The 72,089-nt window shown below is 43.8% G+C and overlaps 3 protein-coding genes across 5 annotated transcripts in view; all 3 read left to right on the forward strand.

The window, feature by feature from the left end:
* tuba5 (tubulin alpha 5) overlaps nucleotides 1-2,457 on the forward strand; it is a 13,408-nt gene extending 10,951 nt beyond the window's left edge. The window contains exons 6-7 of the mRNA XM_080764231.1: nucleotides 186-364; nucleotides 1,943-2,457. Coding sequence (XP_080620357.1) covers nucleotides 186-364; nucleotides 1,943-2,248 — 485 coding nt within the window. The 3' untranslated portion in view covers nucleotides 2,249-2,457. The remainder of the gene's footprint in view (nucleotides 1-185; nucleotides 365-1,942) is intronic.
* Nucleotides 2,458-4,886: 2,429 nt separating this feature from the next.
* kdm5bb (lysine demethylase 5Bb) lies at nucleotides 4,887-49,022 on the forward strand. Of its 3 annotated transcripts, XM_080764271.1 has the most exons (30): nucleotides 4,887-5,615; nucleotides 8,910-8,987; nucleotides 10,247-10,369; nucleotides 11,930-12,100; nucleotides 13,975-14,031; nucleotides 14,898-15,080; nucleotides 15,408-15,501; nucleotides 17,296-17,420; nucleotides 17,670-17,828; nucleotides 20,214-20,333; nucleotides 20,936-21,094; nucleotides 21,850-22,031; nucleotides 23,072-23,234; nucleotides 24,077-24,196; nucleotides 24,689-24,883; nucleotides 25,918-26,099; nucleotides 27,670-27,794; nucleotides 28,715-28,865; nucleotides 29,982-30,102; nucleotides 32,607-32,971; nucleotides 33,960-34,098; nucleotides 35,526-35,705; nucleotides 36,422-36,586; nucleotides 36,713-36,876; nucleotides 38,486-38,647; nucleotides 38,681-38,903; nucleotides 40,887-40,965; nucleotides 44,847-45,040; nucleotides 45,509-45,862; nucleotides 46,787-49,022. In XM_080764271.1, exons 1-30 carry the CDS (start codon nucleotides 5,454-5,456, stop codon nucleotides 46,928-46,930), a joined length of 4,839 nt encoding a protein of 1,612 aa, XP_080620397.1. In that variant the 5' UTR covers nucleotides 4,887-5,453; the 3' UTR covers nucleotides 46,931-49,022. The 3 variants fall into 3 exon arrangements, with proteins under 3 accessions (XP_080620397.1, XP_080620395.1, XP_080620396.1); XM_080764269.1 differs by having other exon boundaries at nucleotides 38,486-38,903; XM_080764270.1 differs by having other exon boundaries at nucleotides 14,901-15,080; nucleotides 38,486-38,903.
* A 15,271-nt stretch (nucleotides 49,023-64,293) lies between these two features.
* Nucleotides 64,294-72,089, forward strand: part of rap1aa (RAP1A, member of RAS oncogene family a) — a 14,368-nt gene continuing 6,572 nt past the window's right edge. The window contains exons 1-3 of the mRNA XM_080764766.1: nucleotides 64,294-64,429; nucleotides 68,443-68,559; nucleotides 70,886-70,975. Of these exons, the coding sequence (XP_080620892.1) occupies nucleotides 70,919-70,975 (57 nt within the window). The 5' untranslated portion in view covers nucleotides 64,294-64,429; nucleotides 68,443-68,559; nucleotides 70,886-70,918. The remainder of the gene's footprint in view (nucleotides 64,430-68,442; nucleotides 68,560-70,885; nucleotides 70,976-72,089) is intronic.

The following is a 72,089-nucleotide window of genomic DNA, read 5'->3' on the forward strand; positions in this document are numbered from 1 at the left end:
AGCCAGAGAGGCCTGCTGCAGACCTAATTGTGCAGGTCGGTGCCTTGCATGGTTTCCTCCCACCATCATCGTGTGAATGGGTGAATGTAATGCACAATCTTATGTGAAGCACTTTGGATAAAAAAGCGCTGTATAAATGCACCATTTACCATTTATTTAGACCTTTTGTTTTGCACCTCTTGCAGGCGACTGCTTCGAGCCGATGAACCAGATGGTGAAGTGTGACCCGCGGCGGGGTAAATACATGGCGTGCTGCATGCTCTACCGCGGCGACGTCGTCCCCAAGGACGTCACCTCGGCCATCGCTAGCATCAAGACCCGGCGCTCCGTCCAGTTCGTGGACTGGTGCCCCACGGGATTCAAGGTGGGAGGAGGATGTGTGATGCTGTTTGCAGTGGTGGTTAACCCATTCTGACCTGAGATCAGATTCATACGAGGTTTCCACTGGACACACGCTGGTCTGATTAACCCATTCTGACCTGAGATCAGATTCTAAAAATGTCAGTCGTTCTTCGATTTTTCAAAAATAGAAGACCTACAAGCTCGTAGCGCGCCACTCGGTGGCGCGCTATGAGCTTGTAGATCTGCTATTTTTCAATAGCTAAAGCATAACATGATGCTAACACCAGAATGGGTTCCTGTTCAGAATGGGTTAAATGTATACTTGTAACTGCCATTTTTCCAGTTTCCAGTCTCCTTTGCAGTTGCTTCACAGGTATGGGAGTGATCCTACGCAGTACACACACACACACACACACACACACACAGAAAATTGCAACAGGTGGATGTCCAGTCTTTGATCCAGTTTGAGTGTTATTTATTTATCAGAAGTTAAAGTGAGCAGGTGAAATCATGGACATGAACACACCAGTGATGTTATTAGTATAGATGTTACAACAAGTTTGTCTCTGTTCTGCTGCTGCTACTGGTAAGAACGGTTTGCTCCCTGGTTCCCTGTGTCTATAGTGATCTGATTAGTGCGCCTGAGTGACCCTCTAAATACACACCCAGTGCTGTCAAATCTAAAGCCCGCCACCAAGTGTTCAAAAATAATATGCCAACCTAACCAATAATATATAGCACCATCCTAATGGCTCCTACAGTACTCACCTGTTTTGTTTTACTTTAAGTAAAAGCATCAACACTGCATTATAGAAATACTCTTTTATAAGTAAAAATCCGGAATAAAGAAATGACGTGAGTAAAAGTAAAGCATTGGCATCAAAATCTATACTTAAGCCGCAATAAAGTACTCCTTATGCAGAATGTCCCTCATATACGATACGTACGTACTATAACTTTACACGAGTCAATTTAGCATGAACATAGCCGATCAAATAGCCGCTCTCAACACGGTGCGTTGCGTCGCGCCGCGAGCTTGTCGATCGGGCTATCTTCAGCGATGCCATTCCGCACAATAACCGAAAACCGAAAAGGCACTATAGAGCGCCCAGTCCCCGCCCCCTTTCAGAAAAGCGAGTGGCCCAGGAAGTGGAAGCCCCATATGCATTCTCCCATCGGCACTTTTAATATAATTTATTTAAAGACGGTTACGCCGCGGACAAAGCCAATTCGGATCGTGACGAATCATGACAATGAACACAATATTTTGGGCCGATCAAATAATTTATAAGACGAAAAATAAAACAAATAGTGTTGTCTCCTGACTTTCTTTTCTTCTTTCTAATGATTTGATCGTCCCAAAATATTGTGTTCATTGTCATGATTCGTCACGATACGAATTGGCTTTGTCCGCGGCGTAACCGTCTTTAAATAAATTATATTAAAAGTGCCGATGGGAGAATGCATGGGGCTTCCACTTCCTGGGCCACTCGCTTTTCTGAAAGGGGGCGGGACTGCGGCGCTCTATAGCCCTGAGGGACTCTGTGTATAGTACCCACATGGGGTTCAAGTTCACACCGCTGTCGTTCACCACCACCAGGTGGGCATCAACCAGCAGCCGCCCACGTCGGTCCCCGGAGGCGACCTGGCCAAGACGCTGCGCGCCGTGTGCATGCTGAGCAACACCACGGCCATCGGCGAGGCCTGGGCGCGCCTGGACCACAAGTTTGACCTGATGTACGCCAAGCGGGCCTTCGTCCACTGGTACGTGGGCGAGGGCATGGAGGAGGGCGAGTTCGCCGAGGCCCGGGAGGACTTGGCCGGCCTGGAGAAGGACTACGAGGAGTGTGGCCTGGCGTGCGACGACGACTGCGACGAAGACGACGACGAAGGCGGGGAGTTCTAAAAAAAAAAATGCTCTGAAAATGATGCACGTCTTTTGTATGCCGTATATAAACAATTCCCGGGCTTTCATTTAAAGTGGCAATGTGTAATTATCTTAACGAATGGAATATAATCGTGTCTGATGTGTGTATGTTAAAGGGATTGTGACATTAAAAAAAAGGTTTTGGAATTGTTCTTATTTTTTTTTTAGGTTTTCTAATCTCAATTGCACCCAAAAAAAACATGAACTTTTAACATTCAGTAGATTTTCTGTGATCTGGGGTTTTCTGGCTCAAACAGGTGCTCTGATTTGCTGGCAGTTTGTGATGTAAGAGCCTGCAAATCCCATATTTGTCAATGGGATTTGCCAGAACCAGCTTCATTGTAGCTCAAAAGGCTTCCAAACCCCAAAGAAAACTTCAGACCACAGAACATTCACTGAATGTTCAAAGTTCAGGTTTTTTGGGTGTAATTGAGGTCATAAAACCTAAAACAAAAAACAAAAATAAATGAAAATGAATGTCATAAAACCTTTAATGCAATTAACTTACACAACCTGTATGGTAGTGGGCTATGTTAATGTTGATATACAATATCACTTCTATTTCTTCTATTGAGACATTAAGGTTGTGTCAAAGGTCATGACTCTCACCTAGACACAGGATCTGACATACATTTTTACCTGATGGTCGAGATTCAATTCATCCCCTGAGCAAGCAGGCAGGCTCTATTAGCTCAATGGTAAACATGTTAGCACTTTAGCGCAGAAAACCGGGTTCAAGTCCAGGGTATAGAAGAGGAAAGTCACTGTACATAGTGCAGCTTTAAGTCAGTGTACATATAGTGTACATATGGACCCTTTCGGGTCTCACTTCATTGTGTATTAATAAAATAATCATGCACTCCATCTTTATTAAAACATGTTTCATGTTTCAATAAAACATTATAGAAAATCTTTCTCATTGCTTCATAGCTTCTTGTGTTGTATGATCATTATTATGTAATAGAATATGATTATAAACTGTATACTGTAGGGTATAGGCCTACATATATATCGTCTCTGTCGGTTGGAAAAGACGGTTGCTTTTCAGGATTCAAAATTCTAAAGCAGCAAAAGTAGCAGATCTACAAGCTCAAACTTCACGGGACTGCGTTGGGACTTGCCACGTTTCGGTCTTGTGGATCTGTTACTTTTGAATGTGATGCTTTAAAAAAATCAATAAAATTAAAATATGGAGATAAGAGGTTATACTGCATGCCCGACAGCGACGGTGTATAATTATATAACATAATAATAATAATAGTAATACATAAAGTGTACATACTGTAGCACTTATAATTCCCATGACGTCTGGAGATGTCTTGGGCACAAATTGGGTTAAGTACCCTTCTCAAAGTCGCTTTACAAAACCGAGAACTATAGAAGTAAATTATATATATATATATATATATATATATAGCTACTACAGTACGCCTATATAAACTATATAATATAGGCCTGCTATAAGAGCCTGCCCTATATAATACAATCAAACGGTCCATATACACAGTATACAATCCTAGTTGAATTTAATTGGTAACATATGTACCCTGTTGGGGTTAAAGGAATGCTTTAGTTTTTTTTCAGTGTAGGACATTTAAAGAAGAAGTCCCGGTGGCCGTGAAGGTGTCACCTGAAAGTATCCCTCCGCCAAGTGTAAACACACACACACACACACACACACACACACACACACACACACGCTACAATGGAGACTTGTAACAATGATAACGCTCCTCCACTGTTACAACAACACATTAAAAACTAGACCTACTTATTTACCTTTCAGGCTACATTTGTTTTTAATTGTGCTGCTTAAATAACCCATCATGTAATGGATGCTTGTTAAATATTTACAAGTGGGGGATTTCAATTTGAATCATTGACTTTGAGAACACATAAAGTTGATGGTATTAAAAATATTAAAATCTTCAGTTTATGGAAACCTACAATAGACTTGATATATATAGGCAAATGTATAATATAATAGACTACTATAATAATACTAATACTAATACTGCTACTACTACTACTACTAATAATAATAATAATATGTTTTTCAGAGCATTGATTAGGTTACTTTGATTCATATTATAGTTTATTGGATATTTCCATTTTTATATAGCCTACTACTAGGACAATATTATTTGTAGGTTACTCCACTATACTTTTTGACAGCTTAAGCTGTCCAAATGTAGTTAGGCTACTGCTATAGTTACTTACAGATTTGGATTATTAATACAAAACATAGGCTACCAGTATATCAAGTGATTGTATCAAGTATTGTGTATGCTATATAGGTTAATAGTAATACACAGTAGAAAGTCATTCAAATCAACGGCAGCTTTACCAGCTGCAATAAATTAAGTGATTAGTAATGCCTTCATTTGTAACTAACGCATTAATAATCACTTAATTGCATCAAGCCTTATCCAATAATGGGGTTGGGGAAGGAACATTCGGCATAATGAGTATTTTGTTTAACCAAACTTAGACTGTAGGCTATTCATAAAGTGGGCTATATATGTCAATACTTTTATAGCCAATACTCACAGGGACATTGGGAATAGCTATTTATTTTAAACTAGATATCTGAGTATCTGTGCATTGTGTACTACTATAGCAATTAAAGAATGCATCACAAACTGTCCTTATTTGAAGGTGCATAATTATGCACTGTTAATTTATTTCAGGCTACTATGGTTTATATAATACTGTGGTTTAAACGTGTTTATTATTGTTCACTTTTAAAAGAAAAAGAAAAACAAACAAACAATAAAAAACCACGAGTGAGCGTACTGGGCTACTTTGTTCCATCACTATGGTGGCGATAATAAACAAACTATGGGCTCTAGGTCTAGTTTGTGGAGCGGACGTGCTCGCTGCCGTGGAACAGTCTCTCCACTCTGCGTGGATGCGTGTGTGTGTGTGCGTGTGTACGTCGTGTGTGCGGTGTGTGTGTGTGTGTGAGTGAGAGGAACACATCGAGCCACACACCGTAGAAAAGAAACCCAGGATTTCACACCCCCCACCACACACACACAGTCCCACATTTAAAACCCCCCACACCAGCATCCATCCGATCTGACCCCCAGATCCAGAACCCCCTGACCCGGTTACGGTAGGTCCCAGAGACCCGGACCCGGAGCGGATCGGACCAGCCAAGCGGCCCCTCTCAGCCACCATCATGCCCCAGCAGCCTCAGCCTCGCCGGGATGAGTTCTGTCCTCCTCCGGAGTGCCCGGTGTTCGAGCCCAGCTGGGAGGAATTCTCTGACCCCTTCGCGTTCATCAACAAGATCCGACCCATCGCCGAGAAGACCGGCATCTGCAAAGTCCGACCTCCTCCGGTTAGTTGGGTTTTTGTTTATTTTTTATTTATTTAAATGAAACCGGTTTTAAAATCGGAACCGGTTCGGGTTCTTCTCGTCCGATCCGGATCCATCGATCGTTCGGAATCCACGTTGAAAGAGATGAGCTGCTGAGCTCGAGCCGCGAGCGAGGGGGGATTTAAAGGGACTAGTCAACATGGCGGATGGATGGTTTCATTCTTTGTGCCACTATATGCTGCTACCTGCCCCTCTTTCTTTCATAACGACTTATTTGTTATCATTTTTTTACACGTTTATTGGTTTTGTTTTGGCACGTTGGGGGCTGCCAACGCGTTGTTTTTGTTTGTTGTTGTTTTTGTTCGTCAACAGACGTAAACAAACCAAACGAGCCCCGTCCTGTCCTGCTCAATGAAGGCTGGACGAGCTAGCATGCTAGCGTTAGCTTAGCAGCAAAGCTCGAGCTATTCAACTGTCACTTTGTACTCCTGGGCGCGAGGTGTCGCTGTTGCTCGCTCTAAAAAGAACAGATCTACAAGCTATCAAGGCGTAGCTTCGCGCCGCGTTGATAGCTTGTAGATCCGTTCTTTTTTTATATAGCATGGCAAGCTGCGACACCGTCGTACTGTGGAGTAAATTATGTCTATTATGAGGCTTGTTTAGCTTAGAGTCGGTTTGGTTTCTATGCGGAAGGACGTCGAATAAATAATACAATATGATTGTAGTTTGATTGCTGGATATTGTAATTGTTGGTATCTTTGACATAAGTTTTGCTGTTGTTCACACATAAAACAAACAATGCAATTATTGTGCTTTATTTATCATGTGGTTGGTGATGATCAGTCAAACTGTGTGTGTGTGCCGTGTGCAAGCCATCATTTCATCCCAAGTGTTAATATATTTCTGTATTGTTTTTATCACCTTTAATATAAGCAATTATTGGTATTTTTTTCGTTTAAAAGAGTTATACAATGTCCTACTTTTCAATTCACAACCCCTATTATTGTGTAATAACAGTTTTATTTTGTAGTCTATAGTAGCCCTATACCATAGTCCATTAGTTACAATATCTTGCAGTTATAATACTAGGCATGATTGTATATTGTATGTATTGAGACTTCTTCATGTGTGAGAGCCAGTATGTTATGGGTGTTGTCCTCCATATTGTCTTTGTGGTTTTAGCAGGCCTGTTGACTGAGACTCCATCTGGCCATTTTGTGTGTCAGGCAGTGGGGGATGTTGGCTAGTAGAGCACTTGTTCTCAAGTCCAGTTGCTTCATGGACCCCCACGACATATAATCTTTTATAATCCCATGGGACCCTAAACCACCCGTACAATTCTCAATATTTATTTACCAAATGGACCCCCCTAAGGGTTGACAGCCTCCAGTTACAGACTTTAATATAATAATTTGGTCGTTTGGACCTTTGACCAGGAAAGCCTATACGTTATAGGCCTACCCTTTAAAAACCAGGAAGCATCCATGTCATTTAAGATGTTGACAACAGGAATTATTTTATTTTGTTTGGAATAAAAATGCAATTTTTTTTTTTCAGAAAACTTTTTTTTAAAAATGGGCCTCAGTTCTAAATGGGTTAATATGCGACGGTGTGTCGTTTGCCATCATTATCTGCCTCGGAAGTATGGCTGGAACTATACAATATTGATTAGCGTATACTGTTGTGAATTTCCGCTGACAAGAAGGAAGGATATCTAATTGCTTTTTAATATCATTACACGTCCCATTTTTTTTTAATCCAATACATTTTAAATTATAATAAAATAAAATAAACATGCATCCTTGCACTCACACACTGCTCATCGACCCAATTTCGGTTTTCTTCCACTTCTTGTGTTGTTGTCATTGTTGTCCAGGTTGTACATGAACAGTTATATCATATATGCCTTATAGAAACTGTACTAAACAACAACATTATTCTCAAAGAAAAAAGACATATAGTCCGACCCACTGTTTCCCAAACAGTGGGTCGGGACCCATTTCTGGGTCGCAGACACATTGTTTATGGGTCCCTTTTTATTTTTTGCTTCCTACATACTTTTTTTTATCATTATTTTCAAAAGGTTTTCAGAAAACATTCCCCCCAAAAAAGCAACATTTATCGTGAATTAAAAACAAATTCAATGATCTTTCTCAGTAATTTCATGATGAAATAAAATAAAAATTATATAAATTATGAAACAAATGTTTAAGTAGTAGTGAAAATAGCAAAGCGACGCACTGTGTGAGCTTGTAGATCTCGATGTCCCCCGGGGAGACATCAAATTTCTATTTTGGTTCACGGGCTAAACAGTTTGGGAACCACTGTTATACTTGTGTAATATTGGTTGCATAATAATTCAGAATAATGATAACATTGGATTTAAGGGCAGGAGCGCTTCCTCTGGTTGGCTCCGGAGCTGTGGACGCTTGCTTGGCTGCACGCACACAAAAGTAGCCTATTAAAAAGAGTGGAAATGTCGGCACTCGAAAAAATGAAAATGCATTGGCTTGACTCGGATGCAGTATCTTTTCTATTATGCTGTAATATCGGGCCGACGCAATGTCATCAAAGTCTGTGTGTGACGATACGATACCGCAGTGAAATTTGTTCTCTGCATTCGACCCGTCTCTTGGAGCGCTGAGTAGCGGCAGTGTGCGCCGCGCTCAGGGGAATCATTAGTTGATTTGACCCCCAATTCAACCCATTGATGCTGAGTGTCAAGCAGGGAGGCATTTTTACAGTCTTTGGTATAATGACCCGGCCGGGGATCGAACCCCCAACCTCCCAGTTTCAGGGCGGACACTCTAACCACAGGGCCACCTCTTTACTCCTCAGCCTGGGGGCCCATGACCCACCCCTTTCCATCCCATTTTGCTAGTCTATAACCCATTCAGGCCTGACGTCGAAATAAATAAAAAGTCTTCTGAAAGAATATATATTCAAATATTTGTGCCATATTTTCACGATAAAAAAAAAAATAGCAGACATACAAGCTCGTAGCGCACCACTCGGTGGCGCGCTATGAGCTTCATCTATTAAAACAGGCCTGAAAATCCACCTGTCAAGCAGGCCCAAAGGGAGATTAAATTAATCTAGTTTTTCCTGAAATTATTTAGATTTTGTTGTTGTTATTGATCTTCTTATGTCTATGAATTGATTGCATGATAGGACCTAACTTGAAACAAACAATACTTTTTCTTTTGTGCTATCCCTTTTGAACTGAGTGTTTGACTGTACTCTGTTGCTGTTTTTACATTTTTATTCAATAATGTATGTATGTGTGTCACTTTGTGTGTGTGTGTGTGTGTGTAGGGTTGGCAGCCTCCATTTGCTTGTGACGTTGATAAACTTCACTTCGTTCCACGTATCCAGAGGCTCAATGAGTTGGAGGTGAGTTAACGTATTCCTTACCCTGAAGAAGGCAGTTGTATGATCTGCCAAAACGTTGGTTCCTATATACTCTGCATCCTAATAATTAATCGGCACTTTGGCTATCAGTGTGTGCGGCCACTCTGGCCCATTCTGGGCCACTCGGTGGCGCGCTACGAGCTTGTAGGTCTGCTATTTTTGAAAAACTGTCAGGATGTAGAAGACATTTTTAGAATCTGATCTCAGGTCAGAATGGGTTAAGACTTAACTCTTTCGATGTTTCTGCCGTGAGCTGGCACCACTACTAAGACTGGTGTGCGTTCAGCATCCTCCTACACAAAAAATGCCTTTTGTGTTGATGTAAAACATTATTGCAGTAGCACTCTAGAGTTATAGAAAAACAATGTAATTCTTATCTTTTTCAGTTGTTATGGGGCTTGAATCATTTATATAAATGTCTTTCGGAAATCTTTATGGGAAAAAAACAATGGGTTTCGTATCTGTTGTGGCCAGGGAGAAACGAGAAAGTCGTCTTGGACATGATATTTTAAGGGTATACTAGACCGCTATAATACAAAAAAAACTAAAGAAAAACTGTCTCTTATCAGGGACTACCAGCACTTTTTGCTGCCATGGAGGGCACGTGCAAATGGTCTCCCATATCAATGATTACGTTACGCAGTATAAACAAGACATTTGCCTATATGCACTTGTTGTAATGCTGACTCGTGTCAATCGGTGCTCGGGGGTGAGTGACACTTCTGGTTGTGGCCTGTAGCACCTATGAGGCACTATAGTGTAATGTGGACTAGTTATTATGTACAGTAGGTTGGACTGCTGGTGGAGCTATGGGGAATGCTTAACCCATTCTGACTTGAGATCAGATTCATACGAGGTTTCCACTGGACACACACTGGTCTGATCAACCCATTCTGACCTGAGATCAGATTCTAAAAATGTCAGTCGACTCTTCGATTTTTCAAAAATAGCAGACCTACAAGCTCGTAGCGCGCCACTCGGTGGCGCGCTATGAGCTTGTAGATCTGCTGTTTTTCAATAGCTAAAGCGTAACATGATGCTAACACCAAAATGGGTTCCCGTTCAGAATGGGTTAAATGAGACTCTTGACACAAATGGGGTTAAATGCAGCCGTGTAAAGTAACTAAGTACTACATTGACTTAAAAAGTACCATTTTGATTACTTGAGTATTTCCAATACCCAATACTCTTTCGTCTACTCTTTCTTCTAAATGCAACTTGTGTGGCTGTCATTTCTCCAGGCACAGACCAGAGTCAAACTCAACTTCTTGGACCAGATCGCCAAGTTCTGGGATCTGCAGGGTTGTGTGCTGAAGATCCCCTTTGTGGAGAGGAAGATCTTGGATCTGTATAAGCTACATAAGGTCAGTATTTGGATCTGTATATATTAAGCTACATAAGGTCAGTATTTGGATCTGTATAAGCTACATAAGGTCAGTATTTGGATCTGTATAAGCTACATACGGTCAGTATTTGGATCTGTATAAGCTACATACGGTCAGTATTTGGATCTGTATAAGCTACATACGGTCAGTATTTGGATCTGTATAAGCTACATAAGGTCAGTATTTGGATCTGTATAAGCTACATAAGGTCAGTATTTGGATCTGTATAAGCTACATACGGTCAGTATTTGGATCTGTATAAGCTACATAAGGTCAGTATTTGGATCTGTATAAGCTACATAAGGTCAGTATTTGGATCTGTATAAGCTACATAAGGTCAGTATTTGGATCTGTATAAGCTACATAAGGTCAGTATTTGGATCTGTATAAGCTACATAAGGTCAGTATTTGGATCTGTATAAGCTACATAAGGTCAGTATTTGGATCTGTATAAGCTACATAAGGTCAGTATTTGGATCTGTATAAGCGACATAAGGTCAGTATTTGGATCTGTATAAGCTACATAAGGTCAGTATTTGGATCTGTATAAGCTACATAAGGTCAGTATTTTGATCTGTATAAGCTACATAAGGTCAGTATTTGGATCTGTATAAGCTACATAAGGTCAGTATTTGGATCTGTATAAGCTACATACGGTCAGTATTTGGATCTGTATAAGCTACATACGGTCAGTATTTGGATCTGTATAAGCTACATACGTAAGGTCAGTATTTGATGCTCAAGTCAATGCTCTACGTCTGTGTTTCCAAAACGTTTCAGCTCTTGTCTCACCAGAGACCCTAACTACTCTACAAGCTCGGTAGCTCACAACAACGCTTGTAGATGACCTATTCTTCACTACTTAAAAAATATTTTATGACATTTTTATGCATGAAATCTTTTGAAAATTGTTCTTTAAGAATAACTGTTAGTAGTTGTAGGTAAAATGCATCAGCATTAACTTTGAGCTCTAACGTTTATAGTGTCACTGTGTAGCCTATATCTATGAAAACCATTGCTGATGCGCAACCTCTTTTTCCCCCATCTAGAATTAGATCCTAGATTACTATTCCTGTGTTTACCTTACTGTAAATCGCTCTGGGTGCAAAAGGCCTTCGACGTTTTTCAGGTCCCCCTATCTGAGAGAGAGATGACGTGACCCCCCCCCCACCACCACATATTGTATAGAATGAATTAGAATTAAGTTGCAGATTGAACCTTTTCATATATTTCACAGATAATAGCCGATGTACGATGGGGGGGGGGCAAAAGTTCTCCTTAGAATAGGGTTGCTAGAACCCCCTGTTGAAGATCCCTGCCCCATTTTGGGCGGGAACCCCTTTTGGTGTTAGCATTACGTTATGCTTTAGCTATTGAAAAATAGATCTACAAGCTCAATAGCGAGCTACAAGCTTGTAGGTCTGCTATTTTCGAAAAAATCGAAGAACGACTGACACGGAAACATAGCTTTTTCAGAAAACTGTCAGGATGTATATAGAAGACATTTTTTAGTTGAACATTGTTGTTGTTGTGTGGCAGCTGGTGGCGGAGGAGGGCGGGTTCGAGCTGGTGTGCCACGAGAGGCGATGGACCAGAATCGCGATCCAGATGGGCTTCGCTCCGGGCAAGGCCATTGGCTCGCACCTGCGTGCCCATTACCAGAAGGTCCTGTACCCCTACAGCCTGTTCCAGAGTGGAACCACACTCCTGGTGAGTTATAAATATGTTATGGTAAATGGTGCATTTATATATAGCGCCTTTTATCCAAGGCGCTTTACATAGACTGTGCATTACATTCACCTGTTCACACACACACATTCATAACACCGATGGCGGCGGAAACCATGCAAGGCACCGACCAGCACATCGGGAGCAATTAGGGTTTCAGTGTCTTGCTCAAGGTCCAAAAATACCATATTCTACATCTACATAGTATGTGACATTGGCTATTTTTGGCGAAGATCCTATCAATGTTAGTTGTCAATAAAAAATAACATCTCGACATACGGTACAATTAAAGATTAAGTCAAATCAGTGTAATGAAAATGCCATGGAAACTGGACTGCTTGTGTTCATCTTCAGAGCTCATTTCAATATCCGTTTCAATATGTAGTTCATAGACATTCATTAAAGGAATTATCCACTCGCACAATGTCAATTCCCCGTCCCACGATGGGCAGCTGATCACAGTTGACAGTGATTTTGTGTTATTTAAAAAGAAATAAAAAAATACGGACGGAGATTATTTTATGATCACGATGATTGTGTAAACAGACAAAGGAGGAGTAAAACGGTGCCTTTTTAAAAAAATACCCCAGGCCTCAGTAAGCATGTTTCCATTAAGCCGTGTTTTTGCGCATTTCAGGGCTTTTGCGCAAAAACTCCTTGTTGCAGGGGGTGGAGTTTTGGGTTATATCGAAAAAGTGAAATGCGCAAATGTGGTATGGAAATACTCGCGGAAAAGATTTCTAATTAGGAAGCATCGAACTCTCATTATATCGCTTTTAATAAAGTTATTATTTTGAACAGTTGGGAAAAAAAAAAAAAAAACTTGACCGGGAGGATGGGTGGCCAGGGTGGGTGGGATGTGGATACATTTAGTGGACTTGAAGGGGAGGATGGGTGGCCAGGGTGGGTGGGATGTGGATACATTTAGTGGACTTGAAGGGGAGGATGGGTGGCCAGGGTGGGTGGGATGTGGATACATTTACGCACTCGAAGCCTCTGCTGTCTGCAGGCTCTTGCACCCGGTGAGCAGTGTTGTTTTCGTCGACTAAAACTAAGACAAAAAAATGTTCGTCGACTACCTTTTTCCACTGACGAAAACTAAATTAAAACTGAGCTACGACGACTAAAACTAAGACTAAATATATTGACAAATAAAAACTAGACGAAAATGTTAGATAGGGACTAGTGGACAGTATAAGTAATTTTGCAGATCTACAAGCTCACGCGTTGTGAGCTTGTGGATCAGCTATTTTCAGCAAGTGAAAAAAATAAACTGTCATTACGACGGCCTCAAGGCCCGCCAAAAAAATACATTTTGTTCGACTAAATCAACTGTAGATTTAGTCTACCAAAATCATATGACGTTTAGTCGACTAAAACTAGACTAGCCAAGACATTTCAGGTGACTAAAATGTGACTAAAACTAAATTAATACTATTCAAGAGGCCAAAAGTTAAATCTAAATTTGCTGCCAAAAGGAACAAAGTTGGTTGAATATAATTCTCCAAAACACCTTGGAATGGACGAGGGGAGACTGGTTGGCTAGCTGTCGGAAAAAAAACAAAAATTAAAAACAAAATAGACACCCCCCCTCCCCACACACACACACACACACACACACACACACACACACACACACACACGCTCATGAGCTACATGAGCCCCGAATATCTATTATACAAGTTCAACTCAAGCCTGGATTGACTTTTGTCGCACGTTGGTGTCGGGGGAGATAACATTATACGATGTACAATATCATCTATGTGTGTGTTGATTACAAAGTGTGTGTGTGAGCCCATAACAGAAGGTCAAAAAGTGGTTTTGTGCCAACCCAAAGTTCTCTCCTTATGCCTCAGGCACCAGACACAGCTTCCAAACTGATGGGTTTGGAGGCTGATCTTGAGCATGAAGAGGTATGTTGGTGTCACTGCTATAAGGAGACCAATGAAGGTCTGTTTATTAACACAATGCATGTGTAATATTAACCACGTCTTACTCCCCCCTTACGGCACATCTGTGTGCTGTATTAACCCATTCTGAACGGGAACCCATTTAGGTGTTAGCATCATGTCATGCTTTAGCTATTGAAAAATAGCAGATCTACAAGCTCATAGCGCGCCACCGAGTGGCGCGCTACGAGCTTGTAGGTCTGCTATTTTTGAAAAATCGAAGAACGACTGACATTTCTAGAATCTGATCTCAGGTCAGAATGGGTTAATCAGACCAGTGTGTGTCCAGTGGAAACCTCGTATGAATCTGATCTCAGGTCAGAATGGGTTAAATGGTTTGTGTTTCCTCATGGCGGCTGAAATAACCATAACTAACCACTTGGCTATACTTCTGCACTTCTTTACGTAGATCAGAGGCTTAAGTTACATCTTGAATTCTTGACCTATTTTTACTTGTAACAGATCAGTTCTATATTGCAGTATTGCTAAAGGTTGAAGGAAAGGAACTGATTGGTGATTGGAATAATGTGTTCCTTCCACACGCTACATCCAAACGGGGAAACCCCCCCCTTGTGATAAGAAGTGGCTTGGACTCCTCATGCATCGAAGGAAGCATGAGGTCAGTCCGTTGCTCTCCCCAGGTTGGCAGGGGGGAGTGTATATAGCGCCCAGGATTTCATCAGAACAATTAACATTAAACGGCACACAAAAAACTGTGGAATTAATTAAAAATAAATAGCGGGTGTTGATACTTTATAACTTCAGTACAAAATGTTGAGTATATACCACTGGTGAAAACGCTGGTTGTCGCGTGTTCCGTTTCCGACCAGCAGGGCGGCGGCGTGCAGAAATCGGAGCGTACTCGGCCAGAGGAAGTGACGACGAACAGTCCCGACATGAAGGAGTCTAAACCTCACGTGGACCGTCCTCCTCCTCCGGTGCAGCAGAGATACCCTGTCCCCCCTCCGCCAATGTCTCCCAGCGCTCGCCGCGGCAAGCGCATCAAATCTGAGGTGATTAATATATAATAATATAATCTAATATAATAGGCTATTGTATAATATAATAGGCTATTATATTATATTATATATTGGCATCCAAACGTACTTAATTTTTATATGTATATATATATATATATATATATATAATATATATATGTACATTAATATATATAATATTATAATAATATAATAATAATACTTTCGTACTTTTAAGTAAATTCTGAATTCCGGACTTTTACTTGTATTTCTACATTGCAGTATTGATACTTTTACATTGCAGTATCGATACTTTTACTTTAAGTATACCGATGGCATCATGGTTGTGTTTTCCCCTTGCAGTCCGTCTGTGTGAAGACGGAAGGAGGCGAGTCTGGAGAGAGCAGACCCAACCTGAGGAGGAGGATGGGCTCGCTGGTTGCCAAGACAGAACCAGGTCAGAACCTCTTATCTCTATTTTTCAAAAAATAGCAGACCTACAAGCTCGTAGCGCGCCACTCGGTGGCGCGCTACGAGCTTGTAGATCTGCTATTTTTCAATAGCTAAAGCATAACGTAATGCTAACACCAAAAGGGGGTTCCTGCCCAGAATGGGTTAACACCCTACGTGATCATGCTACTGCGTCACACAAAAGCATCAAAAGTAGCAGATCTACAAGCTCGATCTACAGCTTGTAGATCTACTTTTGCCATTGAGTCTTGAAACGTATAACCGAGACGGACACGTATACTTCCCGTTCATTGAAATGTTCATGAGAAGTGTTCGTAGAAATGTTAATTAAAGTTATGTAAAATCTTCTGTTTTGTTTCAACGGAATGAAAAATATTGACGCCTCAAATGTGATGCGCCAAGCATTAAAGTAAAAACTAACCTTTAAGTGAAAAGGGGGCAGGTATTTATAAGAATGTATTCTTCTTCCTGCTCCTTCTCGTCACGGGTGTATCAGATAAGTATGAAAGACAAATGAATTATGAAAGACAAAATAATTGTCATCTATTATGATTTGTACTGTATTGTGATACACGAAATGTGTGAAATAAAATGAAAAATCAAGTTTAGACAAGTGGTTCTCAAACAGCAACAGACCACCATCTGAAAAGGTTTTGTACCAAAAGAAAACCCCAAACAAATAAAATGTGGATGTTTTGGAAAATGTTGAATAATTTAGATTCTAAATTATTCAACATTTTCCAATTCTTTAGCACTCTAATTTGATGTCGTTAACAAGGTTTTAATGCCGTGATTAAACAATCGACGTGTTCCAGATCTCCCTGCCTATCCACACTTTTCCTGGGCTGTGTGTGCTCCAGTTCCTGTCGATTTGATCCAATGAAAGCCAATGAAACTGGTCAGATGACCAATGATATCCAATGAAATCAACAGGAACTGGAGCACACACACAGCCCAGGTCAAAGTGTGGATATTCTTCAGTTCACTAACCTCTGAAGAGCCACTGCGCCGACTTGATCGTTGCTTGTCATGAAAAGCCACTTTAATCCATCCTTTTAGTGTTTTAAGCGTTACATTATAGTTTAGCTATTGAAAAATAGCAGATCTACAAGCTCATAGCGCAGCTTGTAGGTCTGCTATTTTTGAAAAGCCGTTGAAAATGTGGTGTAAATCTTTGAATATATATTTCAGAGCGAACATTTTGAACTCAAATATTTTCCTTCCGGGGGGGGTCCCTGGAACTACATATTTTGAGATGGGGGTCCGTGGCCCAATAGAGATAATTCTGGGGGTCCTTGACATGAAAAAGGTTGAGCACCGCTGTAATTGCTTGTCGTATAGTGTCGAAAGATATTGTGGCGATCACAACAACAGGGCGGAGGAGGAATGCGCGCGTGCTGCGCGGCACCGCCGGCCATTGTAATGCATCGGGGACTCAATTTCCCAGAAGCCTTTGCACGCCAGTGCGATTGATGTGTTTAGCGATGACGTCATCAAAACATCAACGTCAATGAAAACATAACGTAACCGTCAATGAACACGTGTGCGTCGCGTCGTGTTCAGGAGTCAAAGTGTCAAAACATGAATTGCGACCACATTTTGCTGGGGACCCCCTGCTGGAACCCATCCGAGGACCCCTGGGGGTCCCCGGACCCCACTTTGAGAACCACTGCGTTATTAGACGATAGTTTTTCTGCATGTCGGATTTTTATTCTGAAAAGTTTTGTCCTTTTTTTAATAAGCCAATTTCTCCTCCTGCTGTTTTTTGTTTTTTTTGCAGAGAAAGAGATCCCTGTCACAGTGAAACAGGAGCCGGTGGAGAGTCAAATAATTGAGCCTGTGATTGAAGCAGACAAAAACAAGTCCCGCTACAAGAAGAACATCCCTCCAATTCCTCTGAGCCCTGTAAGTACCAATCTACAAGTAATCTCGCCCCCCCCTCTACACCAAATCTCTTGCCCCCCCCCCCCCCGAAAACAGCCCGCTCTAGAAGATCTCACAGCTGTAAATAGGATCGGCTATTTTCAGCCATTTCATCTGCTATTTATTTTTGGGGAATGACCTCCCAAAAGGAGAAACAGCCAGAGCCTTGTGTTGAAGCGGCAGGTTTCAGAGCCCTTTATGATGATGTGTTCCTCTCTCTCTCTCTCCCAGGTGGACCTGGTGGTGTGTCTGGCGTGCGCCAGCGGAGCAGACGAGGACCGCCTGTTGCTGTGCGACGGCTGCGACGACAGCTACCACACCTTCTGCCTCCTGCCCCCGCTCCACGACGTCCCCAAAGGGGACTGGCGGTGTCCCAAATGTCTGACTCAGGTAAACAACCCTCCCTGCTCCACGACGTCCCCAAAGGGGACTGGCGGTGTCCCAAATGTCTGACTCAGGTAAACAACCCTCCCTGCTCCACGACGTCCCCAAAGGGGACTGGCGGTGTCCCAAATGTCTGACTCAGGTAAACAACCCCCCCGCTCCACGACGTCCCCAAAGGGGACTGGCGGTGTCCCAAATGTCTGACTCAGGTAAACAACCCTCCCTGCTCCACGACGTCCCCAAAGGGGACTGGCGGTGTCCCAAATGTCTGACTCAGGTAAACAACCCTCCCCGCTCCACGACGTCCCCAAAGGGGACTGGCGGTGTCCCAAATGTCTGACTCAGGTAAACAACCTCTGAACCACTGGAGGTGTGTGTGTCCCCCCCCCCCCCCCCCCAAGTGTCTGGCTGCTGGTGATAAATATTGTTTTGGGTGAAACTCGCAGATGGCTCTCCTGACAAAAAATAATTGGTTAACCCATTTTGAACGGAGAAAATATTATATAAAAATGTCTTCTAAAATCATGACCGTTTTCTGAAAAACCCATGTTTCTATGTCAGTCGTTCTTCAAGAATAGCAGACGTACAAGCTCGTAGCGCGGGAACCGAGTGCCGAGCTATGAGCTTGTAGATCTGCTATTTTTCAATAGCTAAAGCATAGCATGATGCCAAACACCAAAAGGGGTTAAGTAATTAATACCAACTATAATTACAACAAATAGGCTTTCTCATTACATCAAGTGTTCAATGTTGTGCAAGCGAGGTAGTGTTCTCTGACTTGAATGAGTTCGGATGAATTGAAAATGGAGGACCCTGATGCAAAACAAGTCTGGAGGACGAGAGTATAGGCCAAAGTATAGAATTCCGAGTTCCGAGCCCCGCACGCGGGTCCCCTTTGATATAAAGCCTATTTAATTTATGCCACTGACGGTGCAGCTATAGAAGGCTGCAACATTTCCACTGAAAACATCACCAAACAGAATGAGAGAGTGAGCGGGCGTGCGTGCGAGCGAGCGAGAGAGGGAACTGTTTATTTGTGTGGAGTCGCTCGCAGAGAGACAAGAGAGAGTTTGTGTTTTGTGAGCACTGAGCCAACACACAAGGCAGGATCAGAGTGGGCCACCACGGCCGTTTTATTATCATAAGTGTGCTTCAGGCGCGCGGCATTAAATGCAAACTCAGAGTCTTTAAACGATAGAACTCCGTCTCTTCTCTGTCGTCGGTCACACGGGCAGGGTTGGGCGGTCAGTTATGGTCCTTTTCCCTAACGGGGCTCCGTGCGCTCTAATATAAATCACACTCTGAATGCCCCCCGGGTTTGACAGGTACCCGTTTGTCAATATTCCCCCGGGGGAAGTGGAACTCTCTCTCTCTCGTCACTATAGAGAGAGATATGCTATACTATAGATATGCCTGGTGTGAGAGGATGGGTGAGGTATCGCTCAGCGCCGAACTGTCCCTCTCTGTAGTAGTCAGTGGGGGAATGAGCGCAGAAGCAGTCAGTCCTTCCCTTTGAACCTTCCCTGGAAGGTGGCGTAGGCGCGTATACACTTGGCCTTGAGCCAATATGTAGGCGGGGTAGTACGTCTGTTGAATGACGAGGCCGAGTAGGCGTGTTCTCCTCGGCTGCGTTCTGCCTCCTCCCCACTGGCTGTCTGGGCTACTACTATGCTCACCCTGGCGGCTGGTTGCCTAGCGACACCCCACAGTTTATATTGTGACGGGACATTATATAGGCATATTATATTGTGACACCGTGATGAGCTGATCAGCGATATATATGTACATACCAGGTTTCCACCTTGTATGTCCAAAACCACTATATAACCGCTATATAAATTCAAGCTATTAAAACCATCTATTTAAAAAGAAGGGAAAAAAATGGGGAAAAAAATACCTGTGTTCAAATGTAATTATTATTCAATACAATAATTGATTAACCCATTTTGACCTGAGATCAGGTTCTAAAAATGTCTGTTTGAAAATGACAGTTTTCAGATTTTTCAAAAATAGCAGACCTACAAAATAGCAGATCTATAAGCTCGTAGCGTGGCACCGAGTGCCGCGCTACGAGCTTATGGATCTGCTATTTTTCAATAGCAAAAGCATAACATAATGCTAACACCAAAAGGGGTTCCCGCCCAAATTAGATTAATAGTTGAATATTCATATAAAGTCCATAGACTAATTTTGCTTTGAAAGCGACTCAATTTGTTTGTCTACAAGGCAGCTCACAGTTGTCGGGCTATTGTCACAATTTTGCACGAAACGACCACGTATGGCATATATTCATCAGAAAATATTAAAAGTTGCATTTTGTTTTGGCCCCATGCCACTGCAACCATAATGCAACATTGTGTTTTCTTTTGTCTTTCATCTTTTGTCGAGCAGGAATGCTGCAAACCTCAGGAGGCGTTTGGCTTCGAGCAGGCTTACAGGGACTATTCTCTGCGTGCGTTCGGGCAAATGGCCGACGCGTTCAAGTCGGACTACTTCAACATGCCCGTCCACGTAAGTGTCCCAAGTATAAGGGTTCTTCTTCACAAAGACAACGTTGTGTTCCCCTTGTCTTCTCTCTGGACGACACGTGTGTGTGTGTGTGTGTGTGTGTGTGTGTGTGTGTGTGTGTGTGTGTGTGTGTGTGTGTGTGTGTGTGTGTGTGTGTGTGTGTGTGTGTGTGTGTGTGTGTGTGTGTGTCTGTGTGTCCGTCTTCTCTCTGGAGGGCAGATGGTATAGTCTAAAAATCTAAACCACTGGTCTTGTGGAACAACATTTTATGTGTCCCTTTATTTTTTTTTGTTTCCTACATTTAGTTTTTAATTCATATTATAAAAGAATAGGAGGAATCCAAAACCATAAAAAAAAAGAACAAATTCAAAGATTTCTTTTTTTCAAAGTAATTTCATGAATAAATAAAGGAGAAATCTTAAGAAATTCCATGAAAAACAAATGTTTAAGAAGTAGTGACCGATGCGGCCCGAATCGGTGCATTGGGAACTTGTAGATCTGCTATTTTCACTAGGCAAAAACCAAATTTCTCATTTGGGTCGCGGGCTAAAAACTCTGGGAACCACTGGTCTAAATGGACGTGCGTGTGTGTGTTATTTCTTCAGATGGTGCCCACGGAGCTGGTAGAGAAGGAGTTTTGGCGCCTGGTGGGAGCCATCGAGGAGGACGTGACAGTGGAGTACGGAGCAGACATCGCCTCCAAGGAGTTTGGGAGCGGCTTCCCCATCCCCAACGGGAGGTTCAAGGTCTCCCCGGCAGACGAGGTAACAATACAAACATCTGTGTGTGTGTGTGTGTGTGTGTGTGTGTGACTGTGTGTGTGTGTGTGTGTGTGCTGTGCTGCATGGCCACTCCTTGCTGTGGTGTTGGAATGTGTTTTGTAACCGTGTTTTGTTCCACGTCGAAGTTCCAGACTAAGTGGTATTAGTTTCGGTCGCTTAGTTAGACCTTCACTAGGACAGACAATAGTCAATTGTCTGATGAAGGTCTAAGAGCGACCGAAACGTCGACCTAATAAAGAGCGACACTTTGGCAAGTGTCTGACAGTGTGCGGGACCTTTTCTTTGTTTTTCAAAGATACCCTCTTTAATAGTTTCTCTAATAACAACATAACACATGAACCTTGATTGAAAAAAAGTTGTCCTTTAACCCATTCAGGCCTGACGTCGAAATTAAAAAAAAAGTTTTTTCCTGAAAAACCTCATGTTTCTGTATCAGTGGTGCTCAATATTTCATGTCAAGGACCGCAAAGATTATATGTAATAATATGCCACCGACCCCCATCTGAAAATATGTTGTTCCAGGGGACCTCTCCAGAAGCACAAACGTTTGAGTTAAAAACTGAAACTCTGAAAGGATATTCAAAGATTTGAGGCACATTTTCACGATTTTTTTTTTTTTTAAATAGCAGACCTACAAGTTCATAGCACGGCACGGCACGGTGCCGTGCTATGATGAGGCTATATTTTTCAACGGCTAAAGTGTAACATAGGCCTATAATGGTGTTGCTCTGTTCCAGAAATACCTGAACTGCGGGTGGAACCTGAACAACATGGCCATGATGGAGCCGTCTGTGCTGACGCACGTGACGGCGGACATCTGCGGCATGACGCTGCCCTGGCTCTACGTGGGCATGTGCTTCTCGTCCTTCTGCTGGCACATCGAGGACCACTGGAGCTACTCCATCAACTACCTGCACTGGTAACGCACCTGTCACCAATTATTACATGACCACTGGAGCTACTCCATCAACTACCTGCACTGGTAACGCACCTGTCACCAATTATTACATAATCACTGGAGCTACTCCATCAACTACCTGCACTGGTAGTAACGCACCTGTCACCAATTATTACATAACCACTGGAGCTACTCCATCAACTACCTGCACTGGTAACGCACCTGTCACCAATTATTACATAACCACTGGAGCTACTCCATCAACTACCTGCACTGGTAACGCACCTGTCACCAATTATTACATAACCACTGGAGCTACTCCATCAACTACCTGCACTGGTAACGCACCTGTCACCAATTATTACATAATCACTGGAGCTACTCCATCAACTACCTGCACTGGTAACGCACCTGTCACCAATTATTACATAATCACTGGAGCTACTCCATCGACTACCTGCACTGGTACCACACACCTGTCACAAAATCGGCTATTCCCACTTTTCAGTATGAAGTAAAGATATTAGATTATCTAAAGGTTATTTGTCCTATATCTGCCCATTGCAACTTTTGATTGCAAAGCCTAAACGCTAAAGATAAATTGAAAATGTATTCATATTGTCCAATGCTCGATGCCAAAAACACAATTAAATCGTTAATTGCAATTATTTGTGTGAGAAATCAATTGCCAAGCTAAATTTGTAATCGTTGACAGCCGTAAGCCTAGCACCTCAATGCCGGGCCTTGATTTAGGAACACAGACCAGGCTTTCCTGGTGAGATGGAAAGTCGGGGTGACGCAAGGTTACTTGTAGAGAGTCACAAATAACATTTCAGATGGGGGTCTGTGGACAAACATACCGGCGTAGATCAATTTGGGGGTCCTCTTGACATGAAAATGTTTGAGAAGAGGCTGCTTGACGACGGTTATTTTGTCATTCAAAATAGTTGTGCTAAATTATTTCATTGTGATTTTGGCTTGATTTGGAAAATACTAAATAGAGATGCCTTTTTTGTGTTTTGAGCTGATGTGATTCCCTGTGTCTGTCTGTCTGACTCCAGGGGCGAACCTAAAACGTGGTACGGAGCTCCTGGTTTCGCTGCGGAGCAGCTGGAGGCGGTGATGAAGAAACTGGCCCCGGAGCTGTTTGACTCGCAGCCGGACCTGCTGCACCAGCTGGTCACCATCATGAACCCCAACACGCTGATGTCTTACGGAGTCCCGGTAAGACCCCCCCTACCCCCCACACACAATGCGCTGGTGAGCTTGCAGATCTAGTTTAATACAGGGCTGGCGTGGTTAACTTGGTGCAACTTGGCCCGCCTGTGTCTCAAATGGCCGCGGGTTTGATCCCCGTGCACTGACAGGCGGTGTTCAGTGAAAATGAAAAGATTTTTCTTCACATGTATTCTTTTTTTTTTTCCATCTGTCAGTTGTGGCTGTTGATATGACTGTAGGATTGTTTAAATGTGTTAATTTTTTACATTTTTTTTTTTAGTTTAGCCATATTTTCAGCCATCTGAAAGGTTTTAGTCTAGCTTTTAGTAAATTAAATATCATAATATTTAATCTGGTTGACTAAATCTACAGTTGAGAAAATGTGTTTTGGCTTGCCTTGATTGATGGTGTCGCAATGACTGATTTTACACTTGCATGCATGCTGAAAATAGCAGATTTACAAGCTCACAAGCTGCTATTTCCAGAGTGGGGAAACCTTTTAGTTCTACCGGATCAATATATATTTAGTCTGAGGGCTATATCTTGCGCCACCCCTTAACCCGGTCCCTTATCCATAAACTAATTTACCATTTTTTACTATTAAAAAAAAACCTTTTAAAATAGTTCAAATAGCCAATCTACAAGCTCACGATGTCTCGATGGAGATTGGAGAAAGTTGAACTATTTGAAAATGTTTTTTCAAAATAGTAAAAAATGGCAAATACGTTTAGGGATAAGGGATATAAGGCCGGGTGGCGCAAGATGGAGCCCTTATAGTCTCCATAGCATATAGTTTTTGTATTTAGTTGTAGTCTATGAAATCATCACTGCCGTGTTCCTGTTTGCAGATCTACAGAACCAACCAGTGTGCTGGGGAGTTCGTGGTGACCTTCCCCAGGGCCTATCACAGTGGATTCAACCAGGGGTTCAACTTCGCCGAGGCCGTCAACTTCTGCACTGTGGACTGGGTCTGTTTTGTGAACCATCCATCCTTATCACTGATCACTGATTCTCAGCCTTTTCCTTTTAAACACACACGTGTTGTATTTATTTAACTTTTGGATAATTTAAAGTGTAACGGCTTCTGTGCTTCCACACAGATGCCTCTGGGCCGTCAGTGTAAAGGTTTCTGTGCTTCCACACAGATGCCTCTGGGCCGTCAGTGTAAACGTTTCTGTGCTTCCACACAGATGCCTCTGGGCCGTCAGTGTAAACGTTTCTGTGCTTCCACACAGATGCCTCTGGGCCGTCAGTGTAAACGTTTCTGTGCTTCCACACAGATGCCTCTGGGCCGTCAGTGTAAACGTTTCTGTGCTTCCACACAGATGCCTCTGGGCCGTCAGTGTAAACGTTTCTGTGCTTCCACACAGATGCCTCTGTACAGACAGTGTAAACGTTTCTGTGCTTCCACACAGATGCCTCTGGGCCGTCAGTGTAAACGTTTCTGTGCTTCCACACAGATGCCTCTGGGCCGCCAGTGCGTGGACCACTACCGCATGCTGCACCGCTACAACGTCTTCTCCCACGACGAGATGGTGGTCAACATGGCGTCCAAGGCCGCCACGCTGGACGTGGTGGTGGCGTCGGCCGTCCACAGGGACATGACCATCATGATCCGAGACGAGAAGGACGTGAGGGACAGAGTCAGGAAGATGGTGAGGGGGGGGGGACATGTCTCCGCGACTTCGCTCGGCTCATGTATGTGAAGTGTGTCTGCGTGCGTGGGGTGGAGGTGGCCGTCCCGCTCTGCTAGCTGCGCGCGAGTCTGTGTGCGCGCGAGTCTGTGTGCGCGCGAGTCTGTGTGCGCGCGAGTCTGTGTGCACGCGAGTCTATGTGCGCGCAAGTCTGTGTGCGCGCGAGTCTGTGTGCGCGCAAGTCTATGTGCGGTCGGTGTGCGCGCAAGTCTGTGTCTGTGTGGACACGTCGTGCGATACAGAGGGGAGGAGAATGTGAGTTTGTGTGCTCGTGAGGCGGGGAGAGGGGGGGCATTTATGTTGCTTGTCCTGAGCGGGCGGGGCTTGATTCCAACTGTCACAAAGAATACAACGAGGGATGAGAATGGGTGTAAAGTGATGAAGATGGATGGATATTTATTACAGGCACACACACAGAGAGAGAGAGAGAGAGAGATGTAGTGTGATCCTGTCGGACAGAGCGAACACAATCGAAACTAAGCTATGATGAATAAAAACTAAAGACTAAATGTATTGACAATTTCGTCGACACATAAAAACTAGACTAAATGTCAGGGAGGGACTAATGGAGAAGAGTCATTTTTTTGGTTTGGTTGCGTCTGAAAATAGCATCTATGACTTAAGCTCACAATGTGTTTTTCAGCATGCAACAAAGTGTAAAATCAACCATTGCGGCGGAACCGTCAATTGTAGCCACATTATACCACACGTGTTCACAAACAAAAAAATCACACCCGTGTGAACTGAGTGGTGCAATTCCCCCCCACACCCCCCTCTCTCTCTGTCTCTCTCTGTCTCTCTCTCTCTCTCATTAGCAGGCACAGCAACACCCCTCTCTCTGTTTCTGGTGCCCCCTACTGGTATAAATAAGTAACATACTCATGCTCACGTGCACACACAGGTACACAGGTACACAGGTACACAGGTGGACATTGCTGCTTGTAGGAGTCAAAAACACAACCTTCAGAGTGTCGTGTTTGTGTTTGCTCCACCAGGGGGTGCTGCAGTGCAAGGAAGCGCGCTATGACCACCTGCAGGACGACGAGAGGCAGTGCGCCAAGTGTCGCACCACCTGCTACCTGTCGGCCGTCACCTGTCCCTGCAGCCCGGGGGTCCTGGTGTGTCTGCACCACGTACAGGACCTGTGTGACTGTCCCCTGGACCGCCTGACGCTGAAGTAAGAATTGTTATGTCCCCTATAGACCGCCTGACGCTGAAGTAAGACCTGTTATGTCCCCTGGACCGCCTGACACTGAAGTAAGACCTATTATGTCCCCTATAGACCGCCTGACGCTGAAGTAAGACCTGTTATGTCCCCTATAGACCGCCTGACGCTGTAGTAAGACTTGTTATGTCCCCTATAGACCGCCTGACGCTGTAGTAAGACCTGTTATGTCCCCTATAGACCGCCTGACGCTGTAGTAAGACCTGTTATGTCCCCTATAGACCGCCTGACACTGAAGTAAGACCTGTTATGTCCCCTGGACCGCCTGACACTGTAGTAAGACCTGTTATGTCCCCCTAGACCGCCTGACACTGAAGTAAGACCTGTTATGTCCCCTATAGACCGCCTGACGCTGAAGTAAGACCTGTTATGTCCCCCTAGACCGCCTGACACTGAAGTAAGACCTGTTATGTCCCCTATAGACCGCCTGACACTGAAGTAAGACCTGTTATGTCCCCTATAGACCGCCTGACGCTGTAGTAAGACCTGTTATGTCCCCTGGACCGCCTGACACTGAAGTAAGACCTGTTATGTCCCCTGGACCACCTGACACTGAAGTAAGACTTGTTATGTCCCCTATAGACCGCCTGACACTGAAGTAAGACCTGTTATGTCCCCTATAGACCACCTGACACTGAAGTAAGACTTGTTATGTCCCCTATAGACCGCCTGACACTGAAGTAAGACCTGTTATGTCCCCTATAGACCGCCTGACGCTGTAGTAAGACCTGTTATGTCCCCTATAGACCGCCTGACACTGAAGTAAGACCTGTTATGTCCCCTATAGACCGCCTGACGCTGTAGTAAGACCTGTTATGTCCCCTATAGACCGTCTGACGCTGTAGTAAGACCTGTTATGTCCCCTTGAATGAATTGCATTTTTATAGCCCTTTTCTATGCACTATACGTGCCTACTCAAAGTGCTTTACAACGGTTCATTCATTCATACATCGGGGAGGTGAAGCGGCGAACAGTCGACGCCAGCGTCCTCACTTCCTCTTGAAGTAATACCAATTAAAAACAAAATGGACAGGAAATAAAGGGACCCATACAAATTGGACCCTTGTAGGTCCGACCTTGAGGGTCCCCCCGACCCAGTGTTCGCGAACCTTATGTTTGTTCAGACCGACATGTCTCTGGTGTTGCTCTCTCTCTGTCCCAGTTACAGACACACACTGGACCTTATGTTTGTTCAGACCGACATGTCTCTGGTGTTGCTCTCTCTCTGTCCCAGTTACAGACACACACTGAACCTTATGTTTGTTCAGACCGACATGTCTCTGGTGTTGCTCTCTCTCTGTCCCAGTTACAGACACACACTGGACCTTATGTTTGTTCAGACCGACATGTCTCTGGTGTTGCTCTCTCTCTGTCCCAGTTACAGACACACACTGGACCTTATGTTTGTTCAGACCGACATGTCTCTGGTGTTGCTCTCTCTCTGTCCCAGTTACAGACACACACTGGACCTTATGTTTGTTCAAACCGACATGTCTCTGGTGTTGCTCTCTCTCTGTCCCAGTTTCAGACACACACTGGACGACCTCTACCCCATGATGACGGCGGTCAAACGGAGGGCGGAGCTCTACGACCAGTGGGCGTCGCGGGTCACTGCCGCCCTGGACGCCAAACTGGACAAGAAGAAAGGTCCGCGATTCATAGCCGCGAGTTGTCGGAAACTGTTCTATAGAGCGTTACAGTCCCGCCCCCCCCCCCCCCCCCCCCCCCCCCTCGAGAGAGAGAGAGAGAGAGAGAGAGAGACCCGGAAAAGAAATCCCCCGTTCATTTTCCTCATAGACTTTTCAGAAAGTATTTTATTTAAAGACGTTTATACGCCGCGGCGGACAAAGCCAACTCTTGTCGTGACAAATCATGACAACAAACTTTCAAGCCTGAACAAATAATTTGAAAGAAGAAGAAAACGGCAGGTTTAAACACTTTTATTTTTGTTGTTTTTCTTCTTTGTAATTATTTGTTTGGTCCAAGATATTGTGTTTGTTGTCATGATTTGTCACGAGTCAAGAGTTGGCTTCGTACGACGCTTATAAGGTCTTTAAATAAATACTTTTTGAAATGTCTATGGGGGGGAAAATGCATTGGAAACTATTTCCTGGGGCCCTGGCGTCGTCATGAAAGGGGGCGGGACTGCGACGCTCTATAGTGTGGCAGCATACTTCAACATATACTTACTTCAATATATATTATCGTTGATAATAGTATAGTGTGTGAACTCGGCTTTACTCTCGATTTGGACAGCCTTGATTCATACTCTGTTGTGTTGCACACCGATAATAGCAGATCTGCAAACTCAACCATGTTTCATTTCAGTTATGGTTTTACATGATTATATTCATTTTACTTTGTACTCATTTTTTTTTACATATTCCATAGCAGAAAAGAAAAGGAGCAGGAAGAAGATAGATCTTATTTATACCTGCCCCTATCATTAAAAAAATAACATCTAATTGATGCTGCTATACCAACCATACCAATCTGATCTCAGGTCAGAACGGGTTTAACTGTGTTATGAATACTTTCCCCTCACGATGACGTCACTCTGGTCTCAGGTCTGGCCACGTTCCGGTCGCTCCTCGGCGAATCGGAGGCCAAGCTGTTCCCCAACAGCGACCTGCTGCGGCGGCTGCGTCTCGTCACGCAGGACGGCGAGAAGTGCTCCTCCGTGGCGCAGCAGCTGCTGAACGGCAAGCGGCAGACCAGGTACTGTATTATGTACTGTATAATGTACTGTATTTGTAGACCAGGTACTGTATATGTACTGTATTTGTAGACCAGGTACTGCAGATGGCAGTGTGAATTCCCTCGATTGATCCATTTTGGGGGCGGGAACCCCTTTTGGTGTTTTAAGCATTATGTTATGCTTTAGCTGTTGAAAAAATAGCAGATCTATACAAGCTACCGAGCTACGAGCTTGTACGTCTGCTATTTTTGAAAGGTCGTGAAAATGTGCCTGCGATCTTTGAATATATATATATATATTCTTTCAGAGTTTCAGTTTTTAACTCAAATCTTTGCTTCTCGGGGTGTCCCTGGAACAACGTATTTTCAGATGGGGGTCGGCGGCATTATAATATAATTGTGGTCCTTGACATAAAATATTGAGAACCACTGATATAGAATTAGAAACATGGGTTTTTTTCTTTTTTGACGTCAGGCCTAAAATGGATTAACCCATGAAGACCTGGAACGCATCTGCGGCACTTTATAGCTTTTAACCACTTTTTAGCCACTATTTTAAACTTTAGCCACTTTTTCCCCAGTGTTTATACGATGATGATTTTTAGGTACCGGTGTGAGATGGGTATTAACCCATGTGTTTTATGTTGTTTTTCTTTAGGTACCGGTGTGAGATGGGTATTAACCCATGTGTTTTATGTTGTTTTTCTTTAGGTACCGGTGTGAGATGGGTATTAACCCATGTGTTTTATGTTGTTTTTCTTTAGGTACCGGTGTGAGATGGGTATTAACCCATGTGTTTTATGTTGTTTTTCTTTAGGTACCGGTGTGAGATGGGTATTAACCCATGTGTTTTATGTTGTTTTTCTTTTAGGTACCGGTGTGAGATGGGTATTAACCCATGTGTTTTATGTTGTTTTTCTTTAGGTACCGGTGTGAGATGGGTATTAACCCATGTGTTTTATGTTGTTTTCTTTAGGTACCGGTGTGAGATGGGTATTAACCCATGTGTTTTATGTTGTTTTTCTTTAGGTACCGGTGTGAGATGGGTATTAACCCATGTGTTTTATGTTGTTTTTCTTTTAGGTACTGGTGTGAGATGGGTATTAACCCATGTGTTTTATGTTGTTTTTCTTTTAGGTACCGGCGGTGCGGGACAGGAAAGTCCTCCCACAGTCTGCTCACCGTGGAGGAGCTGCGTTCGTTCGTCAGGCAGCTCTACAACCTTCCCTGCAGTCTGCCCCAAGCCCCACTGCTGAAGGTACCATGCAGCGCACACACACCCTGTGGTGACAACAAGACAACTCACCCCGTTTCTGTTTTCCTCCCAGTATTTTCCCCAGTGAGGGGTGGGAGAGGCTGGACAGCAGACGGCTGGACTTTGAATTTCTCTAGCTATAAACTTTCATGACAGCAGAACAGCCCAAGTACAAATATAATTTATGAAAAGCTACTACAGTGAAGTCTGTTCACAGAAGTTGTTGTAGGATATGTGGGGATTATCTGACGAGGTACCATTTGAGTGGGCAAAACCTTACATATACTAAATAATACTACATTGTTTATAGGGTCAATATAAGTAAAATAATATAGCCTTTCCACAGGAGTATCTTTTTATATTTTTCCAAAAAGAATACAAACAGCCAATAGCATATTACAAAGTTATCCCCCTCACTGGGGGAAATTCCGGGAGGAAAAACGGGCAAGCACCGGGGTGAGTTGTTAGTATTCCACCCTGTCACCTCATATTCACACTGCTGAAGGTACCAGCACACACACCCTGTCACCTCATATTCACACTGCTGAAGGTACCAGCACACACACCCTGTCACCTCATATTCACACTGCTGAAGGTACCATGCAGCACACACACACACCCTGTCACCTCATATTCACACTGCTGAAGGTACCAGCACACACACCCTGTCACCTCATATTCACACTGCTGAAGGTACCAGCACACACACCCTGTCACCTCATATTCACACTGCTGAAGGTACCAGCACACACACCCTGTCACCTCATATTCACACTGCTGAAGGTACCATGCAGCACACACACACACCCTGTCACCTCATATTCACACTGCTGAAGGTACCAGCACACACACCCTGTCACCTCATATTCACACTGCTGAAGGTACCAGCACACACACCCTGTCACCTCATATTCACACTGCTGAAGGTACCATGCAGCACACACACACACCCTGTCACCTCATATTCACACTGCTGAAGGTACCAGCACACACACCCTGTCACCTCATATTCACACTGCTGAAGGTACCAGCACACACACCCTGTCACCTCATATTCAGATTAGCTGCAGTGATGACGTGCATGGAATTATAGACAAAATACCCTTAGTTTTAATCAATATTTATTTGCCTTTTCCGGATATTTATAATATAGTCCTTTTTAAATTCATTCGATTAATTTCTTCATTTCTCCAACAAGTTGTTAGCCACGCTAACCCTAACCCACAAATAAACCAAAGTACGAAAAAAACCTAAAACTAAACAATAACTAAACTAAAACTAAGCATTTTCACCGAAATAAAAACTAGCAAACCCGCTCTAAAACCTAACTCAAACTAACTGAATTAGAAAAACGTAATGTCAAAACTAACTAAAACTAAACTATAATGGAAAAAAAACTAAACTATTATAACTTTGCGCCACACCCTGTCACCTGATATTCACTGCTGAAGGCAGCGCCACGTATTCACAGGGATGACGTGACGTGCAGTCACTCAACTGCAGACTTGCACTCCCGGTGTTCCACACATAATCTGGAGACTCACCTCTTCAGACTCCGCCTCAGCCCGTGGCACTTGATGACACACATTGTATATACCAAACAACTAAAATAGACTACAACAAAGAATGGAATTGTATTCAGAAAGACTAAATGACACTAGCAGTAGTATTGTTTTTAACCCATTTTTGGGGAGGGAACCCCTTTTGGTGTTTCAAGCATTCTGTTCTACTTTAGCTATTGAAAAATAGCAGATCTACAAGCTCGTAGCGCGCCACCGAGTGGCGCGCTACGAGCTTGTAGATCTGCTATTTTTTTTAAAGTCGTGAAAATGTGGCACAAATCTTTGAATATATATTTCATTTTTAACTAAAATATTGGCTTCTGAGGGGTCCCTGGAACTACATATTTTGAGATGGGGGGGGGGTCCGTGGCCCAATAGAGATAATTCAATCAATTTCAATGTCAATTTCCTTGACATGAAAAAGGTTGAGTACCACTGACATAGAAACATGGTTTTCAGAAAGAAAAAAAAATAGGATTTTAGAAGCCTTTTGTTTTTTTAATGAACCTCAGTCCAAAACGGGTTTAAGCGGCTATAGCGACGCAAACAGCCCATAACGGACGGTCTTTGCGGAACGCCCTCTGTGTTGTTTTATAATGTCATTTATATTTGTATGCCGTTATAATGTTTGAAAGGCTTTCTTTTTGAAAGATTTAAGGACCCCCTATATCAAAAGGCCTCCTTGATTAGAAAGAGGTCACTGTGACATTTGGCCTAGTTAAGGCAGGTGTGTGAGTTTTCTTTAGATAGATGATTGCACTCACTGGATAGTAATCAACCGTGAAGGGTGGCTCCACTGCCCGCGTCGCGTCGCGTCTCCGTCACCATTAAAAATCGCCCCCCGGTTCGTTTTTTGACGCACGCGACGGAGACGCAAACGCGCCCCGGTGGAACAGAGAGTGCACCCACTAAAACAACACGCCCCCCTCCTCCCTCTCATCCCAGGAGCTGCTCAACGGCATCGAGGACTTCCAGCAGCACAGCGAGAAGCTGCTGTCGGACGAGGAGCCGCCGGCCGTGGCCCACATCCAGAGCCTGCTGGACGCCAGCGCCCACTTCGACGTGGAGCTGCCCGAGCTGCCGGCCCTGCGGGCGCGGCTGGAGCAGGCCCGCTGGCTGGACGGCGTGCGGCGGCTGGCCGGCGAGCGCCCCGCCAGCGCCGGCCTGGAGGCCATGCGGCGGCTCATAGACCAGGGCGTGGGCCTGGCGCCGCCGCACGCCGCCACGGAGAGGGCCATGGCGCGCCTGCAGGAGCTGCTCACGGTGTCGGAGCACTGGGAGGAGAGGGCCGGCGCGCTGCTGAGGGCCAGGTGAGGTGAATTAGTTAGAGTTGATTGACCCCGTTGTGGTCTGCTGAAAGCACGGTCATATAGGCCCACATGCGCACATGTCAAAACACACGTGTCTGGTCTGTGTTTAACGGCCGCCACAATGCTTTTCCAATGGGAGTCACATGGTTTGACCAAACATCTTAGTTTGATGGGCAGAACACGGCCATCAAACACAAATGTTTGGTCAAACCATGTGACTCCCATTGCAGATGCATTCGTTAAACACAGACGAGACACACTTGTGACTGCAACCACCGCGCCCCCCAGACACGGAACAATGTGTTCTGTGTGTGTGTGTGTGTGTGTGTGTGTGTGTGTATGGGGCCTGAGAGGGCCAGGGTTAATTGGTAGAGTTGACCCATTATTAACCCATTCTGGGTCGGGAACTAAGCATTATGTTATACTTTAGCTATTGAAAAATAGAAGATCCACAAGCTCGTATAAGCGCGCCACCGAGTGACTTGTAGGTCTGCTATTTTTGAAGAATCGTAAAAATGTAAAAAATCTTTGAATATAATATTCTTTCAGAGCGAATGTTTTTTTTAATATTGAAACTCATTGACTGAAGCACTGAGAAAACTGTTGCGCCTTTCTTCGTCCTTTTTCTTCAAACTTGACTACGGTATAGCGGTGGTCTCAAAAACACAAGGGAAACTTTGACAGGAAAAGACTCGCTCACCGTATAGAAGAAGAAGTAAAACTCCTTAGACTGAGACTTAGGAAACATTTTTTTCTTTTCTTTTATCATGCTTTTATGGTGCTCTGTGCTCATGGTGCAATCAGAAAGCAAACGTTTCGGTCCAAACGTCCTTTTCCAAGTCTCAGTCTAAGGAGTTTTACTTCTTTTTCTATACGGTGAGAGCGAGTCTTTTCCTGTCAAAGAAACTCATTGACTGCCAGATTTTCTTGTTCTCCTCCGCGCCATGTCTGATGATGGTGGCTCACAGACGTTGTGTTTTCCCCACAGACCGCCCCACTCCATAGAGACCCTGAGTGCGGCCGCAGAGAAGGCGGGCTCCATCCCCGCTCAGCTGCCCAGCATGCTGCTGCTGAAGGACTCCGTCAGGAGAGCCAGGGAGTGGCTGCAGGAGGCCGAGGACGTTCAGGTCAGGATGGTTTTGTTGGTGCGGCTGGTCCTCAAACAGTTTTTAAGCTGAGCCTCACACGCCTGTGGTTCCATCCACGGCAACTACCCCCCTGGATTACATTGTTACTTTAGCCCATTCTGACCTGAGATCAGATTAAAAAAAAAAAAAATGTCTTCTACATCCTGACAGTTTTCTGAAAAAGTTTCTGTGTGAGTCGTTCTTTGATTTTTCAAAAGATAGCAGACCTACAAGCTCGAGCTTGTAGGTCTGCTATTTTTCCAATAGCTAAAGCTATAACATAATGCTAACACCAAAAGGGGTTGCCGCCCCCAGAATGAGTTGAGAGTACCTTTTTTCTTTTCCTGAAAACCTTCAAAATAGGACACAGGGCAACTATGCTATGAGGATAACGATATTGTAACCGTTTTCATGAATGAACGCCCTGCTTGATCACACTACAGCGTCACACAAAAATAATCAAAAGTATAGCAGATCCACAAGCGACGCGTCCATCTGCTACTTTTGATGCTTTTGAATGTAAATCCTGAGAAGTAACGCTATGACGTGTCCACCCGACAGAGACGTACTATGATATCATTATTATAGTAACGCTATGACGTGTCCACCCGACAGAGACGTACTATGATATCATTATTATAGTAACGCTATGACGTGTCCACCCGACAGAGACGTACTATGATATCATTATTATAGTAACGCTATGACGTGTCCACCCGACAGAGACGTACTATGATATCATTATTATAGTAACGCTATGACGTGTCCACCCGACAGAGACGTACTATGATATCATTATTATAGTAACGCTATGACGTGTCCACCCGACAGAGACGTACTATGATATCATTATTATAGTAACGCTATGACGTGTCCACCCGACAGAGACGTACTATGATATCATTATTATAGTAACGCTATGACGTGTCCACCCGACAGAGACGTACTATGATATCATTATTATAGTAACGCTATGACGTGTCCACCCGACAGAGACGTACTATGATATCATTATTATAGTAACGCTATGACGTGTCCACCCGACAGAGACGTACTATGATATCATTATTATAGTAACGCTATGACGTGTCCACCCGACAGAGACGTACTATGATATCATTATTATAGTAACGCTATGACGTGTCATATATAAGTTGTCATATCTGCAATTTGTGATTACGACAGGAATACAAATTGTAACGCTCCTAAAGAATGTGCAAAAAACACAATCGCTAATCGCAATTATTAGTTTGACAATTAATCGTCAGCTTAAAAGATATATAATGGTGTCAGCATTTAGAATCTGACTGGGTTCATTTTATACTCGTACTCTTGCGTTGCATTGCTTGCCGTCGACACCGTCGCGGATTAGTCTTTATAAGTAGTCTTTATAGACGGTACTAACGTGTAATGCCGTGTTCCTCCAGGCGGGGGCGTGCGTTCCCGTGCTGGATGTGCTGTCCGACATGGTGCTCCGAGGCCAGGCCATCCAGGTCCACCTGGAGCCCCTGGACCGGCTGGAGGCTCTGGTCACTGAGCTGCAGGAGTGGAGGGAGGCCACCGCCGCCATGTTCCTCGGGAAGGACTCTGCCTTCACCTTACTGGAGGTAAACACACTCTGCCTTCACCTTTACTGGAGGTAAACACACTCTGCCTTCACCTTTACTGGAGGTAAACACACACTGCCTTCACCTTTACTGGAGGTAAACACACTCTGCCTTCACCTTTACTGGAGGTAAACACACTCTGCCTTCACCTTTACTGGAGGTAAACACACTCTGCCTTCACCTTTACTGGAGCTAAACACACTCTGCCTTCACCTTTACTGGAGGTAAACACACTCTGCCTTCACCTTTACTGGAGGTAAACACACTCTGCCTTCACCTTTACTGGAGGTAAACACACTCTGCCTTCACCTTTACTGGAGGTAAACACACTCTGCCTTCACCTTTACTGGAGGTAAACACACTCTCCTTTCACCTTTACTGGAGGTAAACACACTCTGCCTGCATCTTTACTGGAGGTAAACACACTCTGCCTTCACCTTTACTGGAGGTAAACACACTCTGCCTTCACCTTTACTGGAGGTAAACACACTCTGCCTTCACCTTTACTGGAGGTAAACACACACTCCTTTCACCTTTACTGGAGGTAAACACACTCTGCCTTCACCTTTACTGGAGGTAAACACACTCTCCCTTCGTCTTATACTGGAGGTAAACACACTCTGCCTTCGTCTTATACTGGAGGTAAACACACCCAGTGCGTTACTCGCTGGCACAGGAGGTGACGTAGTGTTTTTTTTTTTTGGCTCCTCTACCAGGTGCTGTGTCCCAGGTGTGAGGTCACGGGAGGCGTGGCCTCTCCCAAGAGGAAGAACAAGAAGGCTAAAGACTGGCCTCCGAGCGGGAAGAAGAAAGGGTGCAGTCTGAGCACGCTCCGGGACGTGGAGGAGACCCTCACGCACTGCAAAGACACTACTTCTGCTGTACGTGCACGCACGCACACACACACACACACACACACACACACACGAACACACTTGACATCGTTGATTTGCGTTCACAATTCAACGAGACATTCACGCGTGCCGTGGTGTTTTTCCCTCCACCAGATGGCGACGCTGGAGGAGGTGCGGCTCTGCGAGATGGAGGCGCTCCTCGCTCTCCGGGCGTCCAACGAGTCCAAGCTCCTCCCCGCCGCCGACTGCAGCGCCCTGAAGGTGTGCGTGTGCCACAAGGCGCCCATGGGTGCCATGCTGCAGTGCGAGCTGTGCAGGTATAGGCCCTATAGTATATAGTAACCACTTGGTCCCCGACCCACACACACACACACACACACACACACACACACACACACACACGGGTCGGGACCCTTTTTATTTGAGTTTTTCAGCAATACACTCAAGGGTCTGCGTTTAGCATTTGATACAGACTTATAGCATGTTATGTAAACAGCATAAGTGCATTGTATGTAGTCATAGCACGTCATAGTACATAATGTATATCATAGTAGTATAGATGTATAGCTTATTTCATTATAGATATTCCACTGTTATAGTTACTTTCTTAGCTTACGCATGTTTCATGATAAATGTTTTTATGTGATGTATTCCCCATGCTTTTTGTTCTTGCTTAATGTAAATCGCTCTGGATTAAGAGCGTCTGCTAAATGCCTAAATTGTAAATTGTAAATTGTTTACCCAGATCAGGGGTTTTCAACCCTTTTCACATCAAGGCCCCATTACATATTTGGCATTTGAGCCTATACGGACCGCCATTTGATAAGATTTGATCGGACCCAAAATATTTAGTTGTTTAGTCGTAATTGCTGTTGGTATACCATTAGGAGAGATTCACAGGCAGTCGTTGATCAATATAACAATTATTCTACGTTCTCTAATTGTGTAGACTTCTTGTACATTTAAGTCATGCCCGATGTTTAACAATAATTGAACTCTTGAGAGCGTAAAATGAAACCACAGGTTTCACTTTACGCTCTCTCAAGAGACAAAGTTCTAATAAGGGTCCATTTGGTCACCAACCGACTAAAACTGTCATTTAACTGGAGACCACCTGGAACCCCCTCAAGGACCACTGGTTGAACCCCCTCAAGGACCACTGGTTGAACCCCCTCAAGGACCACTGGTTGAACCCCCTCAAGGACCACTGGTTGAACCCCCTCAAGGACCACTGGTTGAACCCCCTCAAGGACCACTGGTTGAACCCCCTCAAGGACCACTGGTTGAACCCCCTCAAGGACCACTGGTTGAACCCCCTCAAGGACCACTGGTTGAACCCCCTCAAGGACCACTGGTTGAACCCCCTCAAGGACCACTGGTTGAACCCCCTCAAGGACCACTGGTTGAACCCCCTCAAGGACCACTGGTTGAACCCCCTCAAGGACCACTGGTCGAAAACCACTAACCTAGATTATTGGCCCCGTACGGCGACAGTGTTGCTGCTTTAGCCGAGTTCCGCATAAGCGGGGGCCGCAGTGCCAATAATCACGGTAAAGCACAACCCTCTCATGTAACGATGCTTGATTAACACACTGCTGAATCCAATGATTGACGACAAGCCAGAGTCAAGCTGTGTAACACAACATGAACATGGACGAGGTGGGGGCGGGGCCCGGACGGTTATAGCTCCACCCATCTGGGCACCGTCCTATAGGCTGCCGAGGGCCAAGCCTGACGGCGGCGTGCCGCGGGTTCGACTCCCGGATCCCGACGGCCTTTCTCCCCCCCCCCCCCAAATGGACGAGGTGCTTCTCCAAGTAAATGCACTCCCCTCTGCTCTTCTTTTTCCTCTCGTATAACCAACCAAACACCGTGTGTGTGTGTGTGTGTGTGTGTGTGTGTGCGTGCGTGTGCGTGCGCGCGCAGGGACGCCTTCCACAGCGTGTGCGTCAGGGACCCGTCCGCCGCCGCCGTCGTCGTTGCGGCGGCGCCGGAGGCGGAGCCATGGATCTGCCCGCTGTGCCGGCGGTGTGACAACCAGAGGAAGAAGCCTCCGCTGAGCGAGGCCCGCGCCCAGCTGGCGGCGCTGCAGCAGCTGCTGCTGCAGCAGCAGCAGCAGCAGCGCCCCCTGCAGGCGGCCTGCAGGCTCCCCGAGGGGGACGCCCTGCAGCACGCCGTGGAGAGGGCCCTGCGCTGGCAGCGCCGCGCGCAGCTGCAGCTCGCCTCCTCCTCCTCCGGGTCGGAGGAGGCGGAGCGGCCGGGGACTCCGCCCACTCTGACCCGCTGGGCGTCGTCGGCGCACCACGCCGGGCACGTGGCGGCGGAGGACGACGACAACGCACAGGTGCGGCTTCCATGCGCGCCGTTAGCCATGGCGGTCAGTTGTCAGACCGACAAGCTCATAGCGCGCCACCGAGTGGCGCGCTACGAGCTTGTAGGTCTGCTATTTTTCAATAGCCAAAGCGTAACATAATGCTAACACCAAAAGGGGTTCCCGCCCCCAAAATGGGTTAACCTATTTAGGCCTGATTTGTGCCGCATTTTCACATTTTTTTCTCCTCAAAAATGGCAGACCTGCGCTATGAGCTTGTAGATCTGCTATTTTTCAATAGCTAAATAATGCTTAGTTAAAACCCGGGACACCCAAAACGGGTTAATGTATGTTTAGTAATACAAATAAAAAAAAAGTAACTATAGTAACTAAGGTTTTGGAATAATTGTAGTGGAGTAAAAGACATGCATCTTCATATAATAGGTCCTCACTAATAATCATGAAAGAAAAATGTTCTACTCGGAGGGCTGTGGGAGGGCCGTGGGCAGTTCAGAAACCGTCTTCCAGTGACATCATCGATGGGGAATACAAGCTAATAGAAACTGCAGGCTTTCTAGTCCTGAAAAGTTGCAATGCGAAAATGGAAGCCACCGAAATCTGCCTAATGATGATGTCACTGCCCACCGCCCTCCAATGAGACACGGACTGAGTACAAAAGAATCGTGCCATTTTTTCAGGATTATTAGTGAGGACCTATTATATGAAGACAGGTTGAAAAGTGGTGAAGTGGTCCTTTAAGTCCCCCAGGTCACTGTGACATCACATGACATCAGCCCCCTGGACACCCCACAGGTGCCCATGTCATCGTGACATCACGTGACATCATCAGGGATGGATATATAAGTAAATGCGACCTGCTGTCGCAGTTAAGCCCATACCGTATATGGAGATGTCCTGGCCAGCAACTCATCTGACCTCAAACCTCAAACCCTTAGATCTCCATATTAGTTGTTTTTCATCATTCTGAGTCCATTGCGAGCATTGTTTTTGCACAAAAATCACTCCTTGGGCTAAATTGGGTCATAACCACTTTGCCGTGACCTCATCATATTTGTGACGACGGCTATGGCCGTTTGTTTTGGCTGAATGCAATGGATTCAGAATCATGAGAAACCCCTAGTTTGACCCTTCACTTGCTACTTAACCCATTCTAGACGGGAACCCCTTTTGGCGTTTTTACTAAGCATTTTGTCATACTTTAGCTATTGAAAATCTACAAGCAAGCTTGTAGGTCTGCTATTTCTGAAAAATCGTTAAAGCGCGGCACAAATCTTTTAATATATATTCTTCCATATTATTTCGACGTCAGGCCCAAATGGGTTAAAGCATAATGAAAATGTGAAAATGTTGCCTTATATTGGATGTTAATGGTACCCCAGCTTATTATGCTAATTATGAAAATTGCCCAACATTATGCAAGTTGGCATCCGGGCAGTTTCTACATGCTGGGGGACCCCGTGCTCAACATTTCTGACATGAAACTTTAGGGTATACTCAAAATGTCCGGCTTCACAATGGGGCTCTATACATGTATGGGCTGGCAAGTATAGACTAATATATGGATACAGTATCAGAACCTGTTCTGATATGCCATATGTTGATCCTTCCCCATCCATCCTTCCTCTTCGACGTCTCCCTTTTGACTGATTCCCGTCCATTCAAACCCTAGACGGGCCTATAGCCCCAAAGTTATTAGTGCAGCCGCGCCCTCAACAGGCCCTTCCTGGGCGCTGATCAAACCCTGTACACTCCAGAGAATGTCCCCCTTAGATCTCCATTATACTGTATGACCTGTTCTGACATTCCATCATGTTGATCTGACCTCATCAAACCCTGTACACTCTCAAGACACGCTCCTTGTGTGTGTGTGTGTGTGTGTGTGTGTGTGTGTGTGTGTGTGTGTGTGTGTGTGTGTGTGTGTGTGTGTGTGTGTGTGTGTGTGTGTGTGTGTGTGTGTGTGTGTGTGTCCGTCCGTCCGTCCGTCCGTCCATGCAGGCTCCGTATCTGACTCCAGAGTGGAACAGGACGCAGCATGCTGTCTTCTACACAGAGCACAGATGTATCCCTCTGCAGGGTCAGTCACTACTACATCACTTCACTTATATTTATATATATATATATATATATACATATACTCTCAGAGTGGGCTCCAGGGGTATGTTGTATATCTTGTTATGTTTCATAAAATAAATTATACAACGGGTCGTTTCGAGGAAGCAAGCTGATTGGTTGAAACGGCCTTCTGGCCGTGGATCAAACCGGCACCGCTCACCACCTAATCAAAACAAAGAATTCAGCTGCTCTGTTTTCCCAGAGCGCTATAGCAAACTCGTGGCTATAGGCTATAGCTAGTTTCTTGGGACATTTGTGGTCGTAGTGACTTAGGGTTGCCACCCGTTCCGTAAAATACGGATTCGTCCTTTATTTGAGCATTAAATGATGCGTCCCGTATTGAATCAATACGGAACGCGGTTTGTTCCGTATTTCCCTAAATGCCTGTCACACCACGTCAACACTGAATTTAACAATAATGAAAAAAATAAAACGGGAAATATTAAAGACAGCACAATTGTTCTGGCGCGGGAGGCACCCATAGAGTATGAGGCACCCCTCCCGCGAGGACCCCCCCTTCCGCGAGACAAAAAAAAACATCCCCGTGTGTGCTGCGCTCTCAACCCTCCTCTGCGGCGCCGCGTCACCGACTCACTGTGCCAAATCCTCTGCCTTTCTGCCCGCATGCCCGGCCCCTCCACAGCCTGTCACACGCACCGCGCAATTTAAAAATGTCGGCTACTACAGCTGATAATCCACCGGCAAAAAAAAAAAGACGCCTTCAAAAATATAGACGAGAATGGGAAGAGGTAAATCCCTGGGTTTGCAGCGTCACAGGAGATGAATACAAAGCAAACTGCACTGTATGTCGGCGTGTGTTTTCTGTGGCGCATGGAGGACTGTCTGACATCAAACAGCATTCTTCAGGGGAGCAACATAAGATATGTACGATCACAGAAGACCCATCAAGAAGTGTCACAGTTCTTCATGACTCAAACTACCCCTGAAATCGATTCGGTATGTGTATATTTGTGTACAAGATGTCAGTAGTATTTCTATTTTCCTGCCCAGCGCCCAATAGTCAATGGCTGCTGGGCATATGCCTAGACTATTTCAATAGACTATTATGGTTGATAGTTTATTCATGTTGAGTTTTAAAAGTCTAATAAATAAACATGTATTTATTATAAATGAGTGAATATAATTAAATATTGTGCCCATTTAAAGAACATTTACAGTTAATAAATACACATATACAAAAATAAATACAAAGAAAAACACATATACACAATACATAATAGTATACAGATATAAAAGTCATAGGCTACTGCACACAAGCTGAATCAAAAGATTCTCCATGATTCCAAAATAGTGAAGAAGATGACTATAGGGAGAACAAAGGCAGAGGCACTGGTGAAAGATGTCCTGGCTCCGAAAGCAGTGGGTGATGTTCTCAAGGACTTAGCAACACCCCTCCCATTTTCCATACAGACGGATGCCTCGAATAAAGGGAACAGGAAGATGTTTCCCCTTGCTGTCCAATATTTCACTCCAAAAGGTGGGGTCACAAATAAAATGCTTGACTTTGTGGAGAATGCAGATGAGTCAGCTGCCGGGATTGTAGCTCTCCTTGAACAATCCCTAGAAAAATGTGGCTTGTCATTGGATCAAGTGACAGCATTTAGTGCAGACAACACTAATGTTAATTATGGAATTCACAACTCTGTTTTCACCAACCTGAAGAAGAAACACAAAGATTTGCTGCAAGGGAACTGCCATGCCCACATAGTGCACAACACAGTGAAGTATGCATTAGACCAGCTCACTGTAGATGTGGAGAATGTTGTGCTGAAAGTATATGGCCACTTCTCCATATCTGCCAAACGAAGAGAATCACTCAAAGAGTTTTGCGACTTTTGTGATGTTCAGTTCCAAGAAATCCTACGACATGTCACAACCAGGTGGCTCTCTCTTAATCCAGCCATCCACCGACTGATGCAAACCTGGACTGCACTGAAGTCTTACTTCAAGAGCATGGGGGCTGAGTGTCCCAAACAGATTCAAGCTTTGTTAAAGCTCAGAGAAGAGGAAGACTCAAATGAGGAAGATGGAGACATAGTGGAGGTTTACCTTCTCTTCTGCAACAATATCCTCTCCCTCTTTGAGGAAGTTGTAAAGAAGTTGGAGAGTAATGCAACCACCTGTGTTGAGTTATATTCCATCATGGATGACTTCAAGGAAAAACTCACACAGAGACGAGATGACCAGTTCTACGGCTACTTAACTAAATTGAAGCTGCAGAAGCTCCTTCCACCTGATGCGAACAGGGCATACACAGATTTCACTGCGTTTCTTAACACAGCAATTGGATATGTTGAGAAATGGTTCAACTTTTCAGAAGACAACTGGCTGTTCTCACTGCAACCTCTCTCTCTGCACCATGACACATTGACCTTCACTGACATTGAGAAGGTGGCTACTAAGCTCAACCTCATCCATAAAGTGAATATGGATGAGCTTTATGATGAATGCACCGCAGCCAATAACATCCAGAAGAGGCTCAGAGGAGATTCTGAGGATGAATGGAACTTATGGAAGTCCCAAGGTGTTGCTGGCAGGTGGATGGCTATTTTTAAAGAATCTGACCTGCCCAACATGCTGTCTATCATCAGCCACATACTGAGCATCCCAGCATCCACTGGATATGTGGAAAGGATTTTCTCCAGAATGACCAACAAGTGGAGTGACAGCAGGAACAGGTGCTCAGTGGAGCTCATGAGGAGTGAGCTCCTGATCACTCTCAACTTTGAGCAGTCCTGTTCAGAGTTTCACAGCACTGCTTTGAAAGACAAAGAGCTACTCAGTGCTGCAAGGAGTGACAAGAAGTACACTTTTTGGAAAAAGAAGTAACACAGCTATAGGAAGAGAGGGGAAGCTGTTATGTTAACTGTTGACTGTCTACACACCAAAGAGGATATGCTGTTTACTATTTTACTATTTTTGGCCAAGAGGGTTGAAGGAGGAGGAAGGGGAAATGTTTTGCACTTTATTTTTGTATTAAGCTTTTAATTTGGGTTTAAAAAAGTGTTTAATTGTATTGTTGTCCTCATTCAGTAGCCAAAGTGTCTCCAGGCAGGTATTGTTGTCCTCATTCAGCTATTAAGTGTCTCCAGGCAGGTTATAATTGTTGTATGTAAATTAACAGCACTTGAATGTTCATTGCTAATAAAGCAATTTAAACTTGAAGTAGCCTATAGCTTTCTTGACTACCCCTTGTGACCCACCCCGACCCCCCCCCCCCCCCCCCCCGCGTGGACATATAAGTGTCCCTTATTTCAAGATCTCAAAGGTGGCAACCTAAGTGACTACGTCTGTCATTAAAAAAATATATGTTCTTTCAGCGATTTGTTTCTTAGTTTTAAGGGTAACTGTTGTATAATTGCAATATTACACGAGAGGGTGTGGTTTAACGTGATTATTGCCACTTCATCGATGCCTGCGGAACTCGACTTCGTCCTCGTTCCTGACCGCATCACTGTCGTGGCAATAATTACGTTGAACCACACCCTCTCGTGTAATATTGCTTAAATAAAAAGCTTTCGATTTTTTTAAATTATTATATATATATATATATATTTTTTTTAATGTAGGAAAAGAGAATGGGATTTGTACTCTTCATAAACATTGGAAAACTGTGACCTGGAGGGGAAAGTGCAAGGCTTTTTTTGAAGAATCATCTAATTTACGCGTGTGTGTGCTTGTGTGCGTGCGTGTGCGTGTGCGTGTGTGTGTGTGTGTGTGTGTGTGTGTGTGTGTGTGCGTGTGTGTGTGCGTGTGTGTGTGTGTGTGTGTGTGTGTGCGTGTGTGTGTATGTGCGTGTGTGTGTGCGTGTGTGCGTTTCAGGGTTGAATGCAGACCTGGAGGAGCTGATGGTGGAAGGTCTGCTGCTCCCGCTGGGGTTACCAGAGGTCAGCAGGCTGTACCACAGTCTGCTGAACACACCTCCTCAGAGCACAGCAGCGCCCCCGCAGGACGACAGCCACACTGCAGCGCTGTGCACCAACCACTCCCAGGGAAAGAGCCACCCGCGGACAGAGGTATACACCTTGTTTTTTTTAACCCATTTTGGTGTTTTAAATTTTTAACTAATCATCATGTTATGCTTTATCTATTGAAAAACAGCAGACCTACAAGCTCATGCTACGAGCTTATAGGTCTGCTGTTTTTGAAAAGTCGTAGAAATGTGCCACAGATCTTTGAATATATATTCTTTCAGAAGGCTTTATTTTATATATTCCGACGTCGGGCCTACATTTACTGTCTGACAGCCCCTCCCCCCCCGCGGAGTCCCCCCCCCCCCCCCCCCCCCCCACAGATGGACATGAATTATGTTTTGTTTCTCAACATCTGATCCGTGTTCAGACCCAATAAAAAACCAATCCCCGAGTGCAAAAAATGTGGATATGAAATCGTATATATAAAAATGTCAGCACGTCAAAACCGATGGAGAGAGAAAACGTCTCTTCTCTTTTTCTTCTTTTTTTTTCTTGTTTTGGGGCTTCCAGGGTGTCGACAACGACGCGGCAGAGAAGAAGAAGCCCAAGCGCCCGCTGGAGCGGGACGTCCTGGAGGAGGAGGAGGAGGAGGGGGGAGGGGGAGGAGAACGCCGGAGCCAGGAGGACCGGAAGCTGCTGCTGCGTCACAAGAGGCAGAAGACGAACCGGAATAAGAAGCAGAGCGGCGGTGGCGGCGGCGGCGGCGGCAGCGAGCGCCGCGCCACCTCCACCTCCTCGTCCCCGCGCTCCGACTTCTCCCAGTCCGGCGGCGAGGCGGAGGAGGAGTCGTCGTCGTCTTCGTCGTCCGACGGCGAGATCGCCGTCTGTCCCGCGCAGAGCTGCCTGCTGCCGGAGGGAGATGAGGTCGGAGGTTATTTGTTTTATTATACCCACAACCCCCCCCCCCCCCCCCACACACACACACACACACACACACACAGTCGTTAGCCTGGAATATCCGGACTTTTGCTTTTACGTTTGTCTTTTCGTCAGTCTGGCCACTCGGTTCTATTTGACTCTACTTTAGTCTGGGGGTACTCTTATTTCAATTATGTTGGCATGGCAAGTCAGGAAGTGACTAGAGCTTTACATTACATTTTTGTATTATCTGTGCTTGTATTTTTCTTTTTCTTTTGTATTTCACCATACCGAGCATCATCACAGGCTGTTCACGTCTTGGTGATCAGACTTTGCCTAGTGTTTGTATAATTAGTAACGCTGTAATCATGCCTGGAGAAGGTCGTCGGTGAGCGAAGCGTCGCCTCTCCTTCGCTAAATGTGACCCCGCAGCACCGTGCAGTTGGGCAGTGTACGGTCCTATTCTTTATTAATGACAGTCTTTTCTTTATGACGGAGATAAACACATCATCACGTTTTCTCATAACCTGTTTCTTTGGTTGATTTTTGACTACTCCTGTAAGGGTATTTGGTATTGTTCCAATATGGAATTATTAAAACTATAAAGATTTAAGTAACGTAGTCAAATAAATCTGTCATATTTGCTCTTGAAACAAAGTAATAAGTAATGTAATATAACTTTTTAAAGAAGTAATGAGTAACACAAATAACATATTACTCTCCTAAGTAATATTGCCCGCTGGCCTAGCGGTCCAGGCGCATGCCAATTAGGCTCTGGCCTGACGGCGTGTCCCGTTCACCACGACCTTTTGCTGCGTGTCTCTCCCTCCCTCTTTCCTGTCCATCTTCACTGTCAGTTAATTAATTAATTAAATGAAGCAAAATCATTGATAATTGACAAACTGCCTGTACGCGTCTCCCCTCATCCAGGTGGACTGGGTCCAGTGTGACGGCAGCTGCAACCAGTGGTTCCACCAGGCGTGCGTGGGCATGACTCCAGAGCTGGCGCGGAGCCAGGACTACGTCTGTGTGGGCTGTACCATGAGCCACAACAGACACACCCCCGCCAAGTGAGGGGGGGTGGGGGGGGGGGAGAGCCGCTATACAGTCACAGACGCAACCCCCGACCGACCGACCGAGTGAGAGGGAGGGAGGGGCTCGAGCTGTGTGGGGGGCGGTACCATGAATGAGCCACATACACACCCCCACCGAGAGAGAGAGGGAGGGGAGGGGCCAAAGACGCAGCGCCTCCGAGTGAGACAGACGTGGCATACCATAAATACAAAACGACACGAACACGAACAGCGAGCTATAGCTGTTTGATAAAACGATATAGACGCGAGGCGGGGGGCGGGGGGGGGGGGAGTGAGCTGTATACTTGCGGTACGTGGACGAGAAAACGACGACAGCGCCGACGAAGCGAGGAGAACCACCAGGAAGTGACCGTTTGTGGAAGGAAGCCGTCGGAGGTTTCTCTCTGACTGTCTCCCCTCGATGTCCAAACCCCACTTTTTTTTTTTTGTAACGACGGTGCTATTTCTCCTTTCTCTTTATTGACCTGTTGTCCAGAAATATACGGTTCAATTTATTTTATTTGTTTTGTTTTTGTATTGTTTACATATATATATATATATATATATATTTCTTTCTTCCTATACACATGTATATGGTTGTTCTAAATGGAAAGGTTGGACAGTGCTTGCATGGCAAATCCATTATATTGGTGTGAAGGAGAAGGGGGGTCTTCGACGAACTCCAGACCCCCCTTTGAGGATTTAAGGGTTAAGCCTAATTTAACCCATTCTGACCTGAGATCAGATTCCTACGAGGTTTCCACTGGACACACACTGGTCTGATTAACCCATTCTGACCTGAGATCAGATTCTAAAAATGTCAGTCGTTCTTCGATTTTTCAAAAATAGCAGACCTACAAGCTCGTAGCCTGAGCTTGTAGATCTGCTATTTTTTAATAGCTAAAGCATAACATGATGCCAAAAACACCAAAATGGGTTCCCGTTCAGAATGGGTTAAGGGTCTTTACATACCGTAGGGCATATAATAAGAAATAAACCACATGAAAAATGTAAAAAAAAAAATATATATATATATATATCATATACTCGCCAGCGGATATTTCATATTCAAAGCTATTCATATTCAGTGGTTCTCAGACATTTTTAATTTGAATGGCCTCCGTAACTGTGAGAGTGCACATATACGAGTCCATTTGGTTACATTTGCATACACTCTCAGAGTCAGAGAAACCCCAAAAATCTACCTTTTTGTTCCGAATTCAAATTCCGTTTTTATCGTCGCATAATATTTGTGTTCTATGTAGGATGTTCACGTGACATAAATGACAGTTTTAAAAATATATATATATTTTAGGGCAATTTTTAATCTCATTTATAATAAACCTGCCCCGGTGTGTAGGAGACCTCTCTATATGCTTCATCTCACGATGGAGTGTTATAGTTAATGAAGCTTTTTTATATAAAACGATAATTATCTTTGGAAACCCTCCTTGCATGAAAAACCAGAGACAACCCCCCACCCAAATCCCTTAGGGAGTAAAAAGAAAAACATAATTCTGTTCATGGTTTTGTTAGAAAAAGTTTTTTTGTCTGTTGTTCTTTAAAACCCGGTGTTTAGCACATTGCATTTTAATATAATTATTCCCGAGTTGTTTTGTTTCTTGTAGGTTTTAGCTTTATTTATCTGAGCAATAATGTTTGTCTGAATTTACCTTAAAAAAAAAAAAAAAAAGGAGAAAAAAAAGGCTTGGTTCTACCGCTGATGTGTTGGTGCTTTAGCGACGTTTCCGTTTGTTTCGTTTATTTTTATTTTCATTTTTTCTGTACAGAATGCTGAATAGATGAGATGTCACGGCTAATTTATGCTCCAACGCACGACGGCGCGCGACGGCACAAACGACGACAACAACGCCGATCTACCCGAGCTCTAAAAACGCGGCACGGACAAGACGCGGCCCACGTTTAGAGCTCGCGGATGGGCTAGCTTTGTTTTTGCTCTCGCGACGCCGCCGTGGTTGCGACGGGGAGTGCGCGACGGCGGCTTAACGATGTAGCAGACCGACGAGGTTGAAGCCGCATACATTGACCGCTCCAGCATGGGATGATGTGTGTCTTTTATCGTTTATTTTTTATTTTTGGGGAGGGGGGGTGGGGGGGCGTGTGGGGGCTCGTTTAAAGACGTGGCAGTTTATATTGTGGAATAAAATCCATTTGTTCTATTATGCGAATGCTTGATCCTTTCACTCCATAATGTTGCAACACAGTTGGTTCCAGTGGCGTTTACAGGAATTACATTTTGGGCAGGCGAGATATGTTCATTGCCGCGGATATAAATGTAGGTATGTGCCAAATTTGGCACATTAGGCTATGAGGGTTACTATTTTCACTATTACACTATTACACTATTATACTAATTACACTTATAACACATATTACACTTACACTTATACATGTATTACACTATTACACTTATTGCCAACCATAGGAACTCCAGTCCGAATCCCCCCGTACCTAAACAGCAGATCCAAAATGGCAGGTGGTAGCTGGGGTGGAGGAGGGTGAGCAGCAAAAGTTTAAGCAGACAGCAGCGCAGCAGTATCAGTATGCACGCAGCATCAAGCACGCAGCATGAGCAGTGCAGACTTCCAGTTGAAATAGCCGGAATGAAGATGGAGTGTGTGATTGGATGAGAATGATTGTGAACGAGAACGTGATGCTGAGGCGGCCTATATGAACGGCCGCCGGCAAACTGCACTGCAGTTTCCTGACTGAACTTGCTCTGGCGCATGTCTGTGACATGAGGTGCGATGCTCATTTGTATTTAACCCATTCTGACCTGAGATCAGATTCTAAAAATGTCTTCTACATCCTGACAGTTTTCTGAAAAAGCTATGTTTCTATGTCCGTCGTTCTTCGTTTTTAAAGAAATAGCAGACCTACAAGCTCGTAGCGCGCCACTCGGTGGCACGCTATGAGCTTGTAGATCTGCTATTTTTCAAAAGCTAAAGCGCAACGTAATGCTAACACTAAAAGGGGTTAATTATTTCATTAATGCTTTACATGGGTGATCTTACGTGGGGTGCATGTCACACGCCATATAGCCGATCTACAAGCCAAGGACAATAACCTTTACGCGCAAATGTACTACTTTAATACTTTATTTTCACATACAGTACATTAACACTTTTGTACTCGAGTACATTTTGTATTGGTTTTGTGTAATTTTTTCAGTATTGATACATTACATTACATTTGAGTACTTTTTCCACCATACCCCTTTAACACCCATTTAGGCCTGACGTCGGAAAAAACGTTCGCTCTGAAAGAATATATGTTCAAAGATCTGTGCCGCATTTTTACCACTTTTAAAAAACAGCAGACCTACTACAAGCGCGTACCGCGCATCACTCGGTGGCCCGCTATGAGCTTGTAGATCTTCTATTTTTCCAATAGCTATAAAGCATAACATAATGCTTGAGTTAAAACACCAAAAGGGGTTCCCGACGTCCGGAATGGGTTAAGTATAGTTGTACTGGAAACAAAGCTACACTTTTTACTTGACTCCAAAATCCGAGTACTTTCTGCCAGCACTGCCATTGGCCCAGCTCTACTCCAAATTAGGGAGTGAAAAGAGAGGCGGGGGGAGGTGGTAGTGGGACAGCCAAATAGGGCCGTCCCAGCTGTATATACTACGACCTCTTTCCAGGGGATTAAAAAGAGCAGGACAAAGCTTCCACCAAGAGGACATCATCAACATGTCTCGTCGGTCGGGTCGCGTCTTAAGGTTCCTCTCCACCGAAAAGACTACGACGTCCTTCTATACCTCCACGCACTTCAAACTGTCACAGCGTTCAGCACAAACCAGTCGGGCACTTAGATGAAACATTGCTTTCTGTGCACGCAAAGTTGCAGTGTTGCCAGCTCTGCTTATTATAAGCGGACTCTGGGCTGGGTTTTCCTGTAAAAAAATAAATAGCTTAAATATTCATATTTGCGCGTTGCGTTCGTTTGGTCAACAACAGCGCTGATATTAGGCCCTATTAGTGAACGACAATGTCGGAAGGAGACCTTGACGACGACGTTCTGCTGGCCTCGCTGACGGCGGCCGAGGTGGAGGAGCTCAGCCAGCTGGAGATGATGGACGTGGTGCCGGTCGGCCTGCGGCAGCGCAACCAGACGGACAAGAAGCCCTCGGTCCGCTACGACCGAGAGGCCATGCTGGACTTCTGCGAGCGACAGACCAAGAGGCTCATCCAGAGAGAGATGTCCACCGAGGTAAGGGACACATTGTTGTTGTTGTTGTTCTGCGTGCTTTTTGAGTGCAGGCGCAACCACTCCAAGGAAGAGCAATGTCCTAACCCATGTGACTATGTTTAGAGTACCAGTAGGGGCAAAAGTGGTGCTGTTGTGCCAGAAACAGAGAGAGAGAGAGGTAGTGTTGCACTGTTGCCTGCTAATTACACACAGAGAGAGAGAGAGAGGCAGGGGGAGAGGGGAGTTGCACCACTCAGTTCACACGGGTGTGATTTTTTAAATATATACATCTTTCAGGCTTTTCTGTATTAAAAATAACGTCCTTGTTAAATGTGTGTCAATGGAGCATAATATACAGTATGAATAAACTAAAGTATATTTATATTATACTTTACTGTACACATGCAATACCCTCAGTGTTCATTTAACATAATTTATTCACAAACATGTTGACACTGACTAGAGTCCTTCGGGGGCTTGAATTGAAGTAGGGCCCCTCCTCCTTTTTAACCTCTGCACTAAAATGTCTTTGGCAAAAACAGCTCGTAACTAGAAAAAGTGCTCCTCAGAGCACAGGTCTCCACCTGGCCAGGTCAGGTTACTGTGGCCTCCTGGTGGCGCTATAATATGCCAATGTGAAACCGGTGCCCTTTCTTCTCACGCCTTTGATGGCAATTGGACGTTCAAATTCAATATTTGAGGCATTTTGTTTAAAAAATATGTTTTTGCAAAAATCCACCTGTTGCCGGCACTATAACAGGCCAATGTGAAAACCGTGGGATTTATTCCTCAGCCTATAGTAGGAAAGCGCCTGGACAAAATGTCACGTGATTTGCACGCTGAGCTGAAAATGATTTGAGGCTTTTTGTTCAAAACGTGCCAATCCTGTGAACTTTGGAAGCCAATGTTAGCCAAATAGCATGGAATATGAAATATCCAACAGATCCATCTTGATCACATGACTATGGTGATACTTGTGTATACCAATTTGTGTCATTTTTGGACATAATCTGGAGGAGTAATAGCAACAAATGTGTTTTACAAAAGTCAGCCTCCTGGTGGCGCTATAAAAGGCAGATGTGTAAAATGCAGGTCAAAGGTTTTTCCTTGGCCTCTAGGCTAGGGATCGGTGCAGTTATAGGTAACAAAGTGAGCTTTGTAAGCTTGTAGATCTGTTATTTCTGCCGACTGTTGGCCTGTTAGAATAGAGACACTATATTGGTTAGCTTTGTGAGCTTGTAGATATGTTATTTTTTGCCAGAATAGGGACACTATACAGTGGTGAGACTAGTGAGCTTGTAGATATGTTATTTTTGCCAGAATAGGGACACTACAGTGGTGAGACTAGTGAGCTTGTAGATATGTTATTTTTGCCAGAATAGGGACACTACAGTGGTGAGACTAGTAAGCTTGTAGATATGTTATTTTTGCCAGAATAGGGACACTACAGTGGTGAGACTAGTGAGCTTGTAGATATGTTATTTTTGCCAGAATAGGGACACTACAGTGGTGAGACTTGTAGATGTGCTATTTTCAAAGGTTTTTTTTTTTCAAAGGAGTATTTCTACATTGTGGTATTGATACTTTTACTTAGGTAAATCATGTGACTGGTGTTTCTTCCTCCACTTCCTAATTTGAAGACAAAGTTCATTCCTCCTGCCAGCATGCTGCCTTTTAAGGTTCGCTCAGCTGCAGCCTGTTGTAAACTAACTACCTTCTGGTCTAACTCATCAGCACTAAGTATATTTACTCAAGTACTGTAAATAGGGGCGATTGATTGTGTAATAGCTGCGACAGGCCTAAAGTGTACATACACTTTTGAATTACTTTATACTTCTCAATACTTTATACTTCTACCCCGCTACAGTTATTTGAAAACGTTTTTAGGCCAATTCGATCAAACAAGGGACAATTAGGCCCTATATTTTCACTTGGTTGAGTTGAGTTTCACGGCGTATGTTTATGTCATTTCATCGTGACCTTCTCCTTCTGTGTTGTGTTTAAAGGGTGAAACGAGCGGAGATGGAGGAGAGAGAAGAGGGAGCCATTCTGCGAACCGCGAGCCGGGCGAACCGCGCGACGATGACACCTGTTCGCCATCAGATGATGACTCTGGCTCCGGAAACGCAGGAGGAAGGCCACGTGACGCACAGCCGTCCGACTCGAGACCGACTGACACGAGCCCGTCTAACATGGACGTGAACGAGGACACGAGGCGTGACCGCAGAGCAGAGCCGCAGGCGAACAAGCAGCGACGAGGCCGCGAGGCTGTGACGGATGTCGTTAAGGACAAAAAAGACTCCAGGACAGAGACGGACGACGAGGGTCATCATCACACAGAGGTCAAAGGTGAAACCAAGCGAGGGAAAAAGGAAGGCAACGACGACAATAATGAAACACTGGAGCTCGTCTCAAAGTTGCAGAGGGAAAACGACGCCGAGCAAGACAAGCAGCGAGCGAACGAGGAGGACCGCCGCCGCCGCGGGAGGACTAGTGCGGAGTGCAAAACCAGAGATCTGATCTCAAAGCTGCAGCAACGCGAGACCAAGAAAGAGAAAAGAGGGGGAGTGGACGGCGGTGCTGCAAAAACTCAGAAAATGAAAGAACCTCCGTCGTCGTCCTCCTCCTCCTCCGGAGAGGGAACCGCGGCTGTTGTTGAGAAGGAGCGTGGCCGAGCCCTCGCGGAGGAGGAGAAGAAGAAGAAAGCCAGCCGCCTCCAGGACACACAGAACACCACAGCTTGTTCCCATGGGAACACAGGTGACAGTAACGATGTCCAGATAAGAAGCAGAAGTAGCCAGGAATCCCTGGCAGCCTGCGGTGATGGAACATGTTCTGTTCCAAGTACGTTTGCTGAGCGCCAGCGGTAGAAAGTAACTAAAACTCCATTTACTCAAGTACAGTGTTTATGTTTGAGGTACATTTACTTAAAGAAAAAAAAAAAACGTTCGCTCTGAAAGAATATATGTTCAAAGATGTGTGCCGCATTTTCACGATTAAAAAAAAATAGCAGACCTACAAGCTCATAGCGCGCCACCTATGAGCTTGTAGATCTGCTATTTTTCAATAACATAATGCTTAGTTAAAACACCAAAAGGGGTTCCCGCCCCAAAATGGGTTAAACGACTACTCCCCTGCGTCTCAGAGGCAAATAAGGTACTTTTTACTCCACGACAATCTAAAAACTTCAGTTACAAGTTATTTGAGTGTATATCGAGGCCAAATTGCCAATATACCTTTGTACTCAAGTAAAACTGGAATGCAGGCCTTAAGAGTATTTATATTCTACATTATTGTGGTATCATAAATCAGTGGCTCTCAAAGTAACCTAGTAAATGTATACGAATATTTTGAAAATAGCAGATCTACAAGCTCACACCGCGTCGCATCCTGACACCTTGTGAGCTTGTAGATCATGCTATTGTCAAACAGTATAGGGCTGTGTGCATGGTTCATGTATGTTTTGTAATAATCTAAATCTATGAAGTAACTAGAAGTAATATGCAAGTTTTTAAATCAATTCAGTAGAGTAAAAAGTACTTTCCGTCACTGACGGTCTGCCATGGACCACCATTTGATGAGATTTAGCTTCTCAGCATATTTTCTTGTCGTTGGATAAGATTTGTCCACAACTCTGTATCAGCTGTATTGATCTGGTACCATTATAGGAGAGACAACAGGCAAATAAAATAAACCAAGTACCAAACCAAAATAAAAAAACAAATGGACCTGTAATTTGGTCCATTTGGTGACATTTTACGCTCAAGAGTTAAAGATCTTACCCATTTTGGGCCGGGACCCCCTTTTGGTGTTAGCATTATGTTGTGCTTTAGCTATTGAAAAATAGCAGATCTACAAGCTCATAGCGCGCCACTCGGTGGCGCGCTATGAGCTTGTAGGTCTGCTATTTTTATTTCATCGAAGAACCACTGACATTTATAGAAACATAGCTTTTTCAGAAAACTGTCAGGATCTAGAAGAGATTTTTAGAATCTGATCTCGGGTCAAAATGGGTTAAGGGTCCGCCGTTGGTCCCGGACCACTGGGTTGAGAAGAACATGAATAACCCCCAGTCCCCTCTCTCTCTCCATGCAGTGTTGGACGAGCTCCTGGAGCGCGTCCGGAGCAGAAGAACATGAATAACCTCCAGTACTCTCTCTCTCCATGCAGTTTTGGAGGAGCTCCTGGAGCGCGTCCGGAGCAGAAGAACATAAATAACCCCCAGTACCCTCTCTCTCTCCATGCAGTGTTGGACGAGGACCACTGGGTTGAGAAGAACATGAATAACCCCCATGAGTCCTCTCTCTCTCTCCATGCAGTGTTGGAGGAGCTCCTGGAGCGCGTGCGTCGCAGCGACCCGTCGCTGACCGAGCTGAACCTCAACAACGCGGCGGACGCCGGCGTCGGCGTCCAGACGCTGGTGCGCTTCGCCGAGGCGCTGCGGCGCAACGCGCACGTCACCGCGCTGGCCCTGGCCAACACGGGCGCCGACGACCGCGTGGCCCGCGCCGTGGCCCGCGCCCTGGAGGGCGGGCACCCGTCTCTGACCAGCGTCAACCTGGACTCCAACCGCCTCACCGGCGCCGGCGTCCTGGCCTTGGTCCGTGCCACACAGATCAACACGGGTGAGTAAGTGTATAGAGCGCCGCAGTCCCCGCCCCCCTTTCAGAAAAGCGAGTGGCCCAGGAAGTGGAAGCCCCATGCATTCCTCCCATCGGCACTTTTAATATAATTTATTTAAAGACGGTTACGCCGCGGACAAAGCCAATTCGGACCGTGACGAATCATGACAATGAACACAATATTTTGGGCCGATCAAATAATTTATAAGACGAAAAATAAAACAAATAGTGTTGTCTCCTGACTTTCTTTTCTTCTTTCTAATGATTTGATCGTCCCAAAATATTGTGTTCATCGTCATGATTCGTCACGATCCGAATTGGCTTTGTCCGCGGCGTAACCGTCTTTAAATAAATTATATTAAAAGTGCCGATGGGAGAATGCATGGGGGCTTCCACTTCCTGGGCCACTCGCTTTTCTGAAAGGGGGCGGGGACTGCGGCGCTCTATAGGGGGGGCGGTCATGAAATTACGACCGATATTATCCGGTTTATTTACAGGGTGTCATCATATCTGCCTCGCCTCCCGACACCGATTCTGACCGATTTCCGATATTATATACGGATTATTATGCATGCCTTTCGAAACATTAGAAATACACAAAACAAAAGCGACGGTTCATTGACGGACGGTCACGCGGTTATTGAGAGCGATCCGAGCCTTCCGAGGCCGATATGGCATCTTTTATGGCCGATATGGGCGGTTTTGGATATGCTACATGGTTATATATCCATGCATGCTGCTGTGTAGTATACTGCTGAAAATTAGGAAATGTGTCTGCCAGAGGCTGTTCTGTCACACAACTTAAGTGTTCTTTTATTTGTTGCACAACGGAGTCATGAAAGAAAATAGTGATAACAGCACATTCACAAGCTCACAAATGTGCTGTGAGCTTGTGACGACATACCCAGAATATAATAAAATACCAAAAGATCATTTGATTGTCGATTTTATTTTTATAATCAATCAATTTGATTAGTTATAGTTCATACCATTTCCCCCCCGGGCTTCGACGCACATATAGGCATCACGGAGCTTCGCTTCCAAAACCAGCGGCACATCTGCGGGGGGGAGACGGAGATGGAGATGGCCGAGCTGCTGAGGGGCAACAGGACCCTGTTGAAGCTGGGCTACCACTTTGAGCTGGCCGGTCCCCGCCTGGCCATCACCAACGTGCTGAGTCGCAATGTGGACCTCCAGCGCCAGCGGCGCATGGCGGAGAAGCTACAGGCGGAGGAGGAGGAGAAGGGCCGTCCCATCACCCCTGCAGCAGCAGCCCCGGTCCACCATCCACTTCCAGGTACACATAATACTGTACATATAGCTCTTATTTATATGCTGCTTTTGATTGATTGATTGATTGATTGATTGATTGATTGGTGGATTGACTGATTGATTGAATTCTTTATTAACCCATTCTGACCTGAGATCAGATTCATACGATGTTTCCACTGGACACACACTGCATGGTCTGATTAACCCATTCTGACCTGAGATCAGATTCTAAAAAATGTCAGTCGTTCTTCGATTTTTCAAAAATAGCAGACCTACAAGCTCGTATAGCGCGCCACTCGGTGGCGCGCTATACGAGCTTGTAGGTCTGCTATTTTTCAATAGCTAACTTTGTATGCACACTCCCTAGAGGCCAATGGAAAAACTGCTCTCTGCTCTGCTCTTTATAGCGCCACCAGGAGGCCGACATATGTAAAACATATTTACTCCTTCAGATTTTATCCAAATGTCACGCAAATCGGTACACATGTGCTCTCCATAGTCATGTGATCAAGACGGGTTTGTTTGATTTATCATAATCCAACCTGATTGGCTAAGATTGGCTTCTAAAGTTTTCAGGAGTAGCCCGCTTTGTACCCGTTTTGTACACATCGCCACAACGCAATGCCACTTGACAGTTTTCAAATCATCGTCAGGGTGGCGCTACAGCAGGCCAAGTCTCGACACACACACACACACACACACACACACACACACACACACACACACACACACACACACACAAAACATATTTATATTACTCCTAAACATTTAGAGACCTGGGCACTTTTTCTATTTGAAAATGAACGACGTACCTACAGCGCGTCAGTTGCTCCCCATCTGAAAAGGCCTTTAGTCTGTGAACAGCACGGGGTACGGTCAGACATTAAGGCTAACAGGATGACACAAAAAGGGGACATGTTTCCATTGTGGTCCTTTGTGTATTCAATTCATCAACATAGCGTATAACAAATTAACACGATAATACATGTCACCAACAAATACACAATGTATACAAAGGAGAAAAAGGAAAACCGCCGGCGGTGAAAGACACCTCCTTTGACCTCCCCTTTTTTTTTTTTTTTTTTTTTAGTTTTTTTCACGCCAATTTTTAAAGGGATTTTTAATCATGCTGCTCCCTTTAATGTCGTGGCTGTGGGTGTCACTCACTTTGGAGAAGTAGGTATAGACAGGTATGAGTGCACTGAGGGGTCATTGATTATCTTAACCCATTTGTAAAACTTTCGCCGCATTTTTTTTAACGATTTTTCAAAAATAGCAGACCTACAAGCTCGTAGCTTGTAGGTTGTAGATCTGCTATTTTTCAATAGCTAAATTATAACATAATGTTTAAAACACCAAAAAGGGTTCCCGCCCAAAATGGGTTAAATACCAATACCATTGTTATTTGCTGTAATCCTGTCTTCTATCCTGAGCCATCCCAAATTAGCCGAAAATAGCCGATCTGTGACGTGTTTTGGGCTGTAGATTGGCTATTTTGGATGAAGAGATTTGGTGTTCTTAGTATAAGAGAAGGTCTACTGTAAGTGGTTAAACTGAAGTGATATATTGATCAATTCAGAATTTTGTATTATTATATTACAGCCTACCTGTGAACCTGTCCATGTGACAGCAAAATTGATTCTGAATCTGATTGTGGCAGTGTTCATTTCGTCGACAAAAACTATGACGGAAGATTTTCCTCGACTACCTTTTTTCGAAAAAACGAAAAAAAAAAAAAACCAAGCTACGATGACTAAAACTAAGACTATAGGCCTATTGACAATTTTGTCAACAAATTTATGAATACTATAGACTAAAATGTTTGGGAGGTTCTACTGGAGAAGAGATCCAGTATAGAACAAAACATTTCTTTTAAAGTGATTCTATATTATTTGTGGTTGCGCTCTCTGTGAGCTTGTACATCGGCTATTTTCAGCATCGACCAGTGGACTAAAACTAGACTAAAACCGACACCTTTCAGATGACTAAAATATGACTCAAACTAAATGACATCCTATTCAAAAGACTATGACGAACTACATCAACACTTGCTGCCAAAAGCGACACTATAGAACAGATTCATTCTGCTCCACAGCAGTGGCGTCAAACAAAGTCCTCCCGGAGCCTCACCACCAGGACAAGAGGAAGAGGAACAAGGTGTTCTCACACTTCCTGGAGAAGAAGAGCTGCGTCGCCATTAAGACACCTGCTGCCAATCGTCACACTTCTCGCGATGACGTCATCGCTGCAACGGTGAAGGCAATTAAGCGTGGGAATTCTGCAGTGGTGGAAAAAAAGTTTTCACAATTTTAGATGTTGTATCAAGACTGCAATATATTGACGGCCTGGGCCGTGGCTCAGCGGTCCAGGCACCTTGGCTGCATGGTAATCCAGTCTGGCAGTGTGGTCGCGGGTTCGACTCCCGATCCCGACGACCCTTACTGCATGTCACACCCCCCCCCCCCCCCCCCCATTACCAGTCAGCCTATACAGTCTGTCCCTCTATGAAAAAAATATGAAATAAAGGCGAAAGCCACAAACAAAAAAAAGACTGCGATATTGACATTGCATCGTCGGATCGCGGCACATTATAAGCTAGTAGATGAAGAAATATTTTGGCATAATACAATATTGACAAAGTCCAAATTTCAGGTTGTTTTGTAAACACAATACAGTTTCAGTTATAGTTGTGGTTGTTTGTGTTGTAAACCCTCGTTCTTTTAACCTTGTCTGGACCTCAGGTTGTTTCCCCTCCTCCTCATACTGGCCCCGCCCCCCCTGTGTCAGAGGGGCCGTCCTTACGGAAGCCACCCCCGAACACGAAGGTCGAAGGTCACGGTTCACGAGGGAGCCTGCTGGACTCCATTCGTAGCGGCACGCTGAAAGTCTTCAAAAAGGTCAGTGTAGTTAGTGGTTCTCAAACCTGAGAGTCCACCAGGAAAATGGGTTAATATAGCAATATAGCGTCAATTTGTGATCATTACTTTTCAAGTGTAAGGGTGAAGAGATTATTAATACGCATATTATTTCTCTCTTGCAGGTTGATGTTCCAAAACGTCTTCGATAGAGTGTGTGTGTGTGTGTGTGTGTGTGTGTGTGTGTGTGTGTGTGTGTGTGTGTGTGTGTGTGTGTGTGTGTGTGTGTGTGTGTGTGTGTGTGTGTGTGTGTGTGTGTGTGTGTGTGTGTGTGTGTGTGTGTGTGTGTGTGTGTGTGTGTGTGTGTGTGTGTGCGCGTCCAAAACAAATTCCAGTGCCAAGGAATAATGTTGTATTGTAGCAATGTTTATGTTGTTGCTGTCTGGTTTTTTAAGTGTGCCTGTGTGTGTGTGTGTGGCAAAGACTTGGTCTTGTCCATGGCAGAAACAATTACAAATCTTACACACCATAATGTTCTTATTAGGTGGTTTGGGCATCTGGTTAGGATGGGTCCCACTGGGAGGAGACCCCGGGGGGCAGACCAATGCACAGTTGGAGGAAACACATCCACTCACTGGCCTTGGAACATCCCAGGATCCCCAAGGAGGAAGTCACTAATGTTGCTCTGGAGAGGGAAGTCTGGAGCACTCTCTGGTGGAGGTGTTGCCCCCGCGACCCGACTACGGATAAGCGGGTGAAGATGGAAGGAAGGATGGATGGATGGATGGATTGTACTTTGTTGTGTTCACACCTTGTGTTGCACTGCTTTTTGCCTTGTAAAGACTGACACCGTTTGACCTTGAAGTCAGTTTCCATATTTGGCTTTGCAATGAGGAATGAAGGTATATAAGCATATAGGTAGCCCTGTGTCCCGTTAATTATTGTTGGCCTGTGGCCAGATGGGCGTCTTTATCTCAACCGGGGGTTCCAGGTGGTCCACATGCAGCAAAATGATGGAGAGTTGGTAACCAAATGGACCCTTATTTAAAATGTTACTCTTGAGAGTGTATAAAATGAAACCAAATGGACCTTTTACGAATCCATTTGGTTTCATTTAAAGCTAAACATCTGCATTGCTTAATTAAGCTAATTTACAAGAAGTCTACGCAATCAGAGAATGTAGAAGAATTGTTATTTTGATGTTATCAGTTATTGTTGTTATCTCTCTCCTATATGGTATATACCCGCTGCCACATCAACACAGCATGGAATTGTGGACTGAATCTTATCCAACAATAACAGAATATTTTGGGTCTGAGAGGCTTTAAATCTCATCCAATGGTGGTCTGTGTCTCGAATGCAGAATAAATAATGGACCTCGTATGAGAAAGGTTGATTTGTACGGCTCTAGCAGTGATTCTGAACCCGTTTCATTTCAAGGACCCCCCCCCCCAGTTTGACATGCATTAGGTTACAGACCCCCATTTAATGGCATTTCTGTCTCTCATGGGACCCCAATTTATTATTGTAAAATCAATGTTAAAGGTAGAGTAAGTGATTTCACTCAAAAAACCTTTGGTTTCGTTTTTGCCTTGGGACCCAGCCTTTCATCCAATCAGGATAGAGAACCAAAAACGAAACCTAAGGTTTTTTGACCCCCAGGGGTTAACTGGGGACAGGGAGGAACTCCTTATATGGTCAGCACACTCTATAGTAGGGAGGATTATCACAACAAAACAAAAAAATAAGTGATATTTGAATTAAGTGAAATCACTTACTCTACCTTTAATTTAACTCTGAGAGTGTACAAATGGAACCAAATATACCTGTTGGGGTCCATTTGTACACTCTCTGAGTTACAGACCCATAATGGTCCATTTGGTTCCAAACTATCATTTAGCTGCAGGGGACCCCCCTGGAACTCCCTCAGGTACCCCCTGGGGGTCCCCGCCGGTCCCCACTTTGGGAAGCACTGGTTTATATAGAACATGTGACTTCAGTTCATCTTAACTCTGGGAGTGTAGGCCTACTTCTACTTAATGTCACCAATGAACTGGGAACACTTTTCCACTTCTTTACACTTGCAAACCTGTGGTGTGACAATAACGTTGAGTATATGATTCCTCCCCTGCAATGTTTCCAGAGTAGACTTGAGGAGCATGGTGGAAAGTACAAAGTACATATTTACTTAAGTACTGTACTTATAAGTCCAATTAACTTGCAGTTTTACCAATTTCCAATATTTTTACTTTTACTCCACTATATTTATCTTGCACTTCAACCATGATGTAAACAATTCTTATAGTGCTTTTCATGGTTTCGTCCTTATAGCAGTTTTCGTTTGAAATGTGCATTCTACATATACTGTCAATACATTTTTCAATGAATCAATCATTCAATCAATAAACCCTGTACATTTCGACCATTTGAAATACATTTGAAAAACTTGAAATGGGACATTCTGCACGATGAGTATACTTTTACTTTTGGTTATTTATGTACATTTTGAAGCCAATACTTTTGTACTTTTACTCAAATAAATTCAGATTCCGGATTTTTACTTAACAGTAACAGTACTTCTACATTGCAGTATTGATATTTACTCAAGTAAAAAATGTGAGAACCTTTCCCACCACTGATGAGCAGTGATGGATTGATAGTTTTACTTCAGTATAAAACTATGAACTATCTATACTGTATACTCTGTTACAAGTTTTTTTTTTAAGTACAAAAGTAGCCTATCTACAAATACGACGCATTGTGAGCTTATAGAGATCTGCTATATGTTTAAATGGCTGAAATATAGGCCTACATATACGCCTGAGGTTGTTAGTGTATCATGTTATGTAATAATACAGTAATAATCGAAATCTACTAAGTAACTACTAGTAAGTAACTAAAGTTTTCATATAACGGTAGTGGAGTAAAAGTACAACATTTTCCTCTGAGATGTAGTGGGGTATCAGTAAAATAATTAAAATATGTATACTGTAGAAAGTACAGTAGGCTACTTGAGTACACTTATACTGTATGTTTTCAATTTGATATCAGTCCAGCTTGTCATATAGACAATTATCCTGTCCTATTATCCACATGACCACATCATGCAATATTGATTCATTGTGTAGTAGGCCTACAGTCATAATAACATTGTTAAAAAAATAAAAAATAAAGGTTTCAAACACACAATACATTGCGCTTTGTGAGCTTGTAGATATTCTATTTCTGAAAAATCTTTAAAGTTTTTCAATTATTTGGGAAATAATTTAACAAAATATTCTATTATTCTATTCTAGTAACACAGCAATGTTGTGTTTGTGCCGCTAGGGGGCGGCAATGTTTATAATACAAGGGTAGACCTACTTGCTACAGTTATTACCATATATCTGTATAGAATTGTATTTGTATAGTACAAATTGACACTAATTAGCCCGTGGACCCCCATTTGAAAATATATGCCAGGGACCCCAATAAGAGAAACTTGTTATGGCTCTAGCAGTGATTTTCAACCCGTTTAATTTCAAGGACTCCCAGTTTGACATGCATTAGTCTACGGACCCCCATTTATAATGGCCTTTCTATCTCCTGGGACCCGGAATTTGTACACTCTCTGAGATACAGATCCATAAGGGACCCTTATTAAGGGTCCTAACTATAATTTAGCTGGGTCCCTCCTGGAACTCCCTCAAGTACCCCCGGGGGTCCCCGGACCCAGATGTCCGTCGTGCCAACATGCCATGCTGGTGACATCTCCCACTGGCCACTACACTATAGCACTATAATTATTAATTAATATGACTCTTAAAATAATATCACTATATAGCCTATCATCACACACATATAAGCTAACTTTGTCTTCATCTGAAGCTACAGGCAAAATATCACTTATATCACACAAACTAGACAACCTTTATTTTGAAGGTCCCATTGGCAATGAATGTGAATGAAAGCAGACCATGAAAAAATACAAGCCGTCTGTCACACTTACTTTCAGTGCAAACGGAAAATGGAACTACAGAACACAGGTTCAGAGTTCTGTTTCCTTGATTTAGATGGATAATGGAACAACGGAACACAGCTTCTTCAAACAGTTCTTCAAACGAAAACAGGTGCCGATTTTATTGGCCTGTATTCTCTTTTGTCCTTTTATGTTTAAGAACGGAACACAGCTTTACTAGTGTTCTGTTTTCATTGGTTCTGTTTTGCAAGAGAAAATAAATAAATTAAACTGACACAAATCGAAAACAGGCGCAAACAGCTCTGTTTCATTTTAGGTTTACAAATAAAACATGATATTTTCTTGTTTTCTCAATTTTATTTTGAAGAGAAAAACAAAAAAATTTACGTTAGTACCCTGACCTTAAACGCTTCCGTTTTCCGACGACGACGCTTAGTTATGACGTGCGGGTCGCATCCTCGGTGTGTTTGTTGGTTCTCTCGGAGGAGTCGTAACACTTTAACGACCAAACTTCAGTGTGTCGTCGGTCTGTACTAACGGTCGCTATCGGCCCGCTGCTGCAACACAAACCACACACGGTAAGAACCATTAAACACTAACATTGAAATGACATTAGAATAAACAGTATTCTGTTCGTTAAACTAAACGTTGCAACTTCACGCCCCGAAAACCCGAGAGAGAGAGAGCGGAACAGGCTAAAGTTAGCATTAGCCGCCACTAGCTACAAGGGAGGCGACCGTTTGTCTCTAGCTTCAAAAAGCCCTTAAAGTTAAAACGCAAACGTCATAATATTTCACATTAATGTCCTTTTATTTGACCCAACATTTAAGCAGCTTACTGCTAACACCTTTAGCATTTTGTGTGGCGTTAACAAACGTTGGAAGTCGTTGACAAGTTAGCATTGAAGCTGTGTAGCTAGTATGTTATTATCATTATTATCATTCAAATAGTCCGTCACAGAACGTCACGCGGGGATGATTATGAATATGTCTCAAGTAAAGTGACAGTTTCATTGTAATGTAATTGGTGTTGTGTTTCAATGAGGACAGTAATGGACTTATGGTAGGCTAATTACAACATTCCGGTCCGCGAGCGTGAATGTGAAACTCGACAAATATGACGTATTTAGAGCTAACGATGACGTGTTTTCGGGTGGGGGAGACGGTCTCGCGACCCGCGGCGACACCCTTTTTCAGCTGAAAACACGTCGATTGTCGCCGGAGGGGCGACACGATACGGTCCGACGGCGAAGTTTAAATTAGCCGTGTAACTAAAGCCCCACCCTTCCCTTCCAGGGCTTAATGTTTATTGTCTGTCGGCCCTGAAAAGAACGGTTTCTGATCGGAAACGGATCGATGACCATGAAACACGACGCGTCTGTGTGGTTTTCATCATTTTGGACCCAAATGATTCATGTGAATAATATTTTGAGTACTTCTACAAAGTTAGTTAAAACCTTTTTGCCCCCCTGGTGGCCTGATTAGGTACAATAATATAATAAACATGTTATTTTAAATTGTAGCAGAAATACTACGGACTAATGCATTATAATCAATTATAATTGTATCCCTTTTAGTTGTTAATAACCAAATGACCGGTAACGTCCTCATTTGCCTGGCATCCCTAGACTTATACACATTGTACACCAGTTATACAAAATGAAAATGCATACAAGGCAAGCATATGATGACACATTGTGATACAACATATTGTAGATTGGCTATTTTTGGTCTATGCTGGTGTCAGGGGGACGGTTACATAATTACATTTGCACATAACTGGAATCTACGGTCTGCTTGTAACTATCCTAACTATTAACAGTGATTTAACCACCCTAACTTTTAGTAACTGTGATATAACCATCCGAACTATTAGGAGTGATTTAACCATCCTAACTTTTAGTAACTGTGATATAACCATCCGAACTATTAGGAGTGATTTAACCATCCTAACTTTTAGTAACTGTGATATAACCATCCGAACTATTAGGAGTGATTTAAACACCCTAACTTTTAGTAACTGTGATATAACCATCCAAACTATTAGGAGTGGTTTAACCATCATAGCTATTAGGATCAGTGATTCAACTAACTATTAGGATCAGTGATTTAACTATTAGGATCAGTGATTTAACTATTAGGATCAGTGATTTAACTAACTATTAGGATCAGTGATTCAACTAACTATTAGCATCAGTGATTTAACTATTAGGATCAGTGATTTAACTAACTATTAGGATCAGTGATTTAACTATTAGGATCAGTGATTTAACTATTAGTATCAGTGATTTAACTATTAGGATCAGTGATTTAACTAACTATTAGGATCAGTGATTCAACTAACTATTAGCATCAGTGATTTAACTATTAGGATCAGTGATTTAACTAACTATTAGGAGCAGTGATTCAACTAACTATTAGGATCAGTGATTCAACTAACTATTAGCATCAGTGATTTAACTATTAGGATCAGTGATTTAACTAACTATTAGGATCAGTGATTTAACTATTAGGATCAGTGATTTAACTAACTATTAGGATCAGTGATTTAACTATTAGGATCAGTGATTTAACTAACTATTAGGATCAGTGATTTAACTAACTATTAGGATCAGTGATTTAACTATTAGGATCAGTGATTTAACTAACTATTAGGAGCAGTGATTCAACTAACTATTAGGATCAGTGATTCAACTAACTATTAGGATCAGTGATTTAACTATTAGGATCAGTGATATAACTAACTATTAGGATCAGTGATTTAACCAACTATTAGGATCAGTGATTTAACTATTAGGATCAGTGATTTAAGTTAACTCACCGTAACTATTAGGATCAGTGATTTAACTAACTATTAGGAGCAGTGATTCAACTAACTATTAGGATCAGTGATTCAACTAACTATTAGCATCAGTGATTTAACTATTAGGATCAGTGATTTAACTAACTATTAGGATCAGTGATTTAACTATTAGGATCAGTGATTTAACTAACTATTAGGATCAGTGATTTAACTATTAGGATCAGTGATTTAACTAACTATTAGGATCAGTGATTTAACTAACTATTAGGATCAGTGATTTAACTATTAGGATCAGTGATTTAACTAACTATTAGGAGCAGTGATTCAACTAACTATTAGGATCAGTGATTTAACTATTAGGATCAGTGATTTAACTATTAGGATCAGTGATTTAACTATTAGGATCAGTGATATAACTAACTATTAGGATCAGTGATTTAACCAACTATTAGGATCAGTGATTTAACTATTAGGATCAGTGATTTAAGTTAACTCACCGTAACTATTAAGAGCAGTGATTTAACTCACCGTAACTATTAGGAGCAGTGGGAGAATTGTTTTGAATTTAAAAAAAAAGTTTTTGGATTGAGAATCGATTTTGAATTGAATCGTGACCCCAAGAATCTGAATCGAATGGTGGGACACCCAAAGATTCACAGCCCTACCGAGCATAGACATGGTAACGCCACGCCTGCCTCTGATTGGCCTACCCTACCTAATCCATTTATTTATCGGCAGAGCTGTCGACTATTCAATTTGGCTGATGGTCACTTTGTGGCATCCCTAGGTATAATACAAGAGAATGACCGCTTGTCACACGCGACAGAAACTTTTATTTTTGTAGAAGGGAAACAAATATTGTTTATGCCGTTGGCCTGTTTATTTGTTTGTTTTTATTTGTGTAAACTTGAAACATTTATTGTACTTTAAAAAGGTTTTAATACTTAAATAGTATTAGTTTACTACAATTAGATTAATACCTTGATCTTTATTTTTTTTAGTATAATAGTATTACTATAATTTGATTAATACACTATAATCAACACTAACACTTTAATTTAGAACACAGCCAAATCAAACCATAGTACATATGTGTTCAATCAATTATTCAATCAAAGCAAACCGCACAAACAATATTAGTTTGCCTCTTCTACTTTTTTCAAGTTACTTTTTCAAGTTACTGTTGCGTGTTGCCATTCTCTTGTACTTATGTATTAATTCCCACCCTTCCATCTCGGAGGACGGGCAAGGCGGGCAGTGTCGGTAGGCCAATCAGAGGCAGGCGGGGCGTTACCATGTCTATGCTCGGACGTAGAATAGATATACGCCTTTCTCAAGGACACTTCAACACCTAGGTAAGGACGCTCTGGGGACAAATGAGCCCTACCTCCAGAGCCGTTTGTCGGTTCATTACAATGAACAATACCTGTGATCATAAAGGCATCAAAAGTAGCAGATCCACAATCGTTTAATACCAAACTTAAAACAAACGACTGATGATGTGAGATCCTGAAATATGCTTCCTTGTACATCTGTTGTGTGGAGGAGTGTTGTGTTTTGAAGAGAATAATCACTGAAGCATATTGCAATCATAAATGCCTTAAGGTCAGCCCTGGCTGCATTCCCACCACTTTCCCATGTCAACGGTGCCTTTTTTTCCAGTTGGTTCAGTGTCTTGCTCAAGGACACTTTGTCTTTAACACTACCCAATTCCATATTCCACTGTGTGTAAAAAACCCTGATGTAACCCGACGGCATGTCCTGATGTGTCTTCCTGTGTTTCCTGCAGAGCCGGCAGCACGTGTGAACGTCCATCAGCAGCGAGCGTGCAGATCCAGCGGATCTCCTCGCCAGATGTAGAGGGAGTTGTCGTCTCCTGTCTGCTCTGCTGTCAGCCGTGTACTCGGTAAGAGTTACAGACCTGTAAAGGTCCATTAGGTACCTCCTATGATGGGAATCATGAAAATAACTAACATTGGTCGGTGTCGGTGTGTTTGCAGATATATTGCGCAACATTAACTAAATGTAGAAGTCTTAAGTGGTTAAAGAATTTGTTCTGATCCTTTTGAACCCATTTTGACCTGAGATCGGATTCTAAAAATGTCTTCTAAATCCTGACAGTTTTCTGAAAAAGCTATGTTTCTATGTCGGTTGTTCTTCGATTTTTCAAAAATAGCAGACCTACAAGCTCTAGACCTGGCCAATGTCAGTGTGTTTGCAGATATATTGCGCAACATTAACTAAATGTAGAAGAATTTATTCTTATCCTTTTTAATAATAATAAAAAAAAACTCCTCCAAAACGAAATACTAGTATACCGTAAGTAAGAAACAGCTGTCATCCAAAGCCATGATTTTGAAGTTTGAACTTGTAATCTGTTTCTTGTTTGCTAACGGTCGTCAACAAAGAAGCATTGTGTCTCTGGCCTATCGGCCAACGTCCCAAACCGAACCCAGCCAAGGTCATCACCTTGATAAAACGTTTTTAAAAGTTGGACCCCTATATCTAATGAGAGCAAAGCTTTATGCTTCTCGCTAATCTGATATCTAATGGCAAACTTCACCCTGGTCTTATGTATGTATGGTCTATATGTTAAGTTAATTCTAGTTTCTCCATTTGCATACATTGATAACCAAATCATATTCCTGATTGATACCTCGTCAAACATCATTGACCCCAAACTACACTGTCAAATCATTTGTCTTAATTTAACCCATTCTGACCGGGAACCCGTTTTGGTGTTAGCATCATGTTATGCTTTAGCTATTGAAAAATAGCAGATCTACAAGCTCATAGCGCGCCACCGAGTGGCGCGCTACGAGCTTGTAGGTCTGCTATTTTTGAAAAATCGAAGAGCGACTGACATTTTTAGAATCTGATCTCAGGTCAGAATGGGTTAATCAGACCAGTGTGTGTCCCGTGGAAACCTCGTATGAATCTGATCTCAGGTCAGAATGGGTTAAAGAACCGAATGGCTTTGGTTCCATTCGTGCACTGGTTCCAATGGTTCTGTGGGCTGTGTGTAGTGTTCTGCATGGGTGCTTACAATGGGTCTTTGTGGAGAGCCTCATGTGCCCGTCTCTTCATTGTGGGCATATACTGGTGGCGTTTCATACGTCGTCGTTGGAATTGCAAATGCCCCGTTGAGCGTGGAGCGCCACAGAGCGCGTTCTGTGTGCTTTGTCTCACAGCAGCGTCTGACACAAAAAAAAACGTCCCACAGAAATGATGCAAGTCCGTGTGACATTGTCAAATTATTGTTAACCCATTCTGACCCGAGATCAGATTCATACGAGGTTCCCTCTGGACACACACTGGTCTGATTAACCCATTCTGACCTGAGATCAGATTCTAAAAATGTCAGTCGTTTTTTCAAAAATAGCAGATCTACGAGGCGCGCTACGAGCTCGTAGATCTGCTATTTTTCAATAGCTAAAGCATAACATGATGCTAGCACCAAAACGGGTTCCCGTTCAGAATGCGTTAAGCTCGGTAGATTCAGAAAGATTTCATGATCGCCCACCTCTTTCTCATATCTTACGGTTTACACGTCAAATGAGCATAATAATGATCTGCATCATAGAATAAGATAAGAGCTCATACAGTTGATTCAACATACACAGCGCTCTCTATGTCCAGATTCCCAGCTGTGATTGTTGACCATGCCAGGCAGACAGTCGTGTCACAACCACCTATGGGCTGAGCCTGAGACAATAACCTCTTATGTGATACCGTGGGGTTGAACTCATTCCTGCAATGTTTTGTTTATTTTTCTTCAGAATATATATATATACTGTATGTATTTATTTGTTCAACAGAGCATGGTTATCCCATTTTGACCTGAGATCAGAACAAATACAAATAGTTATATTTACAGAGTTAAAATAATGGAAAGCAGCAGCAGTTTGTGGTACTGTGTAATGACAGTTGTGTACGGTGTGTCACCGGGGGGACATGACAGCAGGAACCACAGGCCCGAGTTTGTAGCTGGGCTATGTTTGCAAAAAGGTTTACAGGGAGAAATGTGAGATGTATTCCACTTTATTGAACTTATTACAAAATAGTCATTTTATTACTTTATTACAAAATAATCAGTCAAGTCTACTAGTGTTCTCCGTCATTGGATTGTGCCGGACCGAAAGACGTGACATGGGCGAGGCTCTAGTTTTGTGTTTCTAAAAGTGTAATAACTTGTCTTTTTCTCTCTCTCTCTCTCTCTCTCTCTCTCCCAGACCCCAGTTCCAGTCCAGTGACGTCAGGCCACCATGCGTGAATACAAGCTAGTGGTGTTGGGATCGGGAGGCGTGGGAAAATCTGCACTGGTGAGTGATGTATATCCAGCTCACTGAAGTTGGAGTGCCTTTCCTATATATATATATATATATATATATATATATATATATATATATATATACCATATTCTTGGCCCTTCTCCAGGGCAGCGCCATTGAGGTCTTTGAGTGGTGCAACCACTCCTGTGGACAGCTATGCGTGTCCCTGGCTGGCTGTCCCGAGTGTCCGAGCACGGAAATAGTGCTCACGCTACACTACACTTAACACGTCGGAATGCTAAAGACGTGTATTATTATTATACATGTCTTATCAAAGAAAACCGCGGGATGCCCTATGACGTCTGCAGACGTCTTAAGGTGTTTCATATTGACTAGAGCGGTGCCCGTTGGTCACTGGCCTACTTGGAACGATGCGAGTTTGAAATGTATTACGTCTTTCCATTTCATACCCATATATGGAGTTCTTTGTCAGGCATGCCCCAAATAGGGAGTCTATGCAGACGTCAGAACAGCATTGTAATGTCAGAACAGGCCAGCTCCATATATGGAGAGCTAGAGGTGATCTGGATTCGGGCCCTGTCCGGAGACTGGGCTAGCTTTTATGTTGGTTTATGCATTATAGATAAGATGGATAAATGTAGGCCCCGGTCTTAAGCTACATCTGGCTAGCTCTAGAATGCTAGTGCACGATGTACACGAGAGCCATGACTTGAAAATGAAAATGGCCGCGCCCATTAACTCCTCGTCTGTTTACCCTTTCCAGATGCTTTCATCTCGGATTCTAAATCACAGATTACGATTTCTAAACAAAACGAGCGTCGTTTACGCCGATTTTGGCCGCTTCGCACAGATTATGTTTCGGGTGACTTGGATATGCGACCCGATAGATTTAACGTTGGTGGCTTTGGCTCTCTGTTCACAGACCTGGGGGTAACTTTTGCCTCAAAACAAAACCCGCTCAGAATGGAAGGCATGGCAGAGGCTACAATAATTAATTCATTATTAGCGGGAAACGGAAGCTTTAAAAAAAATATATATAGCCCAAAGAACGCTACAGATTATAATAAGCAGACATGGCAACACTGGTAAACAGGAGACTCCCCCTTGATATCATGGGTCTCCCTACCCCCCCCTGTGTACGTGG

This window comes from Protomyctophum bolini (genome assembly GCF_963924005.1).
Source record: "Protomyctophum bolini genome assembly, chromosome: 5".
Lineage (NCBI taxonomy): Eukaryota > Metazoa > Chordata > Actinopteri > Myctophiformes > Myctophidae > Protomyctophum > Protomyctophum bolini.

What these genes read in the sequence shown, in the direction of transcription:
- kdm5bb (XM_080764269.1), top strand. Translation starts at nt 5,454, where the DNA reads ATGCCCCAGCAGCCTCAGCCTCGCCGGGATGAGTTCTGTCCTCCTCCG. An exon ending in ACTTCTGCACTGTGGACTGG is followed by an intron (nt 24,197 to 24,688) that starts GTCTGTTTTGTG and finishes GCTTCCACACAG; the next exon opens with ATGCCTCTGGGCCGCCAGTG. An exon ending in CTGCCTTCACCTTACTGGAG is followed by an intron (nt 35,706 to 36,421) that starts GTAAACACACTC and finishes CTCCTCTACCAG; the next exon opens with GTGCTGTGTCCCAGGTGTGA.